General features: G+C 42.1%; 1 protein-coding gene across 3 annotated transcripts; it reads right to left on the minus strand.

The window, feature by feature from the left end:
- Positions 1-8414: 8414 nt before the first annotated feature.
- On the minus strand, positions 8415-46073 carry pkdcca (protein kinase domain containing, cytoplasmic a). 3 transcript variants are annotated; one of them, XM_042333387.1, is made up of 7 exons: positions 45162-46073; positions 31041-31163; positions 28600-28871; positions 26060-26139; positions 23086-23193; positions 10232-10405; positions 8415-8565 (listed from the first exon to the last, which is right to left on the minus strand). In XM_042333387.1, exons 1-7 carry the CDS (start codon positions 45939-45941, stop codon positions 8480-8482), a joined length of 1623 nt encoding a protein of 540 aa, XP_042189321.1. In that variant the 5' UTR covers positions 45942-46073; the 3' UTR covers positions 8415-8479. The 3 variants fall into 3 exon arrangements, with proteins under 3 accessions (XP_042189321.1, XP_042189322.1, XP_042189323.1); XM_042333388.1 differs by lacking the exons at positions 8415-8565; positions 10232-10405 and adding an exon at positions 16735-16928; XM_042333389.1 differs by lacking the exons at positions 8415-8565; positions 10232-10405 and adding an exon at positions 18208-18424.
- Between the last annotated feature and the right edge of the window lie 26016 nt (positions 46074-72089).

The raw sequence follows: 72089 nt of genomic DNA on the forward strand, positions 1-72089 counted from the left end.
ATGGCTGAAGGATTGCTGACCTTAGAGGTGTTTAATGGAGCTGCACAGTGATGTGTGTCAAAATAACGTCTCTCATTTGTTTCTTGAGATTGAACTGCAGAAGACTGATGATGTCAAGATGGAATATTATATAGGTCGGAACTCCACCATTTTAAATAATTACATTTTACTTGTTAGTTTTCAGTCTTGAAAAGAGATGTCGCAGAGTGGACCTTATAATAAAGGTATAGATGATGCTAAAAGGGATTGAGGAAGTAAATCCAGACAATATTTTCAGATAATAATACTTGCATTTGATATAGCGCCTATTGGGACATCCTCCCGATGTGAAAGGCACTATACAAATGCAATTTTGTTATTTTTGTTATCACATCTTTGAGACATCTGAAAGCACTTCACAGGATATACTGTAAAGTGAATTGACTTATATTTTGTGGGCGAAACACGGCAGCCTATTGCGCACAGGTGTGTCCTACAAACAGTCATGGATTGAGTGACCACATTATTACTATTATTTTATGTTTGTTATTTTAAAATATACCTAGGCAGCAGTACAAATGGGTACAGTTTCAAAGATGGAGACAAATGGGCCAGAGAGCATTCTTCAAGTGTATCTCTTTTGATCTGTGTTGGTCTCAGAAAAATAAATTGAGATTTACGAATGCATCACATTATGCATAGTGACAGATGAATCTTTTTTATTATAAATAAATCTAATGACCTATAAGTATGAAAGAAACCAGTGTTTGAAAATGAAGGCAAAGAGTAGAAATGCTCCATGAAATGAACTCATGAAGAGGCTTTCTTGGTGGCTCAGTTGGTAAATGCGCTGCTGTGCGTTACTGAGCCACACAAATTATGAAGATTCCACAAGTTTGAACCTATGTCTTAGCGGACTTTGTTGAACATTGCTGTGCGCAAATTGGCTGCCACGTTCACCCGTAAAACACAGTCACTCCACTTTACAGGATATCTTATGAAGCTCTTTCTTTGAGTCATCCTCCCGACATGACAGGCAATATCTATCTATCTATCTATCTATCTATCTATCTATCTATCTATCTATCTATCTATCTATCTATCTATCTATCTATCTATCTATCTATCTATCTATCTATCTATCTATCTATCTATCTATCTATCTATCTATCTATCTATACACATACACTAATAAAACGACAATGTTTCTTTGTGCTTCAGGAAGGATCTCAGTAACCGATTGACGCAGAGACATGATTTATACCTCATCAGAGAGGTCTTGTTCCTGGGAGTGACATGGACATATTTGTTTTTGGGTACCTCCTATCGTTCATAAGTTATTTTCAGTTTTGTGTTTTTCACAGAAGTTACACCTAGTGGCCGCCGAGTCAAAGTGGCGCTGTAGCATCATGTGTCACAGAGCACATACATGTGTACGCACGCACTGCAGTTATACCTGGTGGCAGTGCCAGCTGACTGGCACAGAGCACGCATGTAGCCAAGCAGCGGGAACAAAATAAAGAACACAGACAAAGCTAAGCCACGGCAACGACAACAAAATTACATTTTTAAAGTGCTGTGTCCTCCCACTGAGTCCTCCCAAATGGAAATGTCTGTGTCTGTCTGTGTGTTAATCTACATTCCATATTGGATCCTTTGGTTGCAAGCGAAGCTGCAATGGGTACAGCTAGTACCAATTGTAAGGATATGATAATGATGAGGTCTGTACTGAATTAGCTGGGGTGATGGTAAGATTTTTTTTAGCAGGTCTGGGAATAGAAGCACAGGGAGATACGTGATCTGCTACATCATCCTGAGGAATTTGCCATTTTTATTCTGAATTTCATTTCCAAAGATTAGATTTTTGAAGGCCGTTTCCTGTCGAGCTCACCAAGGGATAGCTTGTGTTGTGTTCAGATACCCATCACGCCTTCAAACTTTCCCTGGCTTGCAGATCTTGGCAAACAGCAGTGGATGTTTCAAAACACATGCGGACTCAGAGAGGAACATTCTCTTTTGTGCAAGCTAACCTGTAAATACTTGAGCATGCATGGTGTGCAGGCTGAAAAGGAAACAAAGCCAACTGAAGGGAATGTGTGTAAAGATGCTAATCGTATGACGGTAATCTTTTATTGCTATGCTCGGAGTGTCACGCTTGGGGTTTGTTTACCTACATGCTTATCTGTGCTGCTTGTCGACATCTGCAAGACAACGTGGATGTGGCTGGCCTCTGAGCACTCAGTGGATTAGCTGTCATGGTAGCAAGCTAGGAGGTAAAAAATGTGAGCGAGAGAACTGCAGGTCCAATTGGCAAAGTTACAATTCTAGTAGATCGCCCGCAGAGAGGACGATTTGTACAAATGCTGACTGTACTGGAATAGCTTTCGATTCCGATTCGCTGCTTGCTTTTGGCAATAGTTGCTCACAACTTGTATTTTTAATAGTAATAGAGCCTTACATTTACTGCCCGCTGACTAGTACAGTATGCTAACTAACAAATAAAACAGAGGGCTAGGTGGCTCTATGGTGACAGTAAATTTCAATTCCAGAACCTGGATTCACATCTGGTCCAGACTGATAACACTAATAATCCTTGCATTTGATATAGCTCCTTATCATGTCTCTGAGACATCTCAAAGCGCTTCACAGAATATACTGTAAAGTGAATTGACTATATATATTGTGGGTGAAATAAAGCAGCCAATTGCGCACAGCAATATCCCACAAAGGGTCATGGATTGAAGTGACTGATTTATTATTATTTTTTTTTTAAAAAAGCAATTATTACCCCTGGAAAAGCGATCCGCTAATCGACTAACAACTGGATTCCTACTTACTGCTAGGTAAACAATGGAGTGTGGAGTAAGGAAACTTGCCCAACATTTTGCCTTGCTGGGAATCGAACCCAGGTCTCTCACTTGCGAGGCGACTGCTCTAACCACTAAACTACAGGACTGCACTGATGGGAAGAAACTACCTTATATGAAAGGATTTGGGGATTAATCAAAACCAGTTTCTGGGTTATGGAAGAAGTGGGCTGGGAATAGATTTGGTGGGTGTAGGAATGTAGAATGAAATTCCACTGATTGAGAATTCTCTGACGACCAGGGATGTCACTTACATTGGGATATCTTTCTTTATCAGCCCTTAGTCCTTGCTCCAATTTGGTAGCTTTATGGCAATGACATGGGTCTTAGATTAGGAAAATCAGAATGGATCCTATGTTGGATTGGAAGAAGAAAGGCTGTTTAGATCTCTCTGAAATAGAAGTGGGACCAAAAAGCACCGGTTTAATCAAAATGTAAGAAATTAGATTGTTTTTTCCGAGAATGCCCTTTCGTTGACTAGTACACATTTATATCTTTTTAGCAGAGATAATGATCTTTACCGACTAACCCCTTAAAATCAAATAAATTAATAATCTTTACATTTGATACCAAGCCTTTCACCTCGGGAGGACATCTCAAAACACTTCAGAGGATACACTGTAAAGTGCAATAACTGTATGTTGTAGGCGAGTCTCCAACTCTGCATGTTATTTTCTTGCATTAACCCAGCTTTTTGTGATACTCTATGCATTAGTTATCATGCTGGTCAGAAGGAGAATAATAAGCAGTGCTGCATTAAGACTGGTTCCGTTTTAGTGGGTTCCTATTTAGTTATGAGGGACAAAGTTACCATTATGGATCAGGTAAAATCTAGTGAAATGGAGGGCACGGCCTTGGAGGTTCTGAACAAAGGATCCAGTGTTGGAAACAAATGATTTATGTAAATTTAATATAGAGCAGATTGGTGAATATCCTGGAAAAGTAAGTTTGATTGATCTTTTAATCATCCTCTCTGTTTCCTAACAGGTGAGGAGATCACACATCTTATTTTCTGTTAAAATGGTGTCTTCATGTTGGCACATTAATGATAAAGTGCTAAAGGAAACCTTGAACTTCACAGCAGGTTTTGGAACAATTAACACTGAAACTCACCCCTGGGCAAAAAATGCTAAAGTGTGGAAATAAATTGATGGGAGTAAAACGTGCAATATTCCTTAACATATTCCTAAACTTGAATATCATATTTTATACCCGTTCTTACAAATATAATTTAGACAGTATATGAAAGTTAGAGGTTTGAAGGGGTATTGGGGTAGGGCAGAGCAATGGGATTGAAACTACAGCTTGCTCTGAGAGCCGGTGCAGACTCGATGGGCTGAATGGCCTCCTGCTGTACCGTAAATTACTATGACTGTGGAAAACCAACCATTTGTGCTAGCAGGACATGAAGAGCCAGGAGGTGAATGACCAATTACTGTGGAGGATTTGTTAGCTGGCATCCAGACTTTTCTTTTCAAACAGTCTTATGATATCTTTGATGTCTAGCTGGCATCAGCAGACAGTGCCTTGGTAACTTGACATGTCTCCAATCCTTGCAGAGTGTCATCAGAGCCAGTGGCTGATTCATTTTGACTGCAATTGACCACAGTGTTAGAGAATGGGACATTGGATGATTGGAGCCAAACATTCAATGTTTAGTTACAATACAACCACAAGGAGGGAGATGCTTTCTCTGCTCTACCACAATAATAATGTGCTTTAATCCCCCCTCTGCAAGGCAGCAGTGCCAATTTCTCTATTTCCTCTGCCAACTCATTGTCGCAATAACTCCGAGGCAGATTGACAGTTACTTGAATTAGGGACAGCTTTGTTTTTAGGATCCACACTTACAAGGGGTTGAACCTGCCCAAAATTCTTATGCCAGCCAAGAGAGGGGGGGAGACTCAATCTGCTATTTAATTTGATCTAAGTTCTGCAGTGAGAAGGCTGGCCTGTTAATGGACTGAACCATCCGGTTTGGCAGATTGTCGTTTTTGAGGAATAGAGTACTGTCGCCCACCGCTTGTTGTTTTACACATGTATTCCATTCATAAATCACCAGGAACCCCCATGTTAGCTGGCATCATGCCAAAAAAAAATTACACACACACAAATCAGAATGCTACAAGCGCAGAAATGATCCAACAACGTTGTTCAATTCAAACCAATTCAAACAATGAAGATGTTTTCTCAAAGCAGTCGGGAAGCACAAAGCCTTCTTTCTCGTGCATCCCAGTTTCGTTTTTCACTTTTCCTCCATGAACGAATTACGTCAATTCTCCGCTTGTACCTGGTCCCAGAATATTATTTGGAGAGATTTTTAAAAAAAAATATTACCAGGAACCTTGCCAGATGTATGTGGTACATGAAAGGGGATATTGTGCAGATGGGGATTTGTAATAATTTTTTGATTACCGCATATGTAAAGGCACATTATTATAAACCACAAGAAAGAAATGGGATCATAAGGTCCTTTTATTAAAGTTACAAATGTTGAAATAAATTTTTATTTTTTAATTTTAAGTAAAGTACAAGCCTTTGAGCTCTCGTTGCAATTGTTCCACTATTAAAATGATGATACATCTCAAGTTCTCATTTATTAAAAAGTATTTAAAAAGTAGTAAAATAACCTTGCAAAAAGCTTTCTTTCAGTTTGCTGATTGATATCTTGCATTCAATTATATTGAAATACTTGCACTAATGGCAATGTGCCAGGATTGGAGACTTCTCTAATTACGAATATATTGTCGGAGGTGCTGTCTTTTGGGTGAGATGTTAAACGAAGGTCCTATATGACGGCTCAGATGCAATGGCAAAGATTCCATATTTGAAAAGAGAATGGAGTTTCTTCTGGTGTCTTCGTCAAAATGAAACATAACATTATTTAGTCACTCACATTAAGGCTGTTTGTGGATCCTTGTTGACGTGTTTGCCTAGAGAAATAGCCATCGCACTTGATCGTAATTTCTTGTGAAGTACTTTGAGATGTTTTGACATGAGACGTTGTAAAAAAGACTTTTGGGAGGCCTTTGAGAAATTCCCAAGAGTCAAGAAAACTGCAGGCAGCTGCAGTGCTATAAAACCCAAAGCCCATCAGATAGACACATCATGTCTGACAAATTCGTGTGGAATCCTCTTCACAGAAACTCTAGAATAAGGCCTGTCAACATGGGCTTCATTGCTTCGCTTGATACTGCACAGTTTCATTTCCATTCCCACTCCTTTCAACAAAGCCTCAAATCCACTCACTGATCAAAGGTTCCCCAGGTACTGAGTGAATGTACCATTTTGTTTAATAAATGTGAGGTTCCTCCGTGTTGGGCCAGTGTGATAGCTTTTATCACTAGTTTCTGTTTACCTATAAAGTTCAGCTGAACACAGCCTTCTACTAAGCACAGTTACTGCAAATATTCTGCCTATAGCATCACATATAAGAGGAATTCAGGATGGACATTTATCATTTGGACACTGCTGTGCACAATCGGCTGCTGCGTTTCGCCCAACAAATATACAGTCAATTCACTTTATATTCTGTGAAGTGCTTTGACACTGTCAACAACATCATAAGGCTCTATATCAAATGTATTATTATTATGGACAGTAGATTATTTGACTGCGGAGGAGTGTGGAGGGAGGGTTGACCCTCTCTACACCCTCTCACAGGTTTCTGAATCGTGAACTGAGGCCAGACATTCCATCCAATCTTATTCTGTTAAGACTATTTTGTTTTAAAATTGAAGATTGCTCAAAATTAGGGAAAAAATTGAAATTTCTTACATCATACCCTCACTCTGACTCCTTGATACAGTATATCCTGTGTAGCACTTTGAGATGTCCTGCCGATATAAAAGTTACTATATCAAATGCAAGGGTTATTATTACTATTATTTAGTACCCACACTGGGCATCGCTCCGAGTCCTGCTACGTGTTTGTACACTCACCACACTAGGTCTGCTACAGCTGATAAATGGAGTAACACCCTCCTCTCCCCAGATTGAAAGCTCATCAACTGAGATCTTCCCAGTTTAACAAGAACACACACTCACTCGCGCACACACACACACTAGCTGGTTGTAGCTTCACCAAGTTTAATACCTTTTTTTCATTAAAAAAATAAATAATTGTTTCCTAAAAATATATACATCAGAATTTTAAACACATTAAAGCTAAAAAGCATTGTGACAGATGTCACTCACATGCATCAATGCTGCTTTCACTGAAAGCAAATAACAGACAAACTTTGTCTATCACAATACATTAATTTAAAGATACAACCAATCAGTTGGGACTCCCAGTTGGGCTTAAAGCATATTTTTAGTTCTCCCCATAGTGCTTAAATGTTACTAATTAACATGAAAGGCATCGAAATTGTGTTTGTCTGCATAGAAAATCCATGTCTCTGGCAGGAGCTTAGAGAGCAGCAGGGCTTTGGTTTCTAACCTAGAGATTCCCACACACGGAAACCCAGACTCAGGCCCCTCTAAACTCAGTCACAGATGTTCAGAGGCCTGAAATTCCCCTTAGCCTTAGCCTGTAAGACTATTTTTATATTAAACAATTTCAAAGGTTTGTGCAGAATTGTGCCTTAATTCAGAAGTCGCTTTTCTTCAGCACTTGAAAATAACCTGTTTCCAATTTAAGACTGAAATTAAGAGTTTTCCACAATTTTGCATGATCTTAAATTAAGGCAAAATGACCTTACAGCCAAGGAGGATTTTCTGTATCCAGGTAACGGAGGTAGAATGACAATGGGCAATCCCTTTGTGTTGCTGAAATCCATTCTCCTGCCCTCTCCCACCTCACCCCCGCAGCCCCTGAACTTGGTGTTGGTGGAAACCTGAGAGCAAGTGTTTGCTCAAAGTGAGTTTGCATCAACCGGGAGGAGCGAGGTAATGGGGCGGAGAAGGAAAGGGCAGAAAGAGCCTGATCCACGGAGATAAATACATTAAGAAAGAATGAAGACAAGCAGAAAAGAAAATCCAAGTTCCTTTCTGAGAATTAAAATATCTAGAAGTTCATCTGCATTTACCTTTACAGCTGAACTATGTCTGCTATGTTGACGGGTTCACATTTAAAATGGCTCGTCACCCAGCCTCACCAGCGACCAGCTTGGTTGGGCTCAGGCAGCCTTCTGCCTTGCTTGATGGACTGAACTGGGGCTTTAATTTCCTGCTTCAACAAAGACCCCCAGTAACATTAGAGTTAAGAGTTCAGAGTTGAAGCAAACATTTTAAGAGATCACATTTTCATTTGGATTCATCTTTGCAGTCTCTTTCCCCTCCCACTTCCCCACCTCCATCTCCTCCCAACCCCCCCCCCCCCCCCCCACCCACACACACACACACCCCATCCCCTTCCCCTCAGCCCTAATCACAACTTGGCTGAATTGCACATTTATCGCTAGCATTCTGGTTATCCCGATCATCATTCCGTCCTTTCTTTTCGAACTCCAAAGAATTCCACAGAGCCCCAAACCTTGGGTCAGATCCAAAGGGGTCAGTACAACAGCACATCAGGCTGGAACGTCCTCCTGACGTGAAAGGCGCTATACAAATGTAATCTTGTTGTTTTTGTTGGAACCAACCAAGTCTATTTCAGACCCATGCTGCTGAGTCTCGATACTGGCCTGTGATCAATCAGTCACTCTGACGTAGGTTATTTTCTCTTCATCAGGCACAATGCGATTCGAGCTGGCCTTGAAGAAGGCAAGATGCCGGCCTGTGAACGGAAAAGAAGAAAGAATTACAGCTAGTAATCTGGTGCCTTTTTCTCCAACACAAAGCCAAGACTGAATACTGTCTAAACACGATATCCACACAGGCACTCAGAACAGGCTCTACTGAACAGTGATCAGGAATGGCAATACCTTGGTCAATCATTCCCCTTTTACCTTTCGCTTTCCCCCAAGCCTAATGGTGGTGCGAAACCAATTGTAGGGTTCTAACTTCTGTCCTAGCTGAGATCAGCCCACACCAGGATTCAAACCTGCACCTTAAACCAGCTCTGTAAAGCTGAGTGCTACACTGGCTGTTGGCTGTAACCACCAAACATCTGGCAAGGATTGTCTTCTGTTGTCTAATCGGGATTTCACCGAAATGAAGAAGAGTGATTTTGAACTGCTGGAGTCTACGTCGTGCTGCTTTCAATAACAAAATGGCCCAGATGGAATCTAGGCCGTGAGTAACTCTCAACTGCATGTCTTAATTAAATGTTTCTCTTTCACAATCTTACTTTTACAACAGAATAATGTGCTGAATGACAGAGCTGAGTACTGTTGGCTCTTACACTGTACACCCTTTGGTAGATTGCAGAGTTAATTAAGGTCGTCTTTCAGTAAGGCATCATTTGCAGATTTCATCAGTACTTTGGTGGGTGGATGCTGGCTGAGATCTCACTCATATTCCCCAGCAGCTGGCCTTCATCCCAGTTCTATGCTGCCAGTCATATTTGGTGTTTGTGCCAAGATAGGGGAGGGAAATATAAACCAGTGGTTCATCCAGTTCACCTGTAATATGGTGTATGGTGCCATTCTTTGTGGCAATTTAATGGCCACACATTCTCCCTTCTCCATAGAATTACTGAACAGCACACTGAATAGCAATTACTTAATAGATTTTTTTAAACTCTGCTTATTGCAAGCAAGAATTTTTAAATTGCCAACATTTCTCAAAATGTTGTAAAAAAACCTGCATGAGTTACATTTTTAAAAAAAGGCTTCCCCTCGTGACCTGGTTTTAAAGGCCCCTGTTTTATTTAATCACTAAGCCACATAAATCAAAATTTCACAGGTATGTGCTGTGGCTTTTGACCATTACAACTGACCACAGTGACCCTGGGTTAGAGAAGAAAAGAAAATCAGCCAGGTTATCAGCTCATGATTCCTACCCAGTGCACCGGCATATTGAGTGTAGAAGTTCGGGTTGGTTGTGACTCCCTTCATGGGTGAATAGCCTGCAGTGATTTAATGTCTGGATTCACATGTGAAAAAAGGCCACCCAGAGAAACATAGGGGTGGGGAGGGGAGTGGGGGTGGGGGGCTGCCACTGCCCGCCTAACTACACCCTAGTAAGAATCAGAGTCTTCGGGTTTCTGAATGTATCCTGGGAAACGCTTGAAGACATTCAACATTATAGGTGCTACATTAAATTAAAAGTATTATAGCAATATTCTTAAACTCTTGAGTTAGACTGGTATGATAAGCATACGGGCAAAAAGACTTTTTAAAAAAATAAGGCAATGACCCAGGAGGTACTATCTCAAAACGCATTTTAACAATGTTCTTCAAATAAGAAATGGAATGCATTTAGGAATGTCAGAATTTCTCTCCCACTCCCTACCCCCCCTCTCCAAACTGTGATCTGTCTGGAATTGAAGTATGGCTCACCCGTCCACGTGGTCTGATTAGTCAGGACAAAGGCACGACACTGAGAGTGACTATCACAGATCTCCATGGCTTCGTTGAGGTCATAGACAGACAGCAAACACCCTTCGTGGTGATATGACGGCCAGCACCTGTAATTCTCCTCCGGCACAGAGACATCGGACAATTGCTTGTATTCTGCAAGACGAGAAAGACAAAGTGATTTTAAGTCCTCAAGTTACATGAAAATCAAAAATATAAAACCTATGGGAACAAAACAGGGGAGTGGAGCTAAATTTACCTTAAAATACACAGTCATTACACTTAGTACCAATTTCCTATAAAGCACTTCAAGACTTTTGATGCTGTCGTCTCTATGTATGCCAGACTGGCTCAACAGCAACAACAGTTAGGCGGACTCTCACCTCTTGAGTTTGTCCTTCAGATAAGACGTTAAACCAAGGCCCTATCCACCTGTTCTGGTGAATGTTAAAGATCCCATCGCACTATTAGAAAAGAGAAGGGAGTTTCTCGCCATCAATTCTGTAGCTCAGTAGTTAGAGCACTCGCCTCGCAAGCGAGAGACCTGGGTTTGATTCCCGGCAGGGCGAAACCTTCGGCAAGTTTCCTTACTCCACACACCTGATATTAATCCCTCAAGAAAACACAATAATAAATTGGTCACTTCAATTCACAAATGTTTGTGGGATACTTCCGTGCGCAATTCGCAGCCGCATTTCGCCCACACATATACAGTCAACCACTTTACAGCATATTCTGTAAGCGCTTTGAGACATCTAGAAGACGTGAAAAGCGCTATAACAAAAGCAAGGATTAATATTATTATTTTATTATCAATCCCCCAAATAAAATTGTCATTCACTTCATGGCTGTTTGTAGGACACTGCTGTGCGCAAATTAGTTCCCGTATTCGCCCAGAAAACACAGTCACTGCGCTTTACAGCACATCTTATGAAGTGCTTTGTGATGTTCTCCTCATGTGAAAGGAGCTATACCAAATGTTATTATTATTGTCGAATTCAAGGATTATTATTAATAAGATGATAGCGCTTTTATGGATGTGCCAAATGGCCTTCTCTATCGTACAATTCTAAACCAGTGCCAGTCGAACTGTTGCGGACCCTCGAACATTCGCACTAGTCTAGGTAAGTCTGTGTTTGTTATGTAATGTATTACCAGGATATTCTTGTTTGAATATTTCTTGACATATTGTATAAATCAAGAAATATTTAATCAAGAACAGTTATTTAGTTGGCAGACCAAAAAGATAGGCCACCACGCTATAAATTTGCAGTATTTGACTTTTTACTTTTCGACAAGAGTGTTAAATTATAAGTTTGCACTAAAGCCACTTCAAAATAAACACGTAATTTTTGTTTTTCTGAACTGGGGAACAATACAAAAAAGCATCAACTGAGATTTCTCACTGTAAGCTGCTATTAATGTGGTACAGTATAATGTACATCCCGTGAGGAGGTGATGAAGAAGAGAAAATAAGCACGTAGGATGTTTTTTGGAGGAAAAGTGGATCACTGCATAAAACATGGAAGAAGAAAGGGCCATTCTGGACGAAAAGCCCGCTCCACCAGAGCCATTGTGACTAAAAAGAGTTTTATCCAATCTACATAAAGACCTGAAATTCCACCGAGTCTCAGCATGGAAGACCATTTTATCTTAAAACTTGGCAGACTGGGATGGCGTGCCAATACTTACCGTCAAAGTTCAACACATGAAGAATAGCCCCTTGGATGAAGTACCAGATGGCAGCTGATGCTCTGAGCTGCACTCAAATATAAGTGAGCTTTCTGAGAGGAAGGGGACAAAACAGTGGGGGAAGGGAGAGGAAAGACTCATCCGACTGATGATATTTTTCACAATGATGTACTTCACTGGAGCTTTGGCTCCCACATAAACTGGAGCCCAGAGAGACGATGGGGTGGGTTAATTGTAAACAGATGAAATTGACATATTGCAATGTTAAAGCACCACATTTGAAGCGCTCTGTACGAGTTCTTCATTTTCAGCTCACGCTGAAGCAAACTTTGGCAAATTTCAGTTTGCATGCCACGTGCAACTTGGATGGACACGTGGCTAAGAGATTTCCTGCAGTGAGACGAGACCAGTCACTTTGGCAGATGTTCCGTTGTCTGGGTAACTGGGGCCAAAGTGGGATTAAAACAATTAGTTTAAAGATGAACGGTTAAAGTTCGAGACTAAAATGGCAAAATGTATCACCCGTTAATCATTTGAACACTGAAGCTCATTATGAAGTATTTCCTTTTCTAAGAGAGGATAATGAACTGCACATTCCCCACACACATCTCAGACATTGCATAGTGCTGGAGTAGTCACTAACACCCTCAACTAGTATCTTTGCTTAGTGTGCATGTGTGTGCGCGCATGTCTGTTCATGTAACACTTGCTAATTACAGCATGCACATATATATTAATAATTCCACTGTACCCCAACTCACATATATATACACACACACATACACCCACACCTTATATGTTAATATATGATATATGTATATAGTATTATCATGTAATATATTATGCATAATATATATAGATGCTGACCTATCAACCCTCCCAATAAAGAATTGATGATTCACTTTATGGCTGTTTGTAGGATATTGCAGTGGGCAAAATTGACTTGTCACATTTGCCTAAAAAGTACACAATCACTGCACTTTACAATAAGTGCTGTGAAGCATTCTCCTGACGTAAAAGTCAGTATATCGAATGCAAGGATTATTATTATTATTAGGCTACGGTTTCACAAGCACCAGCACCAATGTAGCCATCCTTCATGTCTGAGCCCAGACAATGAGTGTTGCCAGACCGGATTCCTCAGCCAAGCTCAATCCTCTCCTCATTCAATGCCCACATGCATAGAGGCTGGGGAACTGTAAGGAGTGGGGCTGACCATTTCCCCTCTTCCCCAGCCCAGTGGCAAAAGGCCAAATTTAGCTTGCCTGCTTCCTGCCTGCCTGAGACTAGCTGTCTTAGTGGAGTCCAGGGATTGCATCCTTGACTTAACTGATCTGTATGGCTCAGCTCCAGACTTGAGTCTTACCAACTGAGTCATCAGTAAAACTGGTGCAGTTAATTTTCAATGTGAGTTTAATATTTTATGCATCATGTAGCTCAGCTTGACACACAGATTTCCAAGATACAATAACACGCTGATCTTACACATAGTTGCTTGTGGAACAGGCAGCTGAACACTCACGAGACACAGATCTCACAAATTCAAGTACTTTTACTTTAGTTACACACTATGTACAGGCAAAGCATGGCATCTAGCCTGCAATGCACAGTCCTTACACACTTTGAAGCACTTTGAGGCATTTGGACATTATAAGCACTATATCAAATCAGGGATTAACATCAATATTAGAGGTGCCGTTTGCCTGTTCAGATGGATGATAAAGATCCCATGGCACTATTCAAGGAGTGTAGAAAACAGCTAAACTTGGTCATTCACTTCATGGCAGGACATTTCTTTATGCAAAATAGCTGCCATGTTTACCTACGAATGCTACTTACAGTAAATCCTGTGAAGTGCTTTGAAATGGTTTTAACAACATGATAATGCACCAAGTCAAATGCAAAGATTATTATTACTGTTATTTACTGACAGGAAAACAGCACATCCCTGTGGAGAGAGAGCTTCTATCTTTCATCGGCCACTTTGAAGGGGACAAAAAGGGAACTGGAGCTTACTCAGAGAAAAGGGACCGAGGGTCTTCCTTTGCTAAGCTCTCTCTCCCCTCCCATCCGAACTCAATCAACACCCAAGATTCAGAGCATTGTTGGCAAAACCCTATCTACCCTGCTTGCCAAAGAATGATACAAAAGATTAAATAAACATTTTAAGAAATACTACAAATTTAGAAGCCCCATCCCCCATATAGTACATTTAACCTGGTCTGGTGGTCAAGTGGTTAAACATGTCAGTAACTGTTTTTTTATTTTAACTCTTCCCAAACAGTTGCAGTTGGGTCTCTCAGCCATCTCAAAAAGTAAGAAAAAGGCATCAACTGTAACTTCAAAAGTCCCTTTGTGTTTCCACTGCACAAAGCTCTATCTATTAAATCTAGAGAAAAGGCCGACCTACTTCTGAAAAAGATGTTGCAGATAAATTTGGCCCTGCAAGTTCAATATCCATTACCCTGTGAAGTGCATGCCTCGGGTCACTGGGTTCTCACAGAAAGAATGCGTTTTTTTTAATAGGCGGCATCCATTCAACTCAACTATTTCTTCATCAAATCCCAAACACTGAAAGTGATTGTTGCTGCCTGGACTGGACAGACATTGTCTGGCCCTCCCCCTCCGACCCATTCTTCGCCCCACCCCCCCGGAGTCAGAAACGGCAGCTAATTGTTTTTTCTTCTCCTCCATCGAACACGAAGGATAAAGAGGCTTTTAATTAACAAACCTTTCCTTACTCCGTTTGACAAATTAAAAAAAAGCTTTCTTGATGGGCTTCTAAGAAAGGAGTACGTGAAGCATGTCCGTCTGACTCTCGCCGAGCTCCTCTGGTCTGCCCTGCACTCCACCCTTGGCTGCTGTTCATTCTTACTTTGTTTTATGAACTCTCTCTGTTCTGTGTGGGTCAAAGAGGTGGTGGTGGGGGGAGAGGGGTCAGAGGAGCAAATTGTCCTGTCTCTCAGCTCCCCAGCTACCTCTTAGCTTTTAAGATAATCCGTGCGGTAGCAAATTAAAATACTCACTGATGAAGATATTTTTTGCAGCTGTGTGTGCAGACTGCACCTTTTAACCTCTTCCATGGAGCAAAATTGTTTGTGAACAAATACATCTCCAGCATAGCAGCAAAGCCTGCTTGCTCCACCAAGAGTATTACAGATATACAGTAGCAAGTACATTAGGGTTAGCTAGTGCTTTAGAGTGTGGGAGGCTCTAGCACCAACTAAGAGATGAAAAGGTGCACTCACGTCTGTTCAATCACAGGCCTGCACTTTCCACATCATTCTCCCCAGAAGATCGAATTCATTTTGCCTTAAGTCCTAGGTACCCTCGGTCCATTGGGGCCGGGAAAAGCCTCTCACTCTTCACTATGCTTCAGGCTAGCCACTGTCGCTCTTGCCAGGTAAAGACAGCTTGAGATGAAGAATGCTCTTTGGCCCATTTGGTGACATTCAATCCTGACCTGTGTCACCTTTCCTAGTTATCCATTCCAGCTACTTTTATAAAGAAATACTGCCCTGGTGTCTGTCCTATAATTGCTACTCATAGTGCTGAATGTGTGTTATCTTGTCTTGTGAAAGTATTGCTCTACACCACTATAAAGTTCCCTCCAAATGCCTCAAAGAGATGACAAACAAAACACTGCATTTTAGAACCATCACAATATTGTGCACTTAGTGACAGTGCAAAATGTTGTGCTGTAACTGCTGTTAAACTGGCAGGAGCTTAGATTTGGCAGAGGCGGTTTGAGACAGTTTTTGGGAGCAAGTGAGTTGGCTACAGACTAAATCAATGTGAAACAGCCTTTATGGGCTAAAATTCAAGGTAAGAACAGTCCCTACTATTAAACTATTGTCAGTAAGGAGCTGACTGTCACTTCTCCTCCTTTATATCCTTAGGAATGTACTTAGGATTCCTGACTGGATCAAGGCAGCAAAGCCTGGTACCGTCCTTTTACACTGTTCCACAAGCAGGTACCGTATCAGGACCTGCAATATAACTGGAGCATCACAGCAAGCAACCAGCTCTCCAGAGAATAGGCAATCTTACCAGCCTTCAGTATTTACTTCCTCACTGTTTGAATCCCTCTGTGCCAACACTCAATGGTGGATGGCTTAATGTATCCACTTTGTGTAACTCTTACAGTTAGTCAAACAAATTTGAAGATAAAACACCAGAGAAATATATTAGACATCTCTTTAAAAACGTCTCTTAAAAAAAAATCTTACATTCGGTCACGGAGTAATTTGGATCTCAGCTCCCCCAGTGGTCTACAGTAGAACAATAACCTGCATTTATATAGCGCCTTTCACGTCTGGAGGATATCCCAGGGCGCTGGATAGGCGAAGGTTTGCACCTGAGCTGCCCCTTTGTAGCCAAAGGGGTTGGAAGTGTATTTGGGGGATAAATGACTGAAGGAGCAGTGAAAGAGGATGGTCTTGAAACGGATCTTGAAGGAGCCATGGGAAGGGGATGGAGTTCCAGAGTGTGGGGGCAGAAAGGCTGAAGCACGCCAGTGCTTACTGAGTGGAGGGAATGGGTGGGTTCCTTGGGTCAATGCAATTTACGTGAAAGCACCTTTCACATCTGGAGGACGTCCCAAAGTGCTTAACAGCACAGGTTGGACAGCCAAACTGGGGGTGGGAGCCAAGAGGATGGGGAGGGTAAAGATGACCGAAAGCATGGTCAAAGAGGTACGTCTTGAAATGGAACTTGAACAAGGTTAGGGAAGTAGTGAGTCAAAGGGACGGTGTAGTAGGGGAATGCAGATTGTCATTCGAAGGAACTGGCAGAGTATTACCTCGATTTACTTGAACATCAACTGTAACAGAACCGAATGGTGGTATGTTGGCCTCTCCTCCCTTCTTTTTTACCCTCTCCTCTCATGACCAAACCTCCCTCCTATTCCTCTTGCTTCTTCTCTCTCCTTTCATTGCTTGTGGTGCTTCCTTCACTTCTCCTCCTCTATCTTCCCCTCTTCCAAATACTGTGAATGAAAGGTGGATTATGACTTTATTAAGAATGAGTTCCAAGAAAGAAGACGGCCTGTGATTTTGCTTTAATCCAATCCAGCGCCGGATTTTTCCACATTTGATTAGATTCTGTTTGATCTTTGAAAAGTACTAATTTTGGAATGTAAAAAAACCAGCTGTTTATAATTGGAACCAAGTTAAAGATGCTTAAAAATTCTGAGAAATGCAGTTTTCGAGCGAAGAAAAGCACCTAACTTGCAATGTTGGTTCCAATTTATCCACAAAACATACAGTCTCTTCACTTCACGGTAATTATCTTATGACGTTCCTTGAGACGACCTTCTGACATGAAAGGCTCTATTCCAAATCTACGGATTATTAATTGTAATAGCAGTATTAATAATAATAGTAATAGCATTGTTATTTTTCTGCCTGATTTCAAGTCGCATCCTCTGAGTAGAGAATATGTTAGAGCACACTCACCCTGCATTCTCAAGTCCATTAATGCTGTGAGCGACTGTTCATGGGTGAGTTTGGGTGGAAACCAGCGTGAGGGTCTGGCAATGACAAGTGACACCTGCTCCACACACATACACACACACGCACGTAGGGGCTCTCTGCAATGCCCCAGACAAGTATTCCAAAGGTATGCCAGCAATGAGCTTCTGTTTGTCTCCATATTTACGAAAACAATTCAACGAGGACTGGCCCCAACACATCTTGTCATCCTATGGAAGAAGGAGTTGAAGCGCAGATACATTTGTATTAGGTGGCTAAATGTTGACCAGCGATGCTCTCAGAGTGTTTACCAAACTCCAATTCGTCACGTAGAAAATCCCAGCACACTTTCAACCAGCTGCGGTGAACTCTTACCCATCCCCAGCTTAGAGATACCCCACTGTTTTAAAACAGCTAAATCGTATTGAGGCTCACTCCAATTCAGCACCACGTCCTGCCAAGAGAGAGGCCTTTACCCAAACAGTTTCAATAAAATCTAAAGCCTTGCAGTAGTAAATCATAGTACAAAAGGCAAGGTTATGGCTGATTTACACACTAATGGTCTTTTAAAGCAATAAATATATGTCCTTCACCAGGTAAACGCTGCAATAAATTTGCACATTTTCATTTCCCACAGTGTATTTATGCTCGCACAGATTTTTACGGTGGGAAATCACTTCCGAATGTTTAATCAGAATTTCTGAGAAAATCATTTAAATAACAACCTTTTTTTATTGATATAAAAATACAACGCCGTCACAGTCAGAGGTGTCCCTGACATTGCTGCAGCTGAACATCAGTAGTTTTCAGTAAGACTGTTTTTTTTTAAAAATTGCCAATTAATCAGCTCTTTTGATGTGTCCCTCCCTCCAGACCTTGCGATTCCCAGACATGGTTTAAGCAGTTCCAGTGGGAATGTTTTCTGGCAGCCAGTCCTGGCGATTTTGTCATTTCCAATGATGAACTGTCTCAGTGATCTGGGCACTTCCTGGCATTCAGCTTTCTCCTCGCACTTTGAAGTTTTTACAATGACAGATATTATACAAAAAAGCATACCAAAGGCCTCATTAAAACATGCTGCACAGTTAGAAGACTTAGGGTTAGTATTTTTACATTGTTATGCTGTATGGAAGAGGTGGGAGAGGAAAACCTAGGTTCTGGCTCTCCTTCACTTGCACTAAAGCCCCGGCTAGCCAGAACAATGGGGGCAGATCGAATCCGGTGAGCCGGTATTTCCAGCTAAGTGTAATTACAATGCTGGTACCAGCATTTACCGGCTATTTTTAGTACCGGCTTTTTTAAGTGCTGAAAAATGCTGATACTGGCATTGTAATTTGTTTGAATAAGCTGTCCCCTGCTTGCAGGATCCAAACTGTCAAATTCAATATCCCATTGCAGGAAAGCAAGCAGGCGCTAGGAGAGTGGGTTAATGGGAGTCTACTTGCAGGCCCATGGATTCTTTATTAAAAAATTCTGTTTCAGTCCCCGTCCCGCCAAGTTCCGTTCCATTGCAGGCACAGGGAAATTTCCACATGTAGGTGGCATACATATGTGGACCTCCCAGTATGGCTTGGATATTCTTGTGTATGGTGATGGGTTTCATGCATGTGTCAGACACATGGCTGACCAAAAAATGGAAAACACGTAATAACCATTGCCAGGAAACTGAACAGTAATTTTTATTCTCAATTAATATGCCTTTTTCAGTTGAATCAAAGAGGTTGGTCATTGCAGCATTCAAGAAGCAGCAAACACAAATAAACACAGTGAGTGCAAAATGATCTGTTGAGGTTAGCCCATAGGCAGCTTTGGCAAAACCACCACCTCACTGCCTTTCTAATGAAAATAGAAACCCATTTCAACAGGCACAATTCAGTAGCATTAACTCGATTTATGTAAGCCTTGATTCCACAATCCATATCCGTCCCCCCACCCACCCCACTCCAAAGCCGTCGGGGTCAAACACTTCAAGAGAATTTTAATACAGTGTAATTGGTGTGTTTGCATTCTAAAGCACCCCAAAGCCAAATAGAATCAGCACCCTAATGACCAGTTTTTCTGCTGGCTGGAGTTGTGCAGGGCAGGGTCTGCTCAGCACGGATCCTATCTTGGGGGGAAAAAAACCTCCCAGTCATTTCGAATGATACCATCTGCAAGTGACACCAAAGCTTCAGAATTTAGTTGTCCCAATGGAATTTAAGCTCACCATTTAAGATCCGAGTGGTGAAGCAGAGAGGGCAAGGGAAAAAAGTACTCTTTGTTTGAAGAGAAGCAAATGAAGCCTCACAGAATGTGATCTCCTGCTCTCTGCTGATAAAGAACTAAATGAAACACAGTTTTATTGACCCAAAAGCATTGAGAAGCATTCATTCCCATCTGTTTGCTCAAATTTTGTTTTTCCTCTCGGCTGCTCTTCATAGGAACTGGCTCTTCCTTGTCAAAATAGATAATAATAATCTTTACATTTGATGTACCACCTTTCAGGTCAGGGGGACATCTCAAAGCATATCTCAACGAGGTAAAGTGGGATGACTGTACTTTGTGGGTGAATGCGGCAGCCAATTTGCCCACAGCAGTGTCCCACAAATAGTCATGAAGCGAATGAGCAATTTGGGGATAATTTTCTCATACGTTTTCTCTTTTCAAATAGTGCAACTTCCACCTGAACAGGCACAGACAGGACCTGTGTAAGTAACTCATCTGAAGGACGGCACCTCCAACAATGCATGACATCCTCAGCACTGCATTGGAGTGTCAGTCTAGATTATATAAACTCCAGATCCCAAAGTTAGGCCTGCACCCACGACCTTCTGACTGAGAGTTGAGAGTGCTGCCAATTGACCAAGCTGACACACGTGGCTTCCAACAAGGCTCTGGAATACATGCCAGGTTCAGGCAACTCCTGTAATGTGACCAACCTGAGGCCTGAAATCCCTCATAGAAGCAGCCTTAAAACTACTATCTTAAAAGTTAAGATTGTGCAGAATTTTGGCAAAATTTGGACTTGATTTGTAACCTGGTTTTCCATAGTTCACTTTAAGTAACTAATGTGCTGCATTGAGCGTATGGAACTCAATAATACAAACTTGCATTTATATCCTTTCACATTAAAATAGAAATCTCAAATTGCTTGGCAAAATATAATGCATTAGAAATGAAAGTGAATGTTGTTATACAGGGAAAAATAGAGGCCGTTAGTGCCATTAACAGCTGATTAACAATTAGATCAGCAGCCAATTAAATCTGGCTCAGTTGGTAGCACTCACCTCTGAGTCAGAAGATTGTGGGTTCAAGCCCATGTCGGGACTACGAACTTGCAATTTTGGCTGACGTTCCAATGCAATTCTGGGGGTAGGGAGCACTGCATTGTTGGAGGTGCCATCCTTCAGACAAGATGTAAAACTAAGGTCTCATCTGCCTGTTCAGTAAACGTTATTCTATTCAAAAAGAGAAGGAAGTTTCTCCCAGTATGCTGGCACAACAACTCCCCAGATAAAATTGGTCATTTATTATGGTCATGGCTGTTTGTGGGACGTTGCTCTGTGGAAATTGGCTTCTAAAATTACAAAGCACAGTCACTATACTTCACAGTATAAATCCTGTGAAGCATTCTGAGACGTTTCGACAATGCGATAAAGCGCTATATCATGTGCAAGTAATTTTTTTATTAGTATTATCAGGAGGGATAATCAAGAGCAAGACTCTAGGTATCTTTGTAATACTCATGGCAGAGCAGTCCGTTTACGTCCATCTAAATCACAAGGCAGACAGTGCCTAAATTAATTGCACAATTTCTTTCAAGAACAAAATAGATAGCTTTCTGTTAGGAAATAATATCTCGGGATACAATATATAGTTTGAGCACAACATATCAAGCAACTGCCAGGATAGTGGAAGGCAAACTGGATGGACCTTGTTCTTCTTTCGCCTGGCAAACTCTTATGTTCTTACAATCAAGGAATGAGATCAGGAACTCAACGGATGGTTGTGGGGGATGGGGGGGAGAGGAGAGCCGCAGGCAAATATGGGGACAGACAGGATAACCAACGAAACAGGAGAAAGAAGGAAAGATTGTGACCTTGACTTTCATGTCATTCTCAGAGTCTCTGCTTTTTAGTCTATAGGCACATCTCTCATCAATTTTCATCAGAACAACACACAGCAGTTAATCCAAACTAGCTCAAGCGGTGTACTCTGATTTGCCATTGAAACCCCGATCAACCACCTCCAGTGAAACCGCAATGGTTCCTGGCACTTTCGCCACAAAGGAACGTTTGTCACATTAATTGCAGTGCTGAAAATAAATTTTGTGCGTTGACAGGTATCATTCAATGGAGTGCATGATGGATACCAGAGAATTAGAAAATTGCTGGAACACCTGTGCGGCTGTTCATTACTAGTTCTGAAGCAAGGTAACTGGAGAGCGTCTTGGGTTAACCCAGATACTTTTGACAGTGAATGACTTCTCTGTGCTTTTTAACCTCCTGCCTTGAGCTCCGCAATCTATCATCACCCGTCTCCTCCTACTATACAGCAGCAGTCAAGCAGCAAGGAGCGGACGCCCATTTCAAATCAAAGCATTGCCAACCATCCAGAAAGGCTGGGCAGCATGACTGCAGTAGGCCTAGGATGACAAACTCAAACTCTCTCCAGCACTGTACTGGCCAACAATCCTCTAAATAAAATTGGTCGCTCAGATGGAGGATTGTGGGACAATGCTGCGTGCAAATTCGCTGCTGTGTTCGCCTACAAATCACAGACACTCCTTTACTTTATGTCCTGTGAAGTGCTTTGAAACATCCTCCTGATGTGGAAGATGCTGTACCAAATGCAAGGATTATTATTTTTATTATTATTATAATATTGAATGACTATCTCAACTTTCTCGTTTGCTGGTTCTTGATAGATCCCAATGGGATGGAAAACGCATTCCATCTTTTTTTAAACTCTTTCCTGGGATTTTTTCCCCTTTTGCGTTCTACAGCAGTGACTCAACAAGAAGGAGGAGATGGGGCCTGTGGGGCTGCGGAATCCTATGCCTTTCACGCATAGAGGACAGCTCTGGTGCAATGCTAATTTGTGGAGTCCTGCAGCTCAGTGGTTAGAGCACTCGCTTTGCAAGCGAGAGACCTGAGTTCAATTCCAGGCAGAGGGCGAAACCTTGGGCAAGTTTCCTTACTCCACACAGAGCCTAATAATAATCCCTCCAAAACAAAAAACAATAATAAATTGGTCATTTTCAATCTACAACTGTTTGTGGGACATTGCTGTGCGCAATTGGCTGCCGCGTTCGCCCACAAATATACAGTCAATTCACTTTACAGTGTGTTCTGTGAAGCGCTTTGGGACGTCCTCCCGACGTGAAAAGCGCTATATCAAATGCAAGGATTATTATTATTATTATTATTATAATTCCACCTGGCTTTAGCCTTCAGCCTTAAGGTGCAGAAATCCTCTTGACATCTAGTGGTACCTAGCATCCATTGTAAACACCAAAACTTATGCATGCTTTTTTTTAAAAAAAAGGTAAAGTGGGTTCTGAGTTTATGGACCCAAACCATCGCGTTATAATGGAGGCACTTGTATTTTATTCGATATCTCAAAGAAGGAATGATTTGTCTTGCAATCAAAGTGTTTGAAGCTGAATCTTATAATACATAGAGATTCTCTTACCCGAGACCCGGCCTCTTGTGGTGTTCTGCAGGTACAAACCACTCTTGAATAGGTACAGAACTTTTTCCAGCTGACCCAGTGTCTCGTCTATCCCCCAGTGTAACTCCCCTGCAGAGCAAGCAAATGATCATTTACATTCTTATAAGACCTTTAAGTTGAACCACACAATTAGGTAAGTGTCTTGCCAAATGCTCCAATGTGCTGTACTGCAGGGTGCTACAAAATGAGCTCCCATCAGTTTCTGAAATGCCCAGTTGTGTGTCTTCAATAGTTTATCCTCCTGTAGCGGTTTGAGATGCTCATCATGTATGAATGGCATTATATAAGTGCAGGTTTTGTGGAAATTTGTCCACAAAACACACCATCACTTCACTTTACGGTATATCACTTTGGGAAGCGCTTTGGGACGTCTTTCCAACATGCGACACCAAATGAAGGGATGGTTATTGGCTTAAGGAGTTAAACCCACATCTACACCTCCAGGTTTCATTGATGAGTCCGTCTTGCATTACAGCCAATCTGCCTGTCAATGCCAGGCATGCCTGCTCAGTGCTCATTGTACCTTTTCTATTTCACACGCACAGCCAACGCTATTTTTATATGATATTCATTTTATAAAGGACTAAGTCAATGGAGTGACTAAGGTGGTAAACTAGAGGCCCGAATTCCACTTAACCTCAAGACCATTTTCTCTTAAAATGTAAGATTTCCCAGAATTGGGAAAAAATTCTTAAATTCAGTTATTAATTTGGAAGCCAGTTCATTTTAAGAATTTGAAAAAATGACCTTCAGATTAAGGCTGAATTTAAAATGTTCCACAATTCTGCGCCCATCTTAAGTTTTAAAGACAAAATGATCTTAGAGGCTATGACTGGGTGGAATTTTGGACCTCAGAAACTCTGGGCATATGCGCAGACACATACACACGCACTAAAATGTTGACCAATGTTGTCCCAGTAGTTACTACTGATCCTTTTTTTCTTTGTAACAAAGAAAGTAGATGATAGTGGATTGCAAATCTGTAACAGCTGGTTTATATTATTCCTCCTCTCCCACACACATGCACACTGATTTCTCCCTTTACTTCTCTGTAGGAACCCTGTGATAACATAAAGCCACTTTCAGGCAGGGGAACAGGTCAGCCTGGATGAAGCTAATGTCACCCTGCCCAGCCAACTGGGGTTTGCACTTGAATTGATGTAAGCTGTCAATTATAGCTTTCTGCTCATCCTTCCAATGGCACCCAATCTAGAAGTGTGTCTGAAATCAATGGTCATTCAATTGACCCAAGTTAGGACTGACATTAACTGGAGGTGTCAGCATTTTCCATCATTGCCACAAAACCACAGTGGGAGGTCGATGTGCTAGCAACAAGCTGATGGTTCCACTGAGATTATACCAAACAAGTTTCCACAAAGTGTTTCGCGATGACAAAATGTTGTTTGTCATACCAAGATGCAGATAAGCACAAAGACTATATCTACTACGCTGGATTTCATTTGCTGAATGGCCCATTTCCAAATAGGTCAAGATTGTACAGGTAGCAAGTTGCATATTTTTGTCATTTGATCACTTTGGCACTTAATGCAACGTTGAATAAGAACAAATAGTTATGAGATTGGCTACTTTACTGTAATTAAAACAGTTAAGCTTGTAGGATTACATAAAGCCATCCAGTCTCACACATGTTTTCCTGAATAATTTGCAATTCCACCTAGTCTTAGCCTGGAAGATTTAAGATGATGCATAATTGTGGAAAAATCATAAATTTAGTTTTCAGTTTGAAGGCGATTTACTGCAGGTCTTAAAACAAACCCCCCAGAAGTTTGTGCAATTCACTTGTGAACAAATCTGATCCATGCAAACGTCTGCTATTGTGCAACATTCCAGCAGTTTGAATCTCCCGGGTAGATAAAGTGCTTTAAGATGTCCCGAAGACGTAATAAGACGCTAAATCAAATGCAAGGATTATTATTATGTCATTTTGTCTATTTATATACAACTCTCATACATGTCTCCCTGTTATTATGAAAAGTTTATATTAAGATATTCCCTGCCCTTGGGAATGTAGCTGGACTGACTTTGAGGAGCGTGTAGCTGCCCTGCCCCCGGGAATGCTTTGCTGGTCATGAATTATCCATGTAAATTATTTCCTTCTGACTTGTGTGAAAAGTAATATTTTTAATTATTACTTTTACCCTACGTCTTAGGAGAGTAACTGACCTTAATCTGGGGAGTGTGCATAACTGCCCTGTCTCTGGTGGTGACACACTCGATTGATTCCTGCTTATGCAACTTCTTTTAAATAGGAGGTAAGATAAGGGAAACAATGGCATAGTGTGAGAGTAATTCTTCGAACAGACTTATTGGATTGTTAAAGCCCTTCAATTTCCAACCAATTCTGCTTGTGCACTTAGATCTTGCAATGTGTTGCATTCTGCTGCTTTGATAATATTCTTTAGGTCATAATATAAAACTGGGACAAAGTAATCAAAGAAGCAGCGGGAATAGATGTGAAGCCAATATTGTATTCATTCAAGTAAATGGTTTGTGCAAAACATATTCAGTGAAGTACTGTTGCTTATGTGACAACCTCATTTATTCAATATACTTAACATAGTTATGCAGTTAACTATGTCATTTTGGCTCAATTGGTGGCACTCTGGCCTCTATCAGAATATGGCGAGTTCAAGTTTCACATGAGCTCATACAGTAGTAAAGGCTGACACTCCAAAGCAGTACTTAGTGTTGAGTTGTTGTCCTTCAGATGATGTTAAACCAAGATCCTGTTGTCTAAATAATGTAAACACTGAAGATTCCATGACACTATTCGGAAGGAGAAAGGAGTTTCTCCAGATGCCCCGGCTAACAAATACATTTGTAACTTTGCATTGTTTTTTAAAATTCGTTCCACAGCTAATTGAAATATTTTGCCAGAGGAAAGTCCACACTAATTTAAATTTAAATTTCATACCTGTAGCATTCACCACTGTGTCCAGCAAAGACCTGAGGCTTGGGGGAGCACTGTGCGGCAAGAGGTAAGTGAAGAAGAATCTGTAGGGGAAGAGAGGAGTGAGCAGGATTAGACACTTGTTTTTGTCTAAAGCAGATATTGTATTTATTAATGTTCTGCCATTTCCTTCTTTTGATCTTTCCAAGCCTCGGGCTATCCCTGGTGTGAAAGACATGCAGGCTACCTGCTTCTAGTCATCTGCTAGTGCCAATCCACAAGTCAGTGATTAGCACCAATGATTCCTGAGCCCTGTGAGCAGAGTATTTGATCTAAAGCCAGGGGCAAGTCCCAGGTAAAGCACCTCATCAAAGAAGCTCAAGCTGATCACAGACAGAAGATTATAGTTTTTTTTAATGATCAGTTCAAAAGCTATTCTGCCAAAAATATCCTGTTGACTGCACTTCAAAACCAGAGATGCCTGCTGAAGTTTTTTAGATGCATGGTTAAACTGTTGTTATCAGCAAATATACTGTTAATGGTATATTAATCATTGTTGAGTTGCCATTGAGTGCAACATGGCCAGGATATGTTAATCCATGGGGTGCTGCAACTTGAATGACTTCAATGTTGTAAGAACAAGATACAAAAATGAAATCAAAGCTGCTCAGTGGCCTAGGGATAAAGTCACTATCTGGAGCATTAAGTCACATAGACCAGACGTTTACTGGTTTGAATCCTAGTCTGTGCTGAGTCAGTTAATATTAGCAGGGATTAGCAGTAGAGGCACTACAAATTCCCTCAATGCCCCTGGATTAGAGAGGGGAAAACTAGCCAGAGGTTTCATTCAAGATTGATACCCAATGAGTCCTGATGAGGTGGATGTTGGGTTCAGCTGTGATGCCCTCTGCTGTGAAATAGAACGCTATCACACACAAACAATGGTTACTTGGGACGAGGTAGTCGACCAGATCCTGTGGAACTGTAGCCCGGGAAGGAATCAACTCCGAGAGGCGGAGATGTGAGACACAAAATATTTCATAAGAAAACTTCAATAAGACGACAATAGACTCCACAGACTTTTTCAAAACAAAACAGTTGAAAGCTTTTTTCATGCAACAAAAAGAACCGACTACAATATAAAGCAAGGATACGTAAATATAATAATAATACTTGCATTTGATATAGCACTTTTCACGTCTTCTAGACATCTCAAAGCGCTTCACAGAATATACTGTAAAGTGTGGGCAAAACAGTCGTGGATTGAAGTGACCAAATTATTTACTTATGTATGTGTGTGTGTGTGTGTGTGTGTATAAGGGATTTTTATCCCCGGAAAAGCAATCCACCAATCGATTAAAAAATGGGTTACTACTTACTGCTAGGTAAAGAGAACCCATAGGAAATGACTTAGTTCAGGAGATACCATTTACATGTTACAAGCCTGAATCATGTATTCTCTTTTTGCTACGTTTTAGAGAAAGAAGAGTAAAATTCCAAATAGGAGATTGCAATGTGAAATACGGACGGTTTCCAGTGATAAAACTTTGGAACAGTGCCTCTGCTTTCACTTATGTCTCCATGGAATTCAGATTATTTTTATTATTATAATTCAAAATATATTGGCAAGCGATAGTTTCACCACCATATGTTTTAAAAGGAATCAGAATCCTGAGGGCTGCAGGTTTGAGTTAGCTGCTCTCAGTTGAGGGATCACAATTTGTCTCAGGACTTTTGGACAAAGAAGGGAAAAACAGCCAGATTTTCTGCTCCCGAGAGCAATCCAATGATTTGTCTTCCCATAGCAAATGTGTGGATTTTGGGGAAGAACAGTTTTGACCTCTCCCTTAATGGCCACTCCCTCCATTGTTGGAAGTTGCAGAAACTCACGGGAAGAATGGTCACTTGGGCAAGATATAAAGGAAGAGGATGCCCACTAACCATGGACCTACAGTGGAGCGCCACTATAATACAGTAGTTGCAGAAGTCCATAAAATCTCAAACAACGATATGACACAGTCAGTTCACTTTACAGTATATTCTGTGAAGCGCTTTGAAACGTCTCAAAGACCTGATAAGACGCTATATCAAATGCAAGAATTATTATTATAATCAGAAATTTGCAGAAAACTCTACCTTTTGCCCATGCTGTCTGACGAGCTAAATGCATGCCCTGCACAGAGAGCACAATCCTGAAGGGAATGAAGCTAACTGGGTTGTCTGTAAAGATTAATATGTATTCATGTTCAGATACTTTTTTTGTTGTTGTCTAGACTGTGCCTAAAGTGTGTAAAAACACTGGGATCAGTGCAGACTCCCTCACTATTCATAGCTTTTCTTCCCTTGTCATAATAAAACACTGCGTGTATATCAGATTGTATCATGTTTGGAAATCTAATCCCTTCTGAGGACCGCAGAATAAAGTCAATTACGCATGTCCTTTGCAAAGCAGTTTCAAAGCAATTTTGCCTGGTGATGGAACTGACAAATAGTCAGTCACTGACAATGGATGGAAGTGAGTGCACTGTGGAGCTCTGTCCACATGTCCTGCAGTCATCAATTACCTGTATGCGTTGTAGAGGTTCCGCTTTTCGTTCATGCTGTGGCACCTCCCTTTCATCGAGCAGGTCAACGTGAAATTTCGGGCGGGAAACTCCATGAAGCAATCGGTGGTGCTTGAGCAGGGCGTCTCGTCGGCGCTGGCGTCGTCCAGGTCCGTCACTTTCAGCTCTCCATCAACGATTACAAATTGGCGAGGGCGAAAGTCCAGCAATGTCACAGAGCCCAGAGGAGAATGAGCCAGGTAGTGCAGGAGGTGGATTAAACTCAAACAGATCTGTAACAAACAGCACCAGGGCCAACTGATGATAATAATAAATAATCCTTACATTTAGTATAGTGCCTTTCACGTCAGGGAAACATCTCAAAGCACTATACTGTAATAATATCTATACATGATATACTGTAAATTGTCATGACTGTATTTTGTAGGCAAACGACAACATCCACTTTACGTTTTTTTCAAAAATGCAAAAACGTTATTAAAAAGCATCTGTGCACCAATATAATGGGATTATTGATAAGGTAAATAGCGAGAAACTGTTTCCATCAGGATGTAAACCCGTAACTGAAAGGCATCAATTTAAGACCAATGCCAAAAAATAAAGGGAGAGTTTAACAGCATTTTTCTTCTACAAATTATATATGAGCATTTTTACATATTTGCAGACGGATGCAGTTAGCTTCGTCTAATTCCCTTCGGGCCTGCTCACTCTGCACAAAGCCCATATTAAGCTGCTCAGCCAGCAAGGACAGGAGATGAAGGAGGAGATGGAATGTTCCACCAAAACCCATGGTTCAAACAGCATTTATAAAGCTTTTAAAAGGGAATTGGAAAAATAGTTGAAACAAAATATAAAAGGAATTGGGAAATGCCACAAAGTGGAGCAAAATGGATTGCTTCTTCAGAGAGCCAGCACAGGCATGGTGAGTTGCATGGCCTCTTTCTGTGCTGTAAAATTCTGCTCTACAAAATACAGTCACTTCACTTTACAGCACATCTTGTGAAGCTCTTTGAGACATCCTTCTCACACGAAAGGTGCTCTACCAAATGTAAGGATTGCTATAATACACAAAAGCAGTCACTGAGTGAACATAAGGGAGGAATCCAGTCTCAGATAACTGAGCCATTCCATTACATAATTCCTTTAAACTCACTGAGATGCAACTGTTATCTATTGTTTTATATTTATTCATTACAAAATAATAACTAATGACTTTTTTTTAAATCAGACCTTTGTAGAGTCAGGTTACTGCTATTTCTATAGAAAAAAAAAGGTGTACAATTAAGTGCATTTCACAAATGTAACTCCAACAGAAGGGATTTTCAAAAATGTTTATGGAAATGTTAAAGGGATAATAACAATAACCTTGACAATTGATATTATGCCTGTGACAGCAAGAGGCACTTCATAGGATTTACTCTAAAGTGTAGTGACTATTTTGCAGGCAATGAGAAAATGAATAGAAAGAAAACTGAGAAACAGGAGCTCTGGTTGGGAAACAAGTTTAAGTTGTGCCTGAGATGATTAACGTCTGCACTTGCAATGCCTCAAGAGGTCAAGTTTCACTAGTCTCAGTCATGCCTTCTGAGAAGAGACCCTCCCACGAACATCGTTAGAGGCTTCCCACACAATTCAAGAGGGCATCCTGGCAAAGTACTCAAGAATGCCCATTAATAGCATTGATTGAAATGTCTGCGAGCTGCTTTCCTCATCAAGCATATTGAAGGCCAACATTGCAGAGAAAAGAAATTGGGGGGCCGCCGGTGGGGGAGGGGGGGATGATGACAATAACTGCATTTTTAAAAAAAACTCAACAACTTTTTCATGAAAAGGCCAAAACAAATCCATTAGGACCAGGATTGTGTACAGTGAATGGAAGGAAATCACTAGTGAGATCTTAAATGTATTTGCAGTTAAAAATTGGACCTTAGATGGATAACATTACAACTATCTTTCCAAACCAAAGCTCATGAAAGGAGAAATGTCTGTGGTGTGTCCCATTCTGGACATTTTCCTATTGTAAATGAGGCTCTAAGCTTTTACCGGTCGGAAATAGAGTAATTATAATTGTGCATCACAGGACACATCGAAAGGATGGGAAAAGCGTTTCATTTCTAAATAAAATATTGCAGGAATTGCAGTGCTAAATGCTAAAGCAAACATAAATGAGGAGAGATTATCTTATGCTAAACCAGACCAAAAGCAATTTGGTTTAACCAACGGGCTTTGGACTAATTAGACAACATTAAAAGGCTGACTTGTTTACAAAGCAAGATTTAAAATTCCATGGTTGGGGGGGGGGGAGGAGAGGAGGAGGAGATAAAAGGTTAAGAAACTGAATTCTTTTGTAACTGAAACCTTTTCTTTTTCCATGCTTCAGAGCATGTTTACTTTCCCCCACCCCCTTCCCGTTCAAAGCCCGAGAGACTCTCATTACTTACTCGGAATCTCTCCTCCCAAGAGGTCTGTAGAAGCTGAATCATCTCCAATGGGGACCCAAGCTCTGTGATAGTGGTTAGTGTGTCTGGGATGTCATTACTGTCCTGGTAACAGTAACCATAGAGCTGCAGAAAAGAATGACCAGGGAGGGGAAGGGAGAGAGAGGGTAATAAGAAAAAAAAATTCATACATTTAATTTTTCAATCCAAAGTAGATCTATTGGAGCACAAGACATAGGATTACATTTTAATAGCATAAAGTGATGATCAATAATACTATTTAACTTCATTATTTAACTGATGATAAAAACTTTCATTTATTAGACGGTCTATAAAGTTGAGACATCTCGGAGTGCATCACACATAATTGCTGACGTGTAGTCACTGTACAGTGGTGAAATTCCACCTGGATCTAGATTTACTCAATGCTGTGTATGCAACATTTCAGAGCATCCAGAATTTGGCAAATTCTTAAATACAGCCTTTTACCACAAAGCCAGTTTCCTGTAAAACTGTTTAAGTAATTGCACAAAATCAACTCCATAATTAAGACTGAATTAAAAACTTTACCAAATTCTGAACACTAAAATTCACCATAAATGGAGCAATTCTAGACTGAGATGATATTGCTACCCGTGTATTTCTAGAAACTACACAACGTAACTTGAGACCGACTGTACCCCACACATTTCTATGACAGCATTCATCTTTTGCCAGGGAAGATCTCGTCACACCAATGGCAAAAACTATTTGGTGATGTAAAAATGATTTGTTGCCCGATCGAATGATTCTGCACTGTCAGAACTTAAATGCCACATTGGTCTTCAACCATAGTCAAATGCTGCTCATTAAAACCAGAATTTGGACATGTTTACTTTTTCAATTAAAGTGATTGAGAACTCAACTTTGTGTTAAGATGAATTGTAACTTTTTGTAAACCCAGCACCATGAACTCCCAGACCAGGTAAGCAAGATAAAGTGTAGAACAGAACTCCGATTCTTGTCAAATAATCTGCCTTCATCTCCAGCACCTGCTCCCATTTCCCTTCTAGATGAGTTTGTCTCTGGTACTGTAGTGACAACATGACTATGGATGTTATGCTATGGACATTGTTTGCTGTAGACACAGGACTCAGCACATTCCATCACCCAATCCCTGATAAATACCATTTGCTGAAGCTTACTCTCCATTGCACAAACTGCAGTGTAATTTGGGATGATGACTGGGTTTCTAGGCAATTTAGCTTTAATGTTTCATGATAAGTGGTTTGGGTGTTAAACAAAAAAAATCGCATAAGAAAACTTTTGAAAAAATATTTTCAATTTTTTAAAAAAATTTCAGAAGACGTTTCAGTCAAAACATTGTTCGCAAACAGGATAACTTAGATCAACATACAGTTTGCCAGAACATGATGACATATGGTGAATAAATAAACATAGAAGCAGGAGTAGGCCATTCAGCCCCTCGAGCCAGTTCGGCCTTTCCATTAGATCATGGCTGATCTGTACCTCAAATCCAATTAGCTGCCCTTGCCCCGTATCCCTTAATACCCTGACCTAACAAATATCTATCCACCCCAGTTTTGAAAATGTGACTGGATCCAGCATCGACAGCTATTGGGGACAGAGATTTCCACGATCGTTTGGGTGAAAAATTGCCAACTAATTTCATTCCTAAATGGCCTAGCTCTAATTTTATGACAATTCCCCCTTGTTCTGGATTCTCCTACCAGAGGAAATGGTTTCTCTGTATCTACCCTATCGAATCCCTAAATGAGGGATTCTGCTTTCAGCCCTCTTTAAACAGGATCTGCTCCACTCTGAATCAAACAAAATTGGCACCTTTTCGCTACGATCTAGTATACTTTCCATTTTGCTTAGTTACACAAGGCATTCGGCCCAAAAGGAGTCCTGTAGCTCAGTGGTTAGAGCACTCGTCTTACAAGCAAGACACCTGGGTTCAATTCCAGGCAGGGCGAAACCTTGGGCAAGTTTCCTTACATCACCTGCCTAATAATAATCCCTCCAAAACAGAAAACAATAAGAAATTGGTCATTTTCAATCCACGACTGTTTGTGGGACACTGCTGTGTGCAATTGGCTGCCGCGTTTCACCCATAAATATACGGTAAATTGACTTTACAGCATATTCTGTGAAGCGTTCTGAGACGTCTAGAAGACGTGAAAAGCGCTATATCAAACGCAAGGATTATTATTATTATTATTAAAGGACCACATTGAGATGATGGCGGCACAATTAAACTATTCACTTGGTCTTAATACTGACGTCTGCCCTGTCTCCTGGTCTCCTGGCAGGGAGAGAGGTTGATTTGAAAGGCTAATGATCACAGGGTTTTCCAGTGGAGCTGTGTTAAGATACTAAAGTGTGCAGCTGGGCTATTTGCTGTAATTGCTCTAATCCGGAATAGGAAGGGATTAAAAAGCAATTCTAATGATATGGCCACGTATAAAACAGTAAGATGAACAACATTTTATCTGACACGCCAACAACTTCCTGATTCCAAAAACAAATAACTTGCTACATGTTCCCTTGCTTTTATATCCCCTTAAACTGCTCTCCTCATCCCTGGGTTGCCGTTTAATCTAATTACAAAACTATGTTCATTTAAAGTAAACCAAGGCAAACTATCCAATTCTGTCGCTTTCGCAAGTTGTATTTAATTCATTGTGCTGGTGGCTTTTTGAGAAGTTGGTTCCAGTCAAACTGCAGAGATTCAAGGGTGATTGCCGTTTATTTCCTATTTATACTCATTTTAAAATGGTAAGTTCAGGTATCTGCCAATCTCTCTCTGCATGCAAGAAGCAAGGTTCCACTTCACAAGGACGTCAGTTTAAAATGCATGCACACACACACACACACACAATCATGAGATCAAAAGAGAACTGCAGATCAGTGCTCTGAGATTCTACATGGAGGGTGCTATATAAATGAAAGTTCTTGATGTAGATCAAGAATCCCCTTTGTCCCATTTGATCTAGAATACCAATCCTACCCTCTTCCCATATATCAAAACATCTGTTTGATATGACCTCCAGTTGTTTCCAATTACTGTTTATGCAAAAACAGTATTTAGCCTTGTTCAAATCTTATATCCTTGTGTATAAAAGCCACTGAACCTCATAGACAGGAAAATTGAAGATTTGATTCCTGGCCTATGTTGAGTTAGCTGATCACAGCTTAGGCCACAATAAAAATGTTACAACAACAGCGATTTATATAGCACCCTCCATGCCAGATGGCGTCTCAGAGCGCTTCACAGTAACTGATCCTGGGGCCAAGCCAGGGGGAGGGGGAGGAAGGTGACCAGGCTACAGTCGATCTGAGCATCAACATACTCTCTCCCTCATCCACCCCCACCAAGAGTTACAGAGGAGAAAAACTCAGTCATGGTTCCTGCCCCCAATTGTTGTCCAGTGGCCCTGCTGGATGGTGCACGTGGGTGTGACCAGGATCAAGCTGAGGACATGATCAAGTTTCCACAGTTGAATAGCCTAAGCTCATGCATGAAGAATTACCACTTAGACAAGATACCAGAGGGTGCCTGACAGCTGTGGAACTCTATCCAGGAGCCATCAATTTCAGGAGACGAAGTAGGGAGAAAACGGAAGCAAACTGACAAAAGTACTGAATTTACAATTTTTCTATTTTATAAGCATAAATTATACAACTGTAGTTGCAGTAACAGAAAGCAGAATCCCTGTCGGTTCTGTAGGTATGGACGACAACAGCAGTGCAATCTGTCACAGCCCTAGTCTCTCAAAAACTCCCTCATTCTTCTATAATAGTGACACAGCTGCCCCTTTCTCACAGCCAAAAAGAAGGGTCAGCCGACCACACAAAGCGCGACAAGCTCATTCGGATAAACACAAAGCGAAGACCTTATTAAGCCGTCGTCAGAAAGGTAATGACATGCAAGAACACCCCCCCCTCATCAATGAATATGCAAGGGTAATGGGGCCACTTCTGTTGTGTGAAATGAATGGCAAACAGTCACAAGGAAAGCAAATCCTAGGGAAATTGAGACGTGCTCTCGTGCAGCTCTGTACTGAGGCATCAGTAGGAACAGGGAGAGCTCCCTTTTTACTCCCACTGCACAAAACTGTGGAGTTTTTAAAACACTGGTTGTGCTTCTCCAAATTCCTGACATCTTATAATTCTATCCTGAGCAAATCCATTAACATATCATAACACCAAGAGAGGCTTTGCAGGAGCCCAGTCTTGTGCGGAAAGCCTTCTTTAGATCGCTTTACTCAGATTGTCAACAGAGGGGCATCAATAATAACAATGATAATCCTTGCATTTGATATAACCCATATCACATCTTCGAGATGTCTCAAAGCGCTTCACAAAATACACTGTAAACTGAAGTGACTGTGTGTTTTGTACAATCCCGTAAACAGTCATGGACTGAGTAACCAAGTTATTATTAGGAAAGCGATCCGCGAATTGACAAACAAGCCGATTCCTAATTACTGCTAGCTAAACAGAGGTGTGTACGTGGAGTAAGGAAACTTGCCCAAGGTATCACCCTGCCCGGGAATCAAACCCAGGTCCTCTAGCTTGCAAGACAGCGCCAAGCGCCAATGGGCACAAACATGATCGAGTCTCCAGCTTTTAACTCCAAACCTCAGTTTTTTTTAAAAAAAAGTAGCAAGAAAGTCTACACTACATGAGATGGGACATCTGCTGCAGCAGGAACTTGAAACTGCTACTGATAGGATGCTCGTGCAGCAGAGCAGTGCTTTTCTCAGGCTACTCAGGAACCGAGCCAGCTCAGCGTCTGCCTCCAATTTTGACGTTTTAGAAAATCTGGCAGCGCAAATAGCTGCTGACAGCCAATGAGGTCATTTTCATTTGTTTTTCATACATAGATATACACATATATATATATATATATATATAAACTTAAACAGTTTGCAGAGGTTTGCAGTGCCACTGACATAATGGGACAAACGGGCCCTTCCCTATCCACAATTTCTGTTCTTGTATTCTCCTCCCGTTGTCCAACATTGTGGAGTCCTGCAGCTCAGTGGTTAGAGCATTCACTTTGCAAGCGAAAGACCTGGGTTTGATTCCCGGCAGGGTGAAACCTTGGGCAAGTTTCCTTACTCCACATAATAATAATCCCTCAAAAAAAAAATTGGTCATTTCAATCCATGACTGTTTGTGGGACACTGTTGTGCACAATTGGCTGCCGCATTTTGCCCACAAGTCAATTCACTTTAGTCTATCCTGTGAAGCGCTTTGAAACATCTAGAAGATGTGAAAAGCGCTATATCAAAATGTAAGGGTTATTATTATAAATTAAAGGGAGACCGCATGTTCGTTTAATCTACAATTTTCCTTTAAACTTTCAAACAGGCTCTGACCTAATCCACTTTCCTCCATCTCCTTCATCTCCGCAACATTGCTGCCCCCACTCCACCGCCCCCACCCCACCGACCTTGCTGAATGACGATCGCCCACACTACCCCACCACCATTGGATAAGCTTTCAGGCAGTTTGTCTCTGCCACTGGGTACTCTCTCCCACACTCCCTCTACTTTCTAAAGACCCATCTTTTTCACTACACCTTCATCCATCTCCCCCAACCGCTCCCCCAGCCATTCCCTCAGCTCCGGCACCAACTTGTGGAGTCCTGTAGCTCAGTGGTTAGAGCACTCGCTTTGCAAGCGAGAGACCTGAGTTCAATTCCAGGCAGAGGGCGAAACCTTGGGCAAGTTTCCTTACTCCACACGCCTAATAATAATCCCTCCAAAAAACCCCAAAACAATAATAAATTGGTCATTTTCAATCTACGACTGTTTGTGGGACATTGCTGTGCGCCAATACAGTCAATTCACTTTACAGTGTGTTCTGTGAAGCGCTTTGGGACGTCCTCCCGACGTGAAAAGCGCTATATCAAATGCAAGGATTATTATTATTATAACTCTTTCTTTGTTTTGAGACATTCTTCTTATGTGAAAGGTGTTATGAAAGTGCAAATGATTATTATTGTTAAATGATCGAAGGATTAGAACAAAGATACAAATCTACATGCGATTATTTTTGCATATCTTCAGTTTGGCAAAAAAAGAATATAAAGTCATACCGCACTTTTTTTTTTACACACTTTTTCAAAATTTCTCATTTCCCAATTCATCTGACAAGCTGTTCAAATGGGCACAATGTACCTGTACATACATCTGTCGAAACACACCCATAGTATCAAAGCGATCAGAATATCACATCTGCAACCAAGCAGGGACATTTTTAAAGTTTAACAATCATTTCAATAGACTCCAGATGAAATATCACAATTACTTTTTGGAATTATTTTGCTTCCTGAAGCTGTTTGACTCGTTTTCACATCTGCTCAGCTGCAGTGGAATGGTTTCACAGATGCTCTTTGCCCTCTGATACCACCACCAAGTGCTCATTATTCATGTGTGAGCCCAGACATTGAGTGTAGCCAGACTATTCACCTGCAGAGGACATTGCAGCAGCCTGGCTGATTCCTATCCTTGTCCAACATCCAAAGAATCAAGTGGCTGGTGGATAGCAATCACAAGCTGCAATTTCTCCTGGCCTTAGCCGTCAAGACCATCTTATATTAAAATTTTAAATTGTGCAGAACCGTACAAAATTCTTAAATTCAGCCTTATTTTGAAAGCTAAAATTTCTTCAGTACTTACAACAACAACTAGCACCCATCACACTGGGTAGTGACTTGGAGTGCTTAGCAGTGGTGGAGCCATACCAAGTGGAGAGGAGGGGGAGGATAAAAGAAACAAACTCAAACAGAACCTGCTTCCAAAATAAGAAATTTGCATAATTTTGCAGTTTTAAATTTTAAGACAAGTCTAAAGATTAAACAGAGTTTCAAGCTCACAACAGGGAAACCTAGCTACCTTTCCTCCGTCCTAATAAATGGCGTTAAAAGCCACTGTCGTGCTCTTACTCCCCCGACAGATAACAAGCCAGAGATTGAACCAGGACCAGAATCCTGCTGCTCTGCAACTTAATTGATGAATGACACTGAACCATTAATGGAGTTTTTTCAGAGTTTTTTTTTAAAAAAGGCATGATAAATTTGGAATCCCCTTTAGGTAATAGTTGCAGCAGTATAAACATTGGGGTTGGAGTTGAATGAATCCCAGAGAACACCGGTAAATACTTTTAAGTAAGGTTGCCTCTATCCATTATCATACTATTTTCAGTAGATGCTCAACAGGATTATTGGCCTCAGTGTCTCATCCAATGACCCACCTGAAAATTGCATGTGACAGCAGTGGAGGACTTCATGGGGCTGAGTACCCTCATCCACATTCACTGTCTGGGTTCACACTGGAAGAACAGGCACAAAGAGTGGTTACCAGTGGCTACACAACAGTAGCGACAAAGGAATCAACGTGAAGAGAAAAATACAGAGCAGGATCTGGAGTTGCACCTGTCAGCACAGGAGCTCCACACATCTATGGAATTCTGTTCACTGTTATCAGCCACCTCCCTTCAGCATCCATCATTAAAATTAGCAAGGCATAGACTGTCATAAAACCATCATGGTGTTTTGTGTCTTGGAAACCACCGCACAATTTAAGCAAGGATCTGATTTATGAGGGGGTCAGGGAGGAGATAAGTTATCAGTTAGTAATTGACCATCAGGGAAGTGGAACAGCCCATGACTGTGCACAATACCTGCAGTTTACATAGATTTGGGGGAGAAAAATTTATCACATAATCTGCCCTGGCCAACAATCCTGCAGATCAATTGGTCATTCACTTCATGGCTGTTTGTAGGATCTTGCTGTGAACAAAATTGTTATGGCAAACATATTGATGCTACATGTAAACGCTGCAGAAATTGAGCTATAGGCATCATATCAAATGCCAGGATTATTATTGATTTCCAAGATTAACTCCTGGCAGATCAGTTCTACGAATTTGTGTTGTTTTTTGGGGGGGAGGGGGATGAAGCAGCATTAATTGCTATCTTGATAACTTGTCGGTGATAAAGTACACAGGAACTAAAAATAAATATTTGTGAATATTTTGACGTCAAGGAGATGGGAACGGATACAAGCCACTGATTGCGCACGTTCACACCACAGCAATGGGTTGAGACCGAGGGAATGAATGAGGAGCCGAGCCTTTGGCCCGATACAGACCCCATCATGAAGGTTGGAATTAAGTGTGAGCCATCAGGAGCTCCTCTCATTCGGAGAAAGGGATGATTGACCCCCACTTTTATTTTGTTCGTCCCTTCACTCCGGGCGTGGAGGGACTTTTTTTTAAAAAGAGACTCTTTCAGTATTTGGTGAGAGGTGATTCATACAGAGGGGAAATGACAGGCGGTCGATCAGTGGAAACATACCACCAAGCGAAAAGCAATCACATTAAAGAGCATCTGTCATCGCGTACAACTAATCAGGGCTCCATCGCTCATTCTCCAGCTCAAATAGACCTAGTAGATGTGATTTAATGGCACTCTGCTTCTGTGCACTATGCTGTGCATTGAAAGTTATAGTGCTTTTGACAGATTCACAAAGACAATTAGAAACTATGGCTATTATTCCAAAGTAGTTGCCAAAGTTCATAATGTTTCTACAGACATTTGTGTCTTTATTATTTCCTCCCCCCACACAAAAAAATATTTTAACCAGTCATTTTGTTTTAAGGTGCGTCACTCAATTCATTGAAAAGTGAAAGTACATGCAGATCTGAAAATATATATGAGACAAAACGGCGCAGTGCATGTGTTGGGCATAAATTGCTTTTTGACTTTCAGAAAGCAATCCCTTCACACTTGAGAAAGGGCTAAAGAACTGCCGGGATTAGCAGGTAGCTCGGAATACATGGGTGAGGCTAACTTGCTGAGTTTACGGTGCGGGTTCTGATGTTTCTCATATATATATATATATAGATATATATATGTATAAATACAAAACTGGGCGAGCTTTAGCTGTCACGAGCGGATTAACACTCACTATAAAAAAAACTTGCCCTTTAAATCAGTGAGGAGGGGGCCAGGTACCAGATTGGCGATCTCCTTAAAGCAAGAGCGCTCCGGAGCCTGGGATTGTTTTATTCACCAGTGAAGAAGGTTTATTTATAGCGATGGTTATTGATTTATGCACCGTTTACATTTCAGTCTCCAAATTTGAAATGACAAAAGAAACCACCCACGCCAGTCATCATTAAGGGTGCAGGGCAGGTCAACACACAAAACAATACGTTCTACAGTGGAGCTCTTTTATATCAGCAGCTGTGTTAGAAGAAATGGGTGAACCTTTGCTATTCAGTTCTTTGCTGTAACCAGAATGTACATTTGGAAAGAGTCACTTTTTCCTTTCTGTGACTGTAATTTTTAGGCGTCCTGTGGATTATCTTTTTAAAATCAATCCCCAGATGACGGGAGGAATTCCGTTCCAGCTACTTAGTATATAAAGGAAAGGATGTGGAGGAGGAGGAGAGGGAGGGGAGAGAAACCCGTCCAATTAAACTGGTGTGTGGAGGAAAAACTGTGAATACGTGGCATTAATCAGAGGCAAAGAAAGGGCATTGATGAAGGAGGCGGCCAAAGTGTGGGGACATGCTCGCTTTAAGTGCGGCAGAGAAGCAATTTGTAGCGACTAATACCTTGGCCATAAATCAGTGATCCACATCGATTCCAACTCCTAGCCTCCCATCTTTATTAATCAAACAGCTCTTTATGAAGCCTTTACCCCCGTCGCCTCCCCCTGCCTCACCTTTATAGGGATAACTGCATTTGCTGAACAGGCTTCCCTTTATATCTGCCACCTGCTCCTTCGTGGGTGGACAAGTGTGGGAGAAACTGGGTGGGAAAGGGCAGGGTGTAGTAGGGGTGAGATAATAATAATAAAAATAATAATAATAATCCTTGCGTTTGATATAGCGCCTTATCATGTCTTTGAGAAGTCTCAAAGCACTTCACAGATTATACTGTAAAGTGAATTGACCGTATATTTTGTGGATGATTATGTAGCCAATTGCGCACAGCAGTGTCTCATAAACAGTCGTGAATTGAGTGACCAAATGATTATTTTGGGGGTTTTGGAAGGGATTATTACAGCTGGAAAAGCGATCCGCCAATTGACTAACAACTGGGTTCCTACTTACTGCTAGGTAAACAGAGGTGTGTGGAGTAAGGAAACTTGCCCAAAGTTTTGCCCTGTCTGGGAATCAAACCTAGGTCCTCTCGCTTGCAAGACGAGTGCTTTAACCACTGAGCTACAGGACTCCAAATGGGAAAGGACAGGGTGGGGTAGGGGTGAGGTGGGGTAAGGATAATTGCTCTGAGACGCTTCCCTGCTTGAAGTGCGCTATATGAATGCAAGCTGTTCTTCTTGAGAGAGAGAGAGAGAGAGAGAGAGAGAGCAGGAGCCTCATCCACACACACACACACACCCTCCCTTCAAAATTCTGCTTCCAAAGGATGAAATTCTAATTCAAATGGAGTCTTTTTTTTCAGAAGAGGAATGATAGAAAATATATTAAAAAAGGGAGGTTCCATTAATAAAAAGATATATTGTTTGCATTTCAGCCAGTAACCATTAGAAACCTTTCCCGAATGCTATCCTCTCAACAGTCTTTCAAAATATGTTCTCTATGCAATGCAAAATTCATATTATTATGCACAACTTCATAATAAAGCTTTACATTCTTGCTTGTAAAAGCGAGTCCCCATGGGCAGTTTACTTGAAACTATCCTAACTGTACGTGTTTCCTGTAAGTTTTCATATTATATTCCCTATATTGTGTGTCTTCCATACTACAAGCAAAAGACAAACAATAATAATAATCTTTGCATTTGATATAGCGCCTTATCACACCACTGAGATGCATCAAAGCGCTTCACAGAATGTGTTACAATGCGGATTGACTGTATTTTGTGGGCAAAATACAGCAGATCTGGTAACGTTTCAAATCCTACAATATATAATTCGCACTTGGGCAAAAGAAAGTTTATATTTACTGAATTGCTTCGCTTCACTGGGTCTGATAAAGCGGCAAAAATGTTTAACGCAGAGAAGCTAATAAGGAACCTACGGTTAATTGCGTTTATTTTGTGAACTGCGAACTGTGTTAAACCACTTACTCCCCGACACGATCACTGGGACTGAGTTACAATAAAAATAATCATCATCAGCTCATATGTTGCTTCCTTATCATTTCGTGTAAGATATCTCAAATTCAACATCTCAAGGATTCACTGTAAAGTATAAGGACTGGAATTGCAGGGGGTGTGTGTGGGGTGTGTGTGTGGGGGGGGGGTTGTGTGTGTGGGGTGTGTGGGGAGGGGGGGTGTGTGCGTGGGGGTGTGTGTGTCGGGGGGGGGGGGGGGGGGGGTGGGTGTGGGGTGTGTGGGGAGGGGGGGTGTGTGCGTGGGGGGGTGTGGGTGTGTGTGTGTGGGGGGGGGGGTGGGGGGGTGTGGGGTGTGTGGTGTGTGGGGGTGTGTGTGTGTGTGGGGGGGGTGTGTGTGGGGTGTGTGTGTGTGGGGGGGGGTGTGTGGGGGTGTGTGTGTGGGGGGTGTGTGGGGGGGTTGTGTGTGGGGGTGTGTGTGTGGGGGGGGGGTTGTGGGGGTGTGTGTGGTGGGGGGGGGGGGTTGTGTGTGTGTGTGTGTGGGGGGGGGGGGGGGGGGGGGCAGGCGATGATGGTATCGGTCGGGATGGGGCTGGTGACCAGGAGACCCGATCAAACATGACATTCAACTAACGGCTAAATATCGATTTGGATGAAACGAAATGAGAAGTCATCACAAATCGGGTACACAATGCAGTGAGACCCCCAGTGCTGTCCTCCTGACCTGGGAATGTCATCCGGGAATAGGACAGCCACAGGTTGAGTGGAGAGGTTGAATGTGCCCGCGTACAATACGATGTTGACGACCTTGTTCAGACAGGCGATCGGTATCAATCTTATTTTTTAAACACAGTACATGGACTACTGGGAGAATAGATGGGCGGTGGACCTTCCAGGACAGAGTGGCAGCGTGTCCTCGGGACTCTTTGAATACGTCCACCTGCACAGGGACACGGCTGTTGAATGCTGCGTTGTGAAAACCCTGGTGCAAAATCCTCGGCAGCTCTTGCTTTTTCTCGTCTTAAATGATATAATACGCTCGGCCGCAGTGGTGATGTATACTGTAAAACTGGAAGATACTCAGAGCAAGGAATCGGGTTGGTCAGACAGAACAAGGCTGGTGTGATATAAAGCAGACGTGGGAGCGAAGCCGCTCTCCACAATACAGAACCTCGCCTGTTATCTCGCAAATTGCACTTAAACCTGTCATCTGCCTGTGGACGTCCCACAGCAACCCTTTCCCCACCCCAGGAACAGTAGTAATCCTGGCTCCCAAAATCTGAGCGATTGCAGATTCAGCACACGTCAAAGTCGGTAACTAACTCAAATAAAAATGTTATATTTTTATATTTTCTTTAAAAAAAAAAGTTCTTTTCTGGTTATAAGAACACTGTGCGTTTCTCGTAAATCGTTTGGATTCTGTCCTATTTGCTATCCTTTTGCCACAATTTTGATCCATCCTCAATTGGTCACGGTACTGAAGTCCTATTCAAACGGTGTGAAGAAAATCCAAGTCCTGGCTGTGTAAAGCAGGTCAGTTAATGGACTGGTGAAGGGCTGATTCCATACTCGTTTTTTTCCTACACAAATCATTAGAAGTGAACAAAGCCCTTGGATGGGCACAGCGGGAAAGGAGTCCCTGGATTTGCTCATTACGGACCGGCCACAGGGAATTAGCACTCAAGCAAGAAACCTGACAACCCAATTTACTGTCTTATCTCTAAGAAGGCAAAGGGACCCGGTGGATTCGTTTAACATGTAAAATATGCAGTATTTCCAGTCGCATTATCTTATGTATGCATTGTACGGGGTGAAAATGCCTGGTTTCAGATTGTAGTATTTTATCTGGGTTTAACGTTTCAAGTTCTGCTATCTTTTGAAATGACAAGCTTACTTGATTTCTAAGAAACTTGTTCTTTTAAAGCGAAAATCGTAATATTCTTGAGTGTCCCAGTTGAAACCTTGTTTTTTTTCTCCCCAAAAATGTGCATTGGAATTTGCAATTAAGCTAAAAGATTGAAGCGATTCTAGGATTTTTCTGGGTTGGGGGGTTGGTGGGGGGGGGGGGAGAGGCTTGGTATCAATTGATTCAAATAAAGTAGAAGGCATCCTTCAAAATAATTTGTTTGAAACCTTTCACGGTCGTGGAGAAAATCGTGCACGACACTGCCGATACAGGGCAGCTTCACAGCCAAATGCAGTTTTGAAAACAAGGACCAGTCGAATACTGAGCGGACTGCCCCTGAGGAGCAAGACAACTTGCTTTAAAGCAAATAAACACAGGCTAAGAGTCTGCAGTCTGACTCCCAGGCAGTGCTAATTCCCTCGCCCCCATCTCCTGCGGCATCCTTCACCCTCTTTCAACGACTGCAACACAAAAAAAAACCCAAAGAAAAATATTCCCCCAAATGGTCACTCAAAGCGTGATAATACAATCTCTGTCACAACACAACCTGTAATCGCACGATGAGGTTTATGAAAAATAGAGGTATTTTAGTGTACATTAATTCGCAAAACATCACTTAACGTTTCAAAACTTCCGTTCGTAAAATGTGGTACAGGTGGCTTTTCCCCCCCACAAGTGATTCACTGGGTGAATGTTGCAATCAACATCGTTATTAATCTTTTTTTAAAAGAAGTTGTGAATCGCTAGTTCTTGGAGATCCCTTTCTAATGCTGATGTAAAGCCAAAACAGATGATTGTCTAATGGAAACGAAAATAAATATTTAATCTGAAATAGATTGGTTTGCAGAGCCTGTCATTCCATTCATACTGAGAGGTCTGGAAATTGTTGAAGACTGTGTATGGTTAGCAACGATTCGCATTGAACATCTGAAAGATATAAACACAACACAACTTGCCACAGGCACGTTCGAACACCTCCTAATCTTAATTTCTGAAAATGTCACCGTGTGTATTAAAATAACCATTCAATAAATCAGTGCAAGGACAGGACAGTTGGGGAATTGCTGAATGAACAGAACGCTGAAGAACTAACTCATCCTTTTGCCGTCACTTACTTTGAGAATGTTGGAGTGTTGCAATCGTTGTAAAAGTGTCATTTCTTTGACAAGTTTGTAGGACGCCAGTCTGTAGCAGTCCTCCAGTGTCCCGTACTGTTTGGCACAGTTTTCCATGTCGTGTCCTCCAAAATCTACCGATTTCAACGCTACCGCCAATGTTTCGTTCAGGACGGCTCTGTACACGGCTTTGGTGTAGCCGGAGCCCAAGTAATGGACGTTGCTCGCGTTATTGATATCTTGACAGCTCAGAGACAGCGACTGGAGCCGAAAGTTGTTCTCTGGCGTGTTGGAGAGTAACTTGTTTTCACCGTCTCCGGCCATCGGCGCGTCGCCCTGAGAGCCGGGGCTCGGGGGCTGGTGTTGCTGCTGCGGCTGCTGCTGATGTTGGGGCTGCGCCTGCAGTGGGTCGGGGAAGCTGTGCTGTGTCAGGTCCATCAGGCGCCTCTCCAACGGTCTGGTCAGCCTCCCCGCTGCCGCCGAGGAGACCGGCAGCTCCCGGTAGCGGACAACCTCCTCGTACCTCTCTTGGATCTGCCTCAGCAGGTCCCGTTTGGTCACCCGGTTGAAAAGTAACGACGGTGCAATCTGCTGCTGCTGCTGCTCCACTCGCTCCTCAGCCCCTTGATGCTGCTGTTGCTGCTGCTGCTGCTGCTGGTGGTGGTGGTGGTGGTGGTGATGATGATGATCGAAGCCGGGGATACATAATAAATTCAGCAAAGTCCCCAGGAAGAATGAAAAGCAAAGCCCAGCAGCGATGGCAATCTTCCTGCGCTTCATCTCGTTGTGCAGCAGTGGCTGAGCAGCACTGCAGACAGAGCGCAGCAGTGGATGGCGAGTGGTTGGGAATGAAGTTTTCACATTGTATTTACGAGCTACAGTAAATCTCTGCCCCGCAGGGAAGATAACACTTGGGGGGGATTTTTTTTTCTCTCTCTCTCCTTATGTATTCTTCACATTGGCTGCTTGTTCAACCACTACTTCCCCCTTTCTCTCTCTCTCACAACACCCCCCCCCCCCCTTCTCTCTCTCTCTCTCTCTCCTCCATCATCAGCAAAGCAGCGGCGTGACGCGCTGTGATTGACAGCGGAGTGAAAGAGAGTGGGGGGGGGGCGGGGGCTGCTGGCGCGCAGCATGACGGGGGTTGTAGTCTCTCGCTCGGCGTTTGCCGCGGGACACCAGACCCAGCACCGCACGTCCCAGAGAGCAGCGCGGCTCCAGCCTCAGCGCTTGCAACAATGGGAAGCTTCGGGGCGGCGCCGGAGCAGCCAGTGAGGGGCGGGGCGGGGCCAGGGCGCGGCGGTGGTTGGCTGGTAGCCACGTCAATCATTGCCGGGACCAACCCTCCCTCCCCACCGCTGGCCGTGGTCGCCTCGTGACCAATCTGAGAGCAAATACTGGCGACCCCGAGCCGCCGGGGGTGGGCGGGGGGTCTGGGCAGCTCCGGCGTGAGTGGGCAATGACACGGTTATCCATCAAGTGCACATTACGGCGCTGTTAGCGACTCATTAACAAATGCAATCGTGCTTCAAACTGAGGGAGAGGGGGGGGAGAGGTGCACCGCGTAAAGCGCCAACAAAGAGGGTTGATTTAAGGCACAGACTTCTTTTGATAGTCAATGAATGGCTTCAAATAAATAAATAAATAAATAAGCACAGAACGTGTGCGCGCACTCCCCCCTCCGCGACACTCCTCTGGATATTTTTTTTTAAAAAAAAATGCATTCAGGTTAGAGTTTGGGGTTTCTTTTTTTTTTTCGCGTTTCCATAACTTTCGGATCGTTCAGTGTTACGGTTTCTCACCGGATCGGGTCGGGTCGGATCCGAATAATTTTGCTCCTCTCGGCAAACGTGCTGTGTTTTTTTCTGAGTGTGCGCTGTGTTTATTTTTCAGGGATCCCACCCCCCTGGGGGGCGAGTGGCGACCCCCCCCCTCCCCCTCCCCCCTCCCTGTCCGCTTCGCCTTCTCACCCACTTCCCCACTGCAACGCAGACCGTGCGTTGGTTCGTGGGGGGTTTTTTTGTTGGGGGGGAAAAAAAATACTTGTGCGTAAAGCAAAAGGTATTGGTGGCTTTACTCATCCGATAGTTATTTTCCCCCAAACTTAACGATGTTTGCAATAAAAAGACGATAAAACGTACCTCCCGCTGAATGGGTTCAACTCGTGCAAAAGAGGCGTCGTATTATATTGGGTTTAAGTTAAAATCAACGCTTACCATCAAGAAATCGCGTACTGAAGATTAATAACCCGACCATCCGGACCGCTTATTGCAAGAGTCGAACAGCTACAAAAATTGTGATGGGCGTGAAAAAAAAACCGTTCACTTGTACCGACCTTATCTACGAGGTAGTTACCCTTTTCTGTTTCAAAACAAAACTTAGTTCAGTTAAGATTAACATCGTGATGGTCTTGAATGAACTGAGTCACTAACCCAGAATATAATAATCTTTGCATTTGATATAACATCTTATCACATGTTAAAATGTCCGGGGGGTGGGGGGAGCCGACGCCTCTCTATTTACTATAAAGTGCAATAATTGTGCATTTGTAAGCTAAGGCCTCAGCCAATTTAAGCACAGCACTATCCCACCAACAACTGTGAATTGAATGATCATTTTTATCTGCGGAATTGTTGGCCAGAATACCAGGAGAATCTCCTTTCTCCTTTTTAGACTAAATCCTTGGGATCCTTAAAGTTCACCGGAACAGGCAGTGGCAGAACTATACAGATATACATACCAAGGCACTCTTATTCCTCTGCCTCTCCACTAATGATAATTCAACATCTTCACAGCACTCCATTTCATTGGTTTTATAAGGGGTCCTGATGGTGAAATGCGCTCTTTAACTAGCTCTAAATAAGGTTAATATGATAATAGTAATAATAATAATAATCCTTGCATTTGATATAGCGCTTTTCACGTCGGGAGGACGTCCCAAAGCGCTTCACAGAACACACTGTAAAGTGAATTGACTGTATATTTGTGGGCGAACGCGGCAGCCAATTGCGCACAGCAATGTCCCACGAACAGTCGTAGATTGAAAATGACCAATTTAATTATTGTTTTTGGTTTTGGAGGGATTATTATTAGGCGTGTGGAGTAAGGAAACTTGCCCAAGGTTTCGCTCTGCCTGGAATTGAACTCAGGTCTCTCACTTGCAAAGTGAGTGCTCTAACCACTGAGCTACAGGACTCCAAGTCCTAAGTATGATATACTTAGGGTGTACTTATAAACCCCTTCTCTAGTGAAATAAGACAGTTTGAGTGTTCTCTTCATTGTCATCATCTTATGGCTCCTCTCCCATCCACTCACACTTTAATTTTAGGCTGTGACCTATTTAAAAACACACAGCACCACACACTACATTTAGCGCAGTTGCTTCCTATCTGTTAACAGTGCTGGTAAGAGCCGTGCTGATTAAAGCAGCCAACGTTGTACAGTGCAAGCACTGTATTTGGATTTTAAGTGTAATTAACCCCTCAGTTCTCAGTGGTTTGTCCCGCTGCTTTAAAGCAATCGCTTTGCATTATTTCCCTGCTTATTTTTAGAGTTGAGTGCTTGCCATACAAGCTGTAGTTAGTACAGAGGGCAGGAGTCAGCAGCAATGACACATTTTGGACTCTGTAAGGTGAGAAGTGGCCCTGTCCAATTAAGAAATGCGCCATCTACTGTTTCACGCTTCTGAAACTGGAGAGGCTAGCATTCCGGGAATGGGTGGCCTGGAGGACCCAAAGCAATAAATTCAGCTAATTTCAAAGAGAGACAGCATTCCCACTGTTCACTTACTCAGACTACATGTCAAGCGTGTTGGACAGATCGTGTTTGACAATGTACTCCTTTTCCACCTTATAAACGTACTTTTGTGTCTATTAAGCAACAATCTGTATCAAACACAATAATTACTATTTACTTCCAGATCATCATCCTTTTGGCTGAGTGATTAATTGGGCTTATGTCTGCCTTGTGATTCAGATGAATAATAATAATAATAGGAACACTAATCCTTGCATTTAATGTGCCTCATTACATCGAGACATCTCAAGCGCTTCACAAGATATTGTAAAGTGGATTGACTGTAATTTGTGGGCAAAACATGGCAGCCAATTGCCTACAGCAGTGTCCTCTCAAACAGTCATGGATTGAGTAACTACATTCGTTTTGTTGAACCTCCTTTCCTCTCTCCTTTCTCCCCCAATTTCAAAACCACGTGGAATCATTTCAGACTATTCTACATTATATTCATTTTTTCAAAATTTATATTAATTGGTTTCTCATCTCTTTGTTGTTTAAAGGATATTGCTAGTGCAAATGAGCTGCCACTTTGACCCGTATAACAACATTCACTTCATGAAACGCAAAATACTGCAGATGCTGGAAATCTGAAACGAAAACAGAAGTCGCTGGGAACACTCAGCAAGTCAGGCAGCATCTATGGAGAAGATTAACATTCACTTCATTCCCAATTAATCTCATTCATTAAAACGTTCTTCCAGACTTTGTTAATTTGAAAGTAAATTTGAGTGCAAGTTACCGCATTGACAATACTTACATCCTGTACTGCGGTGCAATATAAAGTGTAGTATGATGTGAAACGCATTCTGTTCTATTGTTTGTATGAAATTTTGGGTCGCAATGGAAAATGTTCATACATACTCTAATCAACCTATTATTAGCAGTAAACCTGTTTTGCAGGCAAGTGTGACATTAGAATGAAAGAGCGCATTTGAAGTTGCAGTGTAAACTGCAGAATAGAGAGCGCCGCCACTTTTGCATTACTGTACAGCGTTAGTTACCAACGCTCAAGTCTTCCTTCCAACGGATCGACTGGAGACAAATCAGTGAAATTGCTGCTCGTCTCCTTCTCGGGAAGGTCAGGATCCGGTCTGTCCACGTTAATAACAAGATACACAGTCACGTTAATGGACTAGTTAGATAACACCTTCCCATCGGGGGCAAAACGGCAGTAAATATTGTGATACTAACACCCCGGCCCTTGGATATTACCTTTTTTTATATAAACTGCACAACAAGTGCTCTCAAACAGAATCGCCACTCTGACTCCGATTCGCAACCCACAAGCAGCCGATCTGCTTTCGGGGGGAGAGGAGGGGGGGGTTATTTCACACCTTCCTGTGTCATTTTTTTGGTGCGGGAAAGAAAGGGCGATCTGGTTGCTAATTGCGATGCAGTGTGCTGTGGCGGGGCTGCCAGGGGGAAAGGGAGAAGGCCGGGAGGTGTGAAGAGCATTTCCATGCTAATGGAGGTGAACAAGGCGCACACACAGACTCGGGGAGACAAGAGGAGGTTTATCGCTGTCGATTCAGTTTCTCGTTCTCAGGGCGTTGCATCTTTGCATTTTGCAATAGTCATCTCAGTGAAAGTTTCCGTCTCGCTCCCCCTATGATCGAATTACAATAAATGCCATTTGTGTACATCATTGCGGACGCTTATTTCAGCAATCACCTTCCCACAGCACATCACACCACACAGGGAGCAACGATTTCCTAAGGTATTTGCCTTTAGACTTTGTGTACACTTAAAGAGCGCTGATAACCTCGAGTCCAAACAATAGACACATTTCTCTGATTCCCGAAAAGCTGGAAACACTAAACATTTAATAGCAATCCCCACCTTTCATGCACTACACCGTCATATCGGGTCGAAACACCCCAACACGCTTCACAGGGTTTTCCTGTAAAGTGTAGTGTGTAGTGACTGTGTATTTATAAGGCGGGTATGCACTGCCTATTAATGCACACTTAAATTCTCACAGGAACTCCCCCCCCCCCGTCATGTGTGATAAATGATAAGACACAAATTATTCCATCTGGATCAGTGTGTAATGTGTTTTGGGGGTTACTCAATGTGTTTGATGTCCGTGTGACATTTTCATTTTGAAAAGTCAGAGAATTTGGCCATTAGCGTGAATTCCGGTCCTGCTCCAATTTACTGAGTTAAGTTTTTACTGCGTTAAAAGCCCGTCTCCTGCCTGTCACACAGCAGCGGGCACAGGGCACCAGCCACCCCTCAGCTCAGCTCAGCTGGTGGGTTGCTTGCATTGCCAGTGATCAGTTAATACATATATTGTGCCTGAGGGAATATTTACAATGCCTATTCATTCAACAACTTGCACTTGTAGAGGGGCCTTTCAAGAAGGATGGATGTCTCGTAGGGCTTAGCAGACATACTGGAGAGCCAGCTCCAAGCAGCTTGAATACATGGGCACAGAGTAACGCAGAGAGATTCATATTAGTATTACGAAAAAGCAAACAAAATTTATGTTATATTTATACTTGTGCGATAAATCCTTCCTTAACGTCCCCCCCCCCCCCCCCCCACACACACACACAAAGCGAGTTCATCACAGAATAAAACGCTTTCCTTCCCCCACCCACGTTAAGTCTTTCTGGATTTAAAGCTCTCCCCGGGATATTATTGCAGAATAAAGTCTCCCCTGGGGGTTAATTGCATAATATTCACTCTTTCTGCCCCTTTGAGTTTGTTTTGTCATTGTGCTAATTTCTTGGATGTGAAAAAAAACTTAAGCTATTCCAGAAGGGAAACAATAATAATACCTGGATTTGATATAGCGCCTTAACAAGCCGTTAAGACTTCTGAAAACGCTCCACAGAATACATTGTAAAGTGAATTGAATTTGTATTTTGTGGGCGAAACGCACATTAATACGAATAATGCGAATATTTCAGAAGGGATACATAAGAGTCGCAGAGAGTATCAGAGCCCCTTAAGTGCAGAACACCTTAATGTTCTCACTGCAGGTGTGAAGCGGCGGTGGGTGTATTCTCGTGGCTACAGGTGGGTTAGTGTTAGCTTTAGGGTTTGGGATTTGTCCAAAGTAGAACATTTTTTTAAAGGGAGAATACTTTATTTCGGGGGAGGGTGTGTGTTGCCCGAGCGGAATAGATTTAATAGATGCGTGGAGTTGTAACGTAATATTTCAAAGCAAATAAATTCAAATGTAAAGACGGCTCTTTCCGAACCCCCTTAGGAAGCAAATCAGATGAATAACTTGGGATATGAAATGAAACAAAGCGTTGAACATTCGTGTCTAAACGCGCGCACTTCTGTACATTTTAGAAATAAGTCACACACACACACACACACACACACAGTAAAGTGTCTTCATAGGTTTAGTCCAGATGTGGACATTGCCACTTCCTCGGTTTGGAGAAACAAACAGAAAGGAATATGCACAGATGTGGAGTTGGACGGTACACAACTGCACTGTAGGGCGAGTTGGGAATATTTTATACTGTGAACTACGATTACAGTTCAGCGCTGTCCATTCCAAGGATTATGTACGTGAAACAGGACGTGATTTTAAATGTAGGTTTCTATCCCCGAGATGAAGGGATAGTTCCAAGATACAGACAGAAAACTTGGGGGAGGGGGAGTGAGGAGGGCACCAACAACATGGACAAGACAGCCTCCCCCCCACCCCCCAAAAAAAAAAGAGAAATGGTGTTGTAGAAAGGGAGTGGGAGAGCTCAGCTTATTACACAACACAGAAACACACGGGATATTTACACAGACACCGACATCCAGAATCCACTTAAAACCCATCGCTTCGTCCTAAGTCCACTCGTTCTGACAATATTTCCTTTGCGTTGTGAACTCCGGACTCCGACAATCACAGGTAACATAAACACGTGGAGGTCCTAATTGCAACTATCAAAGATAGTATCTGTCCGTGTTCGGGCAAAGGAAGAGACAGCGACTCCCCTGTGATTAAATACAATTTCGCTGCAAAGCGCTTTGAGATGTTTTGCTGCTTCAAATCGGGTGTTGAAACCTGTGTTTCTCGTGTCTCGCTGTAAGGAACATTTATACCGTATTCCCATCACTTCGGTAAACCCGAATGTTAAGGGTTTTTTTTTTCCAGCAATCACTTCTTCTCGGTTCCGAAACCATCGGATTTCAGCCACTTTTATCAAATAAATAGTTTGGTTCATATGTGAAACAAACGGGAAGCGCTGTGACTCGAAGGCAAACAACAACAACAACAACAAGATTCCATTTATTGAGCGCCTTTCACGTCGGGAGGACGTCCCAAGGCGCTGCATGGGAATTGCGGGGAAATGAACCGGGTGTAAGTTTGAAAGTTTTTTTTTTTAAATTTGGTATTTAAAAGCAGATTTTATAGGATCAGGTAAAAGGGGCAGAAAGCTTGGAACTAACCCTTCGAGTGTCGTCACCTCCTCTGACTGATTGTGTTGGAATTAATTTCCAAAGCACTTCAAGTCAGTGCAGAAATGCGCTGCGCTTCCACGAAAGGGAAGTCATGTTTAAGAAATCTTAGGGAGTTTTTTTGAGGATGTAACTAGTAGGCTGGATAGGGGGGAAACCAGGAGATGTGGTGTATTTGGATTTCCAGAAGGCATTCGACAAGGTGCCACATAAAAGGCTGTTGCATAAGATTAGAGCCCATGGAATTAAAGGTAATATATTAGCATGGATTGGAGAGTGGCTAACAGGGAGAAAACAGAGAGTAGGGATAAACAGGTCCTCCTCAGATTGGCAGGTTGTGACAAGTGGAGTGCCACAAGGATCAGTGCTTGGGCCTCAGCTATTTACGGTCTATATCAATGATTTAGATGAGGAAATAGAATTTTATATATCGAAATTCGCAGATGATACGAAGATAGGTGGGAGATTAAGCTGTGAGGATGACACACGAAGAATGCAAAGAGAAATAGACAGGCTAGGTGAGTGAGCAAAAAGGTGGCAGATGGAGTATAACGTGGGGAAGTGTGAAGTTATTCACCTAGGTAGTAAAAATAGAAAAGCGGATTATTTTCTAGAGGGGGAGAGACTAGGTAGTGTTAGTGTTCAGAGGGATTTGGGTGTCCTTGTATACCAGTCACAAAAGTTAGTATGCAGTCCAGCAACCAACTAGGAAGGCTAATGCCATGTTGGCGTTCATTGCGAAAGGGTTAGAGTATAAGAGTAAGGAAGTCTTGCTGCAGTTGTATAAGGCCTTGGTAAAATTGCACCTAGAATATTGCAGTTTTGATCTCCTTATTTAAGAAAGGACATATTCACCTTAAAGAGGATGCAGCGTAGATTACACTAGGTTGGTTCCTGGGATGAGGTAGTTGATCTATGAGGATAGGTTGAGTAAATTTGGCCTATATTCTCTAGATTATAGAAGAATTAGAGGTGATCTTATGGAAACCTATAAGATTCTTAAGAGTCTTGACAGGGTAGATGCCGTGAGACTGTTTTCCCTGGTTGGAGAATCTAAAACTAGGGGTCATAGTCTGAAGATTAAGGATCAGCCTTTTCGAACTGAGTTGAGAAAACATTTCTTCACTCAGAGGGTAGTGAATTTGTGGAATTCTCTACCCCAGAAGGCTGTGGATGCTCAGTCCCTGAACATATTCAAGACTGAGGTTGATAGATTTCTAAAGGATAAAGGGATTAAGGGATATGGGAACAGGGCAGGTAAATGGAATTAGGTTAGAAGATCAGCCATGATTTTATTAAATGGCAGGGCAGGCTCAAGGGGCCGAATGGCCTACTCCTGTTCCTACATCTTATGGCTCTCTCTCTATTCTATCTGATAATTAATATTTCTATTGGAAAACTGCAGAACAAATGACAGAAAAAGGACATGTAGCGGCCGAGGGAGAACCAATCCTTGGTGCCTCAAACCCAGTGTTTGCAGAGTGTTGAGCAGTGATGTTATTCAGAAGAAAGAAAGAAGTGTTGTAGAAAAGGAAGGTGAGAGCTTAGTTGATGTGAATGCACAGCACAGAAATACACTGGATATACATCTTCACAGACACTGACATCTGGACTCGACTCAAAACCCATCGCTTCAATCGTGTATGCTACACTCATTTTCCTCAATACTTCCTTCGCATTTTGAACAATGTACTGTATAGTATTCACCAACTAATAATAATAATTATAATAAATCTCAGCATTCTCGCACCCATTTAATTTATTTGCTAATAATAATGACGGAATATAAAGTGATAGATGTCAATGTTGGGTTGAATGAGGTTGTTTTCATGTATAACCTAACATTGCGTTTGTTTTTCTTGTTTAATCATAAGCATGGCTGATACCCAAATAGCACTAGGTAATGTCAAACCTAGGGAGGGCAGATGAAATGAATTACAAGAAGCAATAGCATGGTTTGAGAATGAATGTACATTACTAAGGAAAAGGATTTCCACGTGAAAAATCATTAGCACATCTGCATGTAACGAAAAAGAACAGAATAGGAGGAGTGTGTGTTCTCCAATAACATATAAACACTGGCACTGACTAGTTGCACCAAATGGCCTCTTTCTCTGCCTTGTCATTCTATGAAAAGAAAGGGAAAACTTGGGAGTGTAGACTTTGAAGGAAAGCTTCAATATTATTGTATTAGGTGGAATATTAGTCAGACATGATAATGCATGTTATGCACTGGGAAACAAATGGATCTATACAGACTGAGTGTGCACAAACACATCAGAGTATATGTAATGCCAATGCTACAGTTGTGTCAGGGTAGTGAAGAGGTGCAAATTAATATATAAAAGCAGAAGGTTGTTAGGACATGAAATGCTTTGCCAGAAGCAACTACTAAGCCTGAGACCATTACAACATTTAAAAGGGAAATGGAAAGTACTGTGTTTGAATAATAATCCTTGCATTTGATTTGAAGAGGAGCAATATAAAAATATTTACAGAGGAAGCAGCAAAATGGATTTATAATAATCCTTGCATTTGATATAGCGACCTATCACATCTCTGAGATGTCTCAAAGCGCTGTATATTTTGTAGGCGAAATGGGGCAGCGAATTGTGAATAGCAGTGACCCACAAACAGTCACGGATTTTGTGACCCAATTTAAACAACAACAAAAATTGAATTGGGTTCAATAATCAGATGATAATTTCTATTACTTCACCCTATGAGCATTTATATTGATAGCGTAGCACTTGCTGTCTTCATAGAATAAGCAAAATTCAACGAACCATCTGCCACCCTCCCCCAGTGCACCCCACACTTTAGCACTATCACGACTTGAATCAAATCCAAGTCCATCTGGTCAGGAGATGTAGATATTTGTCGAAGCTTAGAGGGAGGCGCCAAACACTACTGCTTAAAGTAAGTAAACTCAAAACAACAGATTCCTTTTCCCTTTTTTCCCCCTTCGGTTGGCATTGCAAACTGTTATGTCCTCCCACCCCCACTATTGTCCTATTAGCACAGATTTCTCCAGCTGTGCACCAGCAAATAATCGTCACTAACTTCTTTACTCAGATTAAGAATCTCAGTGCAGCACCTCTTGTCTTTTCTTGGCAATTATTGAGGCTTTATCAGTTAATCATGTGAACACACAGAATGTTTAATGATGCACAAGGGAAGGCCTTTCGCATTAGAATCCTACCTGGGGAGGTCCAACAATGAAGGGACCAAAGGAATCAGTGAATATAAGCCAACCTGTCAGAATCCTTATTGTGTATGTACTTTCCAGTGACCACTTGTTGAGTCAATACATTGAAATTGTTCCACAGTTAGTTGAACAACTCAAATCGACACAGTCAGTGGCATTGAGGGATTTTAAAGCTACTTTATTGTCCTTAAAGATCAAAACTATTCACTACTAAATGGATCTCTCTACTGGTGGCTTTTGTTACCCTTCCCCCATATCAAGTAACCCAAGGCCCATCCTGTAATACCGATTTGTCTTAAATTTTAAGATTGGGTTTCTGCAGTTCTTAAAAAGTATCAGCTTCCAAATTAAATTCCAAATTGAAGAATTTGCCAGAATTCTGTATATTATTTTTGTTATTAATCTTTCCATTTGATGTACTACCTATAATATATAGCATTTCAAAGAGCTTCACGGGTAAATGCTGTAAAGTATAATGACTATGTACTTGAACACAAAAGTGGCCGCCAATTCAACACCAACAACTTTCATTTATATAGCAGTCTCCATGCCGGGTCGTGTGTTTCAGATCAAAATCAGTTCTCACAAGATGAAATGAAAGGTCAATTTATCTGGAAGATTGTTGGACGCCAGGAGACACTCCCTTCTCTTTTTGAATAAAGTTACGGAAACTTTAAAATCCACCTGAGGAACAGCAAGACAGAACCTCAGTTTAACATCCGAAGGACATACCTTTTACAATGCAGCAATCCCCACAGAATTGCATTGGAATCCTAACTGAAGCACGATTCATGGCGTAGAACACCACCAAAGCCAAGATGAAAAAATAGGAGAACTTTTAAAGTAAATCAGGAAGTACTCATTCACCAGTACAAAGATGGGTTCTAAAGGACTGCAAGAATTCACATGGTGTAAAAGCATAGATGTGCTTTCCAAAAAAATATTTTGTTTGATGCATTGTGAGTAAGCTGATGACACTTTCTGCTTAGATGTGTTGCACAGTTCTGTAATATTTTATATAAATGTCACAATAAATCAATACTTCGACTGCAGGACATGTAGCTGCAATAACAATTAAACTTTTCCAGCTGCCAATAGAGTCGAGGCATGCCAGACCCTGCAGATGTGCATAAACTGCTGATTTGAAGCAGTAGCCTGGCTTGATGGTTGATCATTGGGGATCTGAGACTGCAATTCTACGCACAAATAGAGGGTCTGCGGTTGTTATTTCACTGAATTAGAAGCAAAGGGATTTCAAAGGATATTACTTGACCACATTGTTTTGAATCCTATATTTTTTTCATTAAGTTTGTGACATGTAAAAAAAATGGATGGAAGGGGATAGTGCTGGTTGTAGAATAGCACCAAGTTGGGTCTGTCTCATGTCTTCTGCATTAACTGATATCTCTCTTGAATATTTGTTTCTTGTTGTCTAGTTGTAGTGGAGTAATTCACAGATCAGAGACAGCTTGGGGGCTGAGATGTCCAACATTTAAGTAAGTTGATTAATAATAATGACCTATTGACCTTCAATTCCATCTTACAGCCATCTCTCATACATAAATTCTGGGCAGCGTCTCCAGCAAGAAGCTTGGACACAGCTTTTATGTAACAGAGATGTTAGTGTGGCTCCTTTTGATAGCGCACTCGCCTCCAGGTCAAAAGGTTATGGAGTTGAGCTTTTTTTGGTGACCTCATTGTGCTCTTATTGGTGACCACAGTGCGACTTCTCGTAATCTGCATTATGTGCCTCCCTTGTACTTTCCCGCAGGAGAGACGGAGTGGGGTGGAAGAGAGGTCTCCCCAGCAGCAGGCCCAATGCACGCTCAAACTACAAGAACTACAAGGATCTATGCTCCACACATATACACACACAATCTCCCTCCACCACCGGGCCAGAGGGCTGTTCCAGCCTTACATTCCTGTACAGTGCAGCAGGGATGCTACAGTGTCAGAGATGTCATACTTCAAATGAAATGTTAAACCAAAGCCCCATCTGCCTGTTCTTGAGATCCCTTGACACCATTTGAAAAGGGAGGGAGTTTCTGGCCAACAATCCATCCAATAACATTCAGTCATTCAATGGCTTATTTGTGGGATCTTGCTGTGTGCAAAATGGCTGTCGTTTTTACCTGCAAAAATGGACACTAAACTTGTGAATAATTACTGTAAAGCCCTTTGAGACATTTCAATATGATAATGTACTATGCAAACTATGCAACCCTCCCTTCCCTCCCCTCACCCTGACCATTTCCCCCTTCCTCGCTCCCTCCCTTCCCTCCCCTCACCCTGACCATTTCCCCCCTGCTCGGGTCATGACCCAACTGTGCAGCGCCTTGGGACGTCCTCCTGACGTGAAAGGCGCTTTATAAATGGAATCTTGTTGTTGTTGTTGTTGTTGTGTTTCTTACAATTAAATTGTCAGTTGGGCAGCAAAAGTAAATCATTCAACACTGGTAGTGTAAAATATCTATAGGAAATCAGAGGGAGACTGTATCACACTAAGAATGGACCATTCGGATATAACCATTTAAAAGGGTACTATAGGGAGAAATTCCACCTGGATCTAGATTTATTTTATTTTTATTAGCATTGGAGAGCACCCAGAATTTGGCAAATGCTTAAATGCAGCCTTAATTAAGAAGCCAGTTTTCTGTAAGTTTATTTTTAAGAACTACAGGAAAACTTCAAAGTTAAGACTGATCCAACAACTTGTCAAATTCTAGATGATGTAAAACTCTACATACTCTAAATAGTGTGTAGACCCAGGTGGAATTTCTCCTGGAAATGTGGACTGAATGACTCAGAAAAATATGGTCTGCCCATACAAGCCAAAGGAGAAGCAAGAGAGCTTGTCTTTGAATGCTGAAATGTGAAGAGGATAGTTGAAGTACAGGATACAAATGCAATTAGATCATTTAGGATTACATTTGTACTTTATTTAACGATTAGCCTTACTCATTATTTTAAAAGTTTTAAAGAACAGTCCACATGTGTTGGGCGTACAGTCTGCAATATTTCTGGGAGAGGGAAGGGGAAATTGGCAGTATTTCAATGGCAGCTTCGATGGGATAATTCTCATATTAAATCTGTTCCGAATTGTCAGAAATTTCCTCCCGTCATGTAAAGCATACTTTTAGGCAAAATTCTCTCTCAGTTGCAATCTATATAAAATGTGCTTCACATGTTCCACTTTGAGGAAATTTCTAGCTCAGCTGGGGAAAGGCAATGCCTAGCGCAGTGCTCATCTGTACAGGTCAGGAAGGCACAACAACAACTTGCTTTTATATATAAATCCCTTCACGCTGTTTTCTGTTGATCTGTGCTGTGTTAGTGGCCCTCGGCTGGGAAAGGGAACTGTGTAATTGGCCTTAGAGCCCATTGGCTTGGGAGGGGGGGTGGGAGGGGATCAGTAACTGTTTCCATTCCTGAGGGCTGGAATTCCGGTTTGGTAGGATATGAGTTTAAGGGAGATATGCAACACAACACAAAATTGCATTTGTAAATTGTTTTTCGTGTCAGGAGGATGCCCCAAGGCGCTGAACAGTCAGGGATTAGGATATCTATTAGAGGTTGACATCATCATTGGAACACCAATCAGAATTTCGGTTCACTGAGCTCTACCTATCCAATAACGTTGATGAAAAATCAATTTAAAGATAGTTAATAAACAAGCAAATGGGGAGGTTAGGAGAATTCTTTTCACGCACAGAGTGGTTAAGATATGGAATGCCCTGCCAGGAGCAGTATTGAGGCAGAATCCATTTTAGCTATCAATAGGGAACGAGATACTCATACTCCCCTAAATCCCCCTGGTACACCAGCCATCTGCGTTCCCTCAAGGCACAAGTGCGAGCTGCCGAACGCACCTCGACCAAATCCAAACTAACGGTCCATCGGCAGATTTGACTTCACCACACCAAGACCTACCGCTGTGCTCTTGCCTCTGCCAAATCCTCCTTCTACTCCAAGGTTATCTTGGAGGCAAAGGACAACCCCAGGCTTCTCTTTTCCACCATTAACTGTCTCCTCCATCCACCTTTCCATACCTCGCCCATCCTCTCCTCAAACTCCAACTGTGAGGAGATGCTGGACTTCCTCGAATCTAAAATCAAGGGGATACATTCAGCCACCTCAGCCCCGTCCACAGCCACCCCCATATCACCTCTCCCTCATGACCCCACTATACTTCTTCGACCCTATCTCTCCCTCCTCCGTCACCACAACTGTCTACAAACTCAAACCCACCACCTGCTCCCTCGATCCCATCCCCACCTCTCTCCTCGTCTCCCAGCTCCACCTTCTGGACCCTCTCCTGTGTGATGTCATCAACCTCTCCTTGCCCACCGGTTCAATTCCCACCCACCTAAAAACAGCCATCATCACCTACATCCTGAAAAAACCTTCCCTGGACCCATCCCTCCTCTCTAGCTACCGCCCCATCTCTAACCTCCCATTCCTCTCCAAAATCCTGGAAAGAGTCATCGCATCCTAGCTCCACTCCTTTCTCCCTCGTCATTCCCTCTTTGAACCCTTCCAATCCAACTTCCACGCTGTCCAGAGCATGGAAACAGCCCTGGTCAAAGTCACTAATGACATTCTGAACATCTGTGATCAGGACTCCCTCTGCCTCCTTGTCCTCTTCGACCTCTCTGCCGCCTTCGATACTGTCAACCACTCCATCCTCATACACCACCTCTCCTCCTTATTTAATCTTCGTGGACCTGCCCTTGCCTGGTTCGATTCCTATCTCTCTCATTCTCTCCACTTTGTTGCCTCTAATGGTTTCTCCTCCAACCCCTGCACTGTCACGTCTGGCGTCCCCCAGTACTCTATCCTTGGCCCTCTCCTCTTTAATATCTACATGCTCCCCCTTGATGACATCATCCGCAGACATGGAGTCAACTTCCACATGTATTCGGATGACACCCAACTCTATCCTTCTGCCTCCACCCTCAACTCCAGGACCACTGCCTGCTCCCTCGATCCCTGACAGACTGCCTGTCAGACATCAAGTCCTGGATGAGGACAAATTTCCTACAGTTGAATGTGAACAAGACTGAGGTTCTCCTGATTGGCTCGCGCCAGCGCCTCTGCACCTCAGGCTCTGGCAGCATCGACCTCCATGGTTGCACACTTCAACTCACCAAGCCAGTCAGGACCCGAGGTGTCTTGTTCGACCCTCAACTGTCTTTTCTCCTCCATATTCAAGCCATGACCCGCTCTGCCTTCCCACACCTCCGTAACATCACCCGACTCCGCCACTACCTCACCCTTCAGGCCGCTGAAACTCTTCTTCATGCCTTTATCACCTCCAGGTTTGACTATGCAAATACCCTGCTTGTCGGCCTTCCCAATTCCTCCCTCCACAGGCTGCAGACAATCCAGAACTCTGCAGCCCGTGTCCTCTCCCGCACCAAACTCTATGACCCCATCTCCCCCACTCTTGCCCAACTACATTGGCTCCCAATCCTTCAGAGGATCCAGTTCCTCACATACAAAGCCCTCCATGGCCTCGCCCCACCCTACCTCTGCGACCACAACATCCCCCCCCCCCCCACACACACACACCACTCACAGAATAGAATCAAAATCAAAGAATGATAATGACCCAAACCATTTAAAAATGTTGTGAGCCCCCACAGCTTGGGTTCTGCTTGAATTTTGAGCATTTTCACCAGTGAAAAATGACCTTTCCTAGCTTATTCAGTGGATGCTGGACAAACATGAGCTGGAACAGAAACTCAGGAATGAGCCAGAGAGAAAGTTTTAGACACTTGCAAGCAGCAATGGGAGCCTAGTGAAAAAATGTCAGCCTAGAAGGAGTGGAAATGGGATAGAGCAAAAGGCTTTACTTTGATTTGTGTTTCAGAGGCAAACTCGTATTAAGAGAGGAGATATAGAGAGACGCTGTACAACATTACAGCTAAAACATACACTCATCAGTTGTACCCCATCAAGCAAGGATGTAAACATCAAATTTCACAGTGAATTTGAGGGGCCAGCTCTTCTGCAGAAATGCTAAAATTGTCAGATTTTCAGATAATTCTGCAGGTAGCTGGATTAAATTCAGTGTTGAACAACCCAAGAAATGAACTACACTACTTGCAGACCCACATATCATTTTGTGCTTATCAAGGCAATAAATAGATTCATGTGAAGATATCATGCTTCTGTTTTCAAAAGGGCTTCTTGGAGTTACCATACTGTGTTGCTGTAAACATAGCTTCAAAACGGGACATGTAAACTTTTAGTATCAATTTGTTGTGTTTATAGAGGGTGTGGACCCAGCAGAGTACTGTCTCCATCTGTTTTTTATATATAATATATATATTTTTTTGAATCCTGCTTTAGTTTGTTTCTATTGATTAAACTGATAAGCTAGAAAGGAAGAAAGAACTTGCATTTTTGCAGCACTTCGTCACATTGAAATGTCTCAAAACAGGTCATTATGTGATCTTGCCTCACAAGCAGAAATCAAATAGAGTACAGCCTTCAAGTTTTTAAAAAGTTTTGTGGGAACAATGTTACATCAAAATAATAATAATCCTTGCATCTGATCACGGCATTGAGACGTCTCAAAACACTTCAGAGTATATTGTAAACTGTAATGACTTTATATTTTGTGGACAAGATGCAGCAGCCAATTGTGCACAGCAGTGAGCCACAAACAGCCGTGGATTGAGTGACCACATTATTGTTATTATGGAAGGATTATTATCCCCGGAAAAGCAATCTGCCAATCGACTAACAAGCAAGTTCCTACCCACTGCTAGGTAAACAGACGCACATGTGTGGATTAAGGAAACTTGCCCAACGTTTCACCCTGATGGGAATCAAACCCGGGTCCTCTCACTTGCGAGGTGAGTGTGTTAACCATTACGCTACAGGGGTTGTAGCTATACTCTTCCATAGACCTATTTTCAGTTCATACTGCTGATTTAACCCCTCCTGCTCGCTTTTCTTTTTAATTTGTCTCATTCAAAACAACAAGAAATGCGATCACGCCAACCACAACGCTCGGAACTGCACGGAAAGGACAGCAATTGAACAACAACAATTTGCATTTACATAATGGCCTTCATGCAGCGCAGGGTCCCAGAGCGCTTAACAGTGATGGAGCCTGATGCCAAGCCAGGAAGAAGTAACTGTAGGCATGGCCGAAAAGGAACATCTTCAGGTGCAATCTGAAGATAGGGAAGGAAGGGGCAAGGTGGAGGGATAGAGCAAAAGATTGACAGTATTGGGACATTGTGGCTGAAAGCGCGGATGCCGATGGTGGATGGAGTGTCCGAGGGATAAGCGGGAGGCTGGAGCCAGCTGGTAGTGGAGCGGGGAGTAAGCAGGTCGGAGAGGTAGGGGGGTGCCAAGGTATGAAGGGATTTGTAGATGAGTGCAAGTATAATCCATGTCCAGAGCAAAGTCAAATCTATCATGTTCTGTTATACTCACTTTAACAATTAACACATAAAATATATCCCCTAAACACACAAAGCATGGTTGAAGAGGAAGGTCTTCAAGCTTGATATGAAAGAGGAAGGAGGGGGCAAGGCAGAGGGATTGGGAAGAGAGTTCCAAAGCCTCAGGGCGTAGTGGCTGAAATACAACATATAAAATACATAATACATCTACTAACATTATTAACAACTGCAAAATAATACTTGCCTTTGATATAGCACCTTATCACATCATTGAGACATCTCAAAGTGCTTCACATAATATACTTTAAAGTGCAGTAACTATGTGTTTTGTGGGAGAAATGCGGCAGCCAAATGCACACAGCAGCGTCCCTCAAACAGTCATGGATTGGGTGACCAAACTATTATTAGTTTGGAGAGATTATTACCCCAGAAAGCGATCTGTCAATCAACTAACAGACAGGTTCCTATTTAATGCTAGGTAAACAGAGGCATGTGTGTGGAGTAAGGAAACTTGCCTAAGGTGTCGCCCTGCCCGGGAATCGAACACAGGTTCTTTTGCATGTGAGGTGAGAGCATTGACTGCTATGGGACTCCACTTGATACATACATTAACATTATTGGCCATTTCAGAATATATCCTGCTAAGCATCTTGAGACATCCTCCCGACAGGAAAGGCGCTATATCAAAGACAAGTTTTTTTATGAACCTGTAATAGTCTGCATAATATAATCTGCATCATGTTATACCAGTGCTGAGTTGAAACCCTACAAAAGAGAAATAAGACGGTACTAGCTTTAGTTAACACTACAAAGTTTCCACTAGCACCTGTAAACACTTACCTTGGGACGTCCAAATTGTCACTGGTTTCAGTCTGTGGAGTCCTGTAGCTCAGTTGTTAGAACACTCGCTTCACCAACGAGAGACCTAGGTTCGATTCCCGGCAGGGCAAAATGTTGGCCAAGTTTCCTTACCCCACATGACTTTGTTTACCCAGCAGTAAGTAGAACCCAGTTGTTAGTCAATTGGCGGATTGCTTTCCAGTGGTATTAATTGCTTAAAAAATAATAAATTGGTCACTCAATCCAAGACTGTTTGTGGGACACTGTTGTGTGCAATTGGCTGCTGCGTTTCCCCCACAAAATATACAGCCAATTCACTTTATAGTATATTCTGTGAAGCGCTTTGAGACGTCTTGAAGACACGATAAGGTGCTATGTCAAATGCAAGAATAATTATTATTGATTTGAATGTTTTGGCTGTTTTGCTGGTAGAAATGGCTACTGTGTTTGGCTATAGAAATAGCCACTAAATTTGCCCATAATTACTTGTGAAGCTCTCTGAGCCGTTTCAATGTGATAAGGCTCTACAGAAATGCTTGTTATTTCTTTCACCTACTGCCGTGTTTGCCTCTATAACAACATTCACTTCTAATGAATCTCATCTTGTAAAGCGCTTCCAGACCCTTCTTTTATGTGAAAGAGATTTATATATAAAACCTTTATATAAAAGTGGAACCTGATATAAAAGTAGGACTTTGAGGTTATTTTTGGAGGTTTATTTAATCTGCAGAAATCAACTGGGAAGCAGAAACCTCTGAAGTGTGTAATAACCCTTACATTTTTAGTAATGACCTGACAGTTTGAGAAAGTTTTCCTGTGACCTAATATCTGCGTTTGTGCTGTACTGTAGTTTCAGCCTTGAAGAAGCAGAGTACTTAAAGATCTGTAGCATGACTTAAACATTCCAGACCGCAAATTCACCTAGTCTTATCCTTGAAGTCAATTTTTTCTTAAAATTCAAGATCACGTAGAACTAGAAACAGAAATCTACAGCTCAGGAGGAGGCCACCAAGCCTGCCCACAGAGCAAGGATATTGCATCAATCCCACTGGCCCACCTTATTTTCCCCATGCTCCTTCAAGCCTCTCTCTTTCATATTCCTGTCTACTTCCCTCTTCAAGGCTACAATGGATTCCACCTCCACCACCCTACTCAGCAAGGCATTCCACACCCCAACTACTCTTTTCTCCTAAGTTACTCCTTTACTCTTCTTGTGGCTATCTTAGATCTATGACTCCTAGTTACTGACTCCCCAACCAGTGGAAATAATTTCTCGCTATTAACCTGAATAAAACCCCTCAAATTGTGAAAAGAAAACTCTTCAATCTTTGTTTGGAAGGTGTTTTACATCAGTTCTAAACAGAAGCAGCTACAAATTAAGGCTGAATTTAAGATTTGTTTTCACCATTCTGTGCGAACTTAAGACAACACGGTCTTACAAGCTACGACCAGGTGGAATTTTATGGCACAAGTTTCTTCATGGTTGAAAATAAATCAAAAACATATTATTTAATATCCAGAAGCAAACAGATGCATTTCACCTCTGAGTGCTGTTATGAAATGGAATTTCATTATGTTACAAGAAGGAATGACTCACACCATCTCTTCAGTGTGTTATACCTGTCAAAAACACAAATGAATTTGAGCTTATGGTTTCTAACACTCCCAGTTGCCATAGAATCTTACAGCACAGAACAAGGCCATTCGGCCCAACGTGCCTGTACCGGCTCTTGGAAGAGCTTTCCAATTAGTCCCACTCCCCCACTCTTTCCCCTTACCCCTGCAAATTATTCCTTTTCAAGTACCTATCTAATTCCCTTTTCAAAGTTGTTATTGAATATGTTTCCACTAGCCTTTCAGGCACTGCATTCCAGATCGTAACAACTGTATAAAAAAATCTCATCCCTGTCTGGTTCTTTTGACAATTATCTTAAATATATGTGCCCTGGTTACTGACCCACCAGCCAGGGAAACAATTTCTCTCCACAATTTTGAACACTTCTATCAAATCTCCTCTTAACCTTCTCTGCTCTAAGGAGAATAATTTCACCATCTCTAGTGTATCCAAGTAACTAAAGTCCCTCATCCCTGGTACCATTCTGGTAAATCTCCTCTGCACCCTCTCCAAGGCCTTGACTCCTTCTTAAAGTGTGGTGCCCAGAATTGGACACAATACTCCAGATGAGGCCAATGACTTATAAAGGTTTAGCAGAACTTCCTCACTTTTGTACTCTTATGCTTCTATTTATAAAGCCAAGGATCCCATATGCTTTGTTAACAGCTTTTTCTATCAACCTGTCCTGCCACCTTCAAAGACATGTGTATGGGAACTCCCAGGTCTCCCTGCTTGTGTACCTCCTTTAAAACTGTACCATTTATTGTATATTGCCTTTACACTGTTTTCTTCCCAGTCTATGAAATGGATAATTAAAGTCCCGCATGACCACTGTTTTTTTTTAACCTCTTTCTGAAATCTTGCAGATTTGCTCCTCTACCGCGTTCCAACTATTTGGTGGTCTGCAGCATACACCCAGTAGTGTAACAGCTTCTCCTAACTCTAACCAAATAGATTCCATCTTTGATCCCTCTAGCACATCATCAGGGCTGTAACAGTATCTTTGATCAATACTGCCACTCCCCCTCTTTTTCCTTCCCTATCCCTCCTGACTACATTGTAGTCAGGAATGTTCAACTCCCATTCCTGCTCTTTTTTGAGCCAAGTTTCTGTTATTGCCAGTATAATGTAGTAGCTTGTGCCTGCAGTTCACCAACCTTATTTGTCACGCTCTGTGCATTTACACATGTGCACTCCAAAACTGCCTTTGTCTGCTTTGCACTTCTCCCCTGCCTGATCACTCCCCTTTCAGAATCACTCCTTATTCCAAAGGACTCTCCCACATTTCTTGTATCTCCTCTCTGATGTTACATGGTGGGTCTTTCACCCTGCCATATCAGTTTAAACCCTCCCCTACAGCACAAGTTAGTTTCCCCACAACTAGATTGGGCCCCTCCCTGTTCAGGTGCAACCCATCCCCCTGTACAGGTTACACCCACCCCAGAATTAGTCCCAATTCCCCAGGAATCTGAAGCCCTCCCTCCTGCATCATTTCTCCAGCCACACATTAACCTGCTTTATCTCATTGTTCCTATGTGCACTAACACATGGCACTGGGAATAATCCAGAGATTACTCAAAGGAAGAGAGGTGTCAGGAGCTACATAAGTCTGAGGAGTAACTGACCTGAACAGATACAATGCTTGATATTAGCCAAAAGGCTGAGAAGCAATCACTGTTATACTATTTACACACAGAGACCCTTTCCTCATGCTCACAATGCCTGCAGCGAGCACTATTTTTTGGTGAGCAGGCTGAAGATGAATTAAAACAAATCCTGTTCCACAAACCAGGAACTCCCAGGTAACCCTCACTCCCAAACACAAATCTGGGCAACTAAATGGCAAAAGACATCACAGGCCCAATTCCTTGCACCACGTCCTCATGACAAGTATATCGGCTGGATCGCCTCTTCCGTGGTGACCAAAGTCTCAAGGTAGTTCTGTATTCCAATTTTTCCACTCGTCTTTGTGAGAAGGGAGCAGATCAAGACCCTCTGATATCCTGATCCCAGCCAACTGAGGGCTGAAGGCAAAGTATTCCTGGCAGAGCTCTGCCCCCACAAACAAATCATCAGGAGGTTCAGAATGTGGTACTTCTACACAATCTGGACCTCAAAGTGGAAGCACTGTTAGGTGCACAACCCAAGGAATAACTGGTAAGAACAGATACTACACTGGATCTTAGCCAATAGGCTTACTTACATACACACAAGACCTACAATGAGCATTGTTACACCATTTACACTTACCAACCCTCTCCTCTGATCTCACACACACAATAGCTACATTGAATGTAATTACCTTTCCCTTCACATTGCAGACTTGATGACCACACTGAGGGTAATGCTGTCAGATGCTGTTAATGTGCAGATAGTATCCCTTCACTTTCTGGTGGTTGGCTATTGTGAGAAATGTTTAGTTTTCCACAGACACCTGTAGCACTTGTCAATCATGGCTTTTTACGAAGCTTTAACACGTGCAAAACAGGCCCAGTAATTCACTGCAGCTCTTCCAAGGCAGCTGCTCATTTGGATTTGCAATGACTTCGCAGCTGTGCTGAATTACAGCAAGCTCTGGGAATGGTACACATCTATTCAAGTTGCTCTGCCACAAACCTCATACTGACAGCATTTTTTCCCCTTGAATTTTGTTCCCTCCAGTCCTGAAAGCATTGACTTGGGCTGGGCACACATTGTCAAGTAATGGTTGCATTCTGGTATTCTGCGTGAGTGTATTCTGCATCTATTCTTGTGTAAACATATACAGTGAGTAGCTCCAGGTTGGGCCAAGGGGGAAAAGTTGGTGAGGAAGGTAGGGAGAGGGAAACATCACAGACATTCCCAATAAATTCTCTTCCCTCTGAAGCCCAACATTTCTCATCATTGTAGCCAATTGATTGTTGCCTTCAAAGTTATGATTGTGCAGAATTGTGGAAAACTCTTAAATTCAATCTGAGTTTGAAAGTTAGTTCAGTGTCTTTCTAAGAAACAGCAGATAAAAGAGTTTCCAAATTAAGTTTGAATTTAAAATTTTTCCAAAATTCAGCACAACCTTATATTTTAAGACGAAGGTATTGAGGCTTGGACCATGAGAAATTTCAGGCCTCAGGCCACACACTTTCCAGCTGACATCAATGGATAGTAATCATCAGTTTTTTTCCCTCATCCAAATCCTTGTGATGTTGCAATGTCCCAATGAAGCACTGTCTGAGATTGACTAATGCATCCCAGACTAGGGATTTGGCATTGAATGTTCCTGTTGCATATGCTTAGGTTTCATGCTGTGTGAGACATTCACTACTGAACCATCAGTTTAATGAGGTCAGTAGAGCTGCAGTCTTTAAAATAGCTTATAGTGCTGCCTGGGTATCCGGTGGTCTATGAAGTATAGTGATTGTGCTGGAACCTATTCTACTCCAAGGTTAAAACAGAGGGAGAAATTCTGAACTGAATGGGTTTGCCAGTCAGGAAAGACCTTCCTTTTCAACCGTGCCTATGGTCACCTGCTCTTTTAATAATAATAATCCTTGCATTTGAAAAACGACTCATGTTGTTGAGACGTCTCAAAGCGCTTCAAAGGATATATTGTAAAGTGGATTGACTTGGCTTCTCAACTGCAATGAAAGTTTCTCCGATAATTAGTTACAAACCACAGGGCTTAATTTGCACTATTTCTTAACAATGTTATTTATTAAGAGTTTTGAGTTGCAGAAATGGACATTCCTTTCCCTAGCTGGGAGTACATCATGGCGACCTGGGGAAATCCTCTCTGAAGTGAGGTACCTCCAGAGCAGAGTACCAGCAGATCAACAGGAATTTTAACAGGTGCTTTTTCAAGGAAGCCCGTTGAGAAATACCCTGAATTGGACCTCTGTATTTCCATCTCTGTAAGAGAAAGATTCTAAACGTTTTACTGTAACTTTCTGTCAGTCCCTGAGGGAGTCCTGTCAGAGCTGTGAGATTTCAGAGCTGTCACCTTGACTGGAACATCGGCCCTGATAGTGGTTGTGGAAGAAATGCAGATGGGACTGGAATGGAGAAGCCAATTTTTAGATAATCAGAGCCTGTCCATCATTGCTGATCTACTATCTTAGATATAGCTTTCTCCAAAGGGATTAGTATAATAGCCCAAGAAATTCTTATTTGAATTTTACTGGTTGCTACAGATAAATTTACGGCACTCACACAGCGATATTTTAGAGAGTTGCAGTCGTATGCTTTTTAATGTAAGTTTTAACATTATTATTCAGAAATATTATAGCTATAGAATTCTGCTCATGTTGCTATTTTACCGATTTGTTTCTCCCACTTCCCAACAATTCAAGCATTCACTGTTCTAAGCTGGTGCTATAATTACATTACTGTTCATTCTGCACGATCTTACATTTATATACCATGAAGCATAGCACAAGCTGCCTGTTTTTAACTGATTAAATTCCAGCAGAAACCTCAATCAATACTCTGGGAAGCCTCGTCATGGCTTTTGCTAACCAGGCTGTTTGCGAGACATTGCTTAATACTCTAAGGGGTTTGATGAGCAGGGTGCGTCCCTTTAGGAAGAGACCGTGTTTGATATCCGTCTGACAAAAAAAAGTCATAATGCCAGATCTATGCTCTGAACAGTAACATTAGTATCTCTTCATATGTAATAATAAAATTCCTTATATTTGAAATAGCACCTTTCACTTTGCGAGGCTGTTTCAAAGCGCTTCACATGATATACCATGAAGTGGAGTAATTGTGTCATTTGTAGGCAAACACAGCAGCCAATTTGCACACATCAATGTCCCACAAACAGCCATGGAGTGAATGATCAATTTTTTATTTGGCAGAATGTTGGCCACAGCAAGCAAACACAATGTAGATTCTTTAATCTTATCCTAAGGAGTCACTGGAAGGAAGCATGTTATGAAGGGAGTGATATTATTGACAGAGCAAATAATCAGCCAGGGTTCTATCTCTTGATCACTATCTATTAACTCCTTCTGAAAAGCATTGGATGTCAGATACCCCAAATTAACCTTAGTCTTAATATTTAAGATCATACACAAAATTTGGGGGAAAAATTGTAATTCGATGTTTGGAAGCTGGTTCTCCATGCTGCTTAAAAAGGACCAGCTTCCAATTTAAGACAAATTTTCTGAAATTCTACACGATCTTACATTTTAAGATGTTGATAAGGTAAAGGTGATAAGATATTTCAGGGATGCTGAATGGGACTGGGATTAGCTGTGATGCTTCTCACACCCCGATCACCCCCTCACTATCAGCACCACCACCATGAACGTTGCTTACTGTCTGGATTCACATAATAAGAGTGGCAAATTGAGTGAGGCACCAGAGGTCTATCATGAACAATGCATGTTAGACATTCCAGCAGACAGCCCGACACTGCATTTGCAGGGTGCCAAATGGTACATTTGATGAAATCACCACAAGGCAAAAAAAACTTTGATGCACCCCATCCAGAGACAGTGACTCCTGTGTTCCCCATCTCTGAAAGTATCAAGCTAAACAATCACTTCCACCGACTCCAACTTGATTGTCCGGATCACCAATGCAGATTCCGCAAATTAAATACAGAATCATTAAGGTGCGAATCTGATACAGTAGATATTTTATCTGAATTAGCC

This window comes from Callorhinchus milii, unplaced genomic scaffold, assembly GCF_018977255.1.
Source record: "Callorhinchus milii isolate IMCB2004 unplaced genomic scaffold, IMCB_Cmil_1.0 Scaffold3, whole genome shotgun sequence".
Taxonomy (NCBI): Eukaryota; Metazoa; Chordata; class Chondrichthyes; order Chimaeriformes; family Callorhinchidae; genus Callorhinchus; species Callorhinchus milii.

What these genes read in the sequence shown, in the direction of transcription:
- pkdcca (XM_042333387.1), bottom strand. Translation starts at nt 45,941, where the DNA reads ATGAAGCGCAGGAAGATTGCCATCGCTGCTGGGCTTTGCTTTTCATTC. An exon ending in CTTGGGAGGAGAGATTCCGA is followed by an intron (nt 28,872 to 31,040) that starts GTAAGTAATGAG and finishes TGTTTGTTACAG; the next exon opens with ATCTGTTTGAGTTTAATCCA. An exon ending in CACAGTGGTGAATGCTACAG is followed by an intron (nt 23,194 to 26,059) that starts GTATGAAATTTA and finishes CTTGCTCTGCAG; the next exon opens with GGGAGTTACACTGGGGGATA.